Source organism: Neodiprion lecontei, chromosome 6, assembly GCF_021901455.1.
Source record: "Neodiprion lecontei isolate iyNeoLeco1 chromosome 6, iyNeoLeco1.1, whole genome shotgun sequence".
NCBI lineage: Eukaryota > Metazoa > Arthropoda > Insecta > Hymenoptera > Diprionidae > Neodiprion > Neodiprion lecontei.
The window spans coordinates 10820543-10892463 of record NC_060265.1 but is presented as its reverse complement, the minus strand read 5'-3'; the positions used below and the strand labels follow the sequence as shown (position 1 = coordinate 10892463).

Genomic DNA, 71921 nt, shown 5'->3' with positions numbered 1-71921 from the left:
TCGTGTAGTTGGTTTAACCCGTTCACTTTAAAATGATAACATTGACGCGAAATGTCTTTATTTGGGCGAAGGAAGACTTTTTGGACAATTTTGAGATGTTCTGGACATGTTTCAGATATTGAGTTTTTCCGCAATGTGAGAATAATTCTACAAAATAAATAGCGGCAATCGATTCGTCGGAAAATTTCACCCCTATTTCATATTCTTGACAATCATTAAATGTGCAGTGTATCTCGAGAAAATCGGAAAAACGAAAATCTAGATTGTACGAAAAAGCGAATTCCTTGCGCGATTCCAAATATTTCACAATTTACAGATTTTTATCTACAATAGAGTCCAAATATGTACGTGTCATCGAACTAGAAAAAATTCAAGCGAAGTTACAGAACATTTATCCAAAATTACCACTTCAAAAATCATTAAATTTATGAAGATGACATGCTGGCCACATTTCTGTCTAATAATTTATATACCGAGTAATTCTTGATGTCTGATACAAATTGCCCTAAGCGTGTAAAAAAATTCCAAAGAATTCGTAACAACGATAAAAACAGGGTGTCACCGAAAGTTTAAGAAAACAACAATGATAAAACTTGGAAGAATGTCACAAGCAGAAGAATTTTCGTAGCCGTGACGTTTCAGGAGTTATGTTTGGCAGCACGATTCATGAGAAATTTTCGATTCTAGTTTGCCGTGACGTGTAACAATTAGTTAAAAATAATTTTCACCAAGATCCAGTATAATTTACGAATGATTGAGAATCGGGGCCCCACTTATGCCCCCGCAAAATAGGGCCTTCCTCGCAAGGAACGCCTGATAAAAGTGATCGCGATTTTTGTCAAATAATTATTGGGAATTGGCGAGCAGCAAATCGTGCATTTGATATCATTACGAGATGTTAATACACCGCGTATCTCTGCAGTTGGAGCTTAATCAATTAAAAACTCTGCCTTTCCCTATTACCCTAGGGTAATCGTTCTAATTTTTGAAAAGTAATTAGAGCGACTCTCGGCCGACTTCGACTAACTACTTAAACGAAATTACCTCTCAAATTATGCTAGCCTGCCGCCGACGACGCGACGTCGTAAGCTTAACCAGGCGTCTGGATATAACAACTTCAACACCTCTGGGACTCCGAGTCCCGATTCATGGAGGAGAAAAAATTTCTCCAACCCGTTGGAATCTCTTTTTTAAATGTCATTCGACTCGAATTGTAATAAAAACATATCCAACTTGCGTGAATCGTGACCGTGCTGCCGATGAGACTTATCTTATGACAGTATCACATTTTGCCTTTCGAGTCTAAATTACATCACTACGGGTAGTGGAACACTGCGCGATATATCACGGGGACACGAGGTGCTCGGTGATATCACTCCTACCCGAACGATTGAGTTCCTCTTTCTACGAACCAGGCTCAATGCTATCAACAAGTGTTGCGATTTGATTATACGCTCCGATACGTACGCTTACATCAATCGATCCGCTTAAATAGTAGCTGCACAATATTTCACCTCGGAATAAGGGCTGCTCTGAGTCGTCGTCGACCTGGCGCAAGTACTGTACGGTTTCCGATAAATTGTCGCAGGTGTACCGGAGTTGAAAGCATTGTAAGCATTCGTTATTTCGGAGAGCTTGTACAGGAAGAATAGCGTAAATTACTAATATTTGCCTGTTGAAGTAAAATTGATCGCGACTTTACAAGCGAATTGTTTTCTTCGAACTGGTGTATTTTTACGCCCGTTATTCAAATATCGGAAATATTGGAACCTCCAATTTTTTTCAGTTCAGGATTAGTTTTGCAAATAGTTAAAATTTCACGGTCAATGATTCATTCTTGAAGTTTACTTCAGGGTATTCACGCACGTTATACATTCGATAGATTCAACACCTCAGTTAGCAGAATGCAAAACAGAGTATCAACCAGATGATAATAACGAAACGGGTGGATAAAATTCGCCTCAATAGTCCTGTCAGAATAGGTTTGATTTAAAAATATTCCGAACGCGGCTGTATGTTTTGTGTATGGCAGTTTTCGACCGTCGGGAACTGAAATCTGAAGTCATTTTTGAGCTGCATAGTCGGCGTTTCGGGAAAACAGCAAAATTTGACGTTTTTGGGGTATTCCTCAAAAACTGCTATCGATAGATGAAAAATGATTTGACCATCGTGTGAAGCAGAAATTTCTACATCGAATTATGTACTCCTATGTCGGAAACGGAGTCGCATTATCAAATTAAGAAAAAAAAAAATCATTTCACCAAAATTCCCCAGATGCAGTCGATAAGTAGAATTTCTTTTTTCACAATTTGTTAATCCGATTCCGTTTCCAACATATGAGGACATGATTCGATGTAGAACTTTCTGCTTTACACGATGGTCAAATCATTTTTCATCTATCGATAACAATGCAGCACAAAACTTTCAGATTTGAGATCGTGGGAGTCAAAAAGCCATGTACATAAATATTCAGCCACATTCCGAAAATTTTTAATTCAGACCTATTTGGACTAGACTAAAAACCGTGACTTCTCGTCAAATTTGTGAAACATTAATGCCAGAAAATAATTAAATTAAACAAGAATGCAAGGAACAGAAGCTATGGGGATAACTACAGACGAAAGAAAAAGCTCGAGACCCAACAGCCGAGAAAAACCAAACGGAGGTAAGTGAAAATGACTAAGAATAAAGCGATACCTTGCTGTCATATTTGAGTTGATTGGAAAAAAAAAATAACAGTCGCAGAAAGTAAGCCGTATTCAAGCGTGAAAGTTAGTGCAAAAATAAGAAAGCAGAATAATTTCCGATCTCTCAGCGCACCTTAAACCCGCAGTTTCCCTTTTTCCCGGTAATAATTCACGGCAACAAATTTACAGTCGCGCTAGACTACAACTTCTCCAACTCTCGAATATTTATTTTTCTTCTTCCGGGTTCTCTCGTTCTCCTTGGCTCTCCGTCAACGTTTATTGGCATTACAAGGTGAGAAACTTGCCTCCGACGGTAGCAACTCTTTCTTGCATTTTCATGCTCATATCTTCCGCAGCTGGAACTCTGCGCGAGCGAGCTTGGCAGCTTTACGTTGTCGAACAACCGCGCCGTATAACCTGCTTTTCCGAGAGCAAAAAATTACAACACCCACAAATGCATCACGCTCTCGTATCGCGCAAACAGTGCGACGGAGAGGCGGACAATCCGATTCTATCGTTACTTCCGGCAATATTATACGTCTGGTGTGAAAGAACGATGTGATACCTTCGTCGCGACTTTCATTCCATAAAAACTTTCGTGTATTTTCATTATTTTTCCTCGCTTTCCTTTCTTTCATTCCAGAAATAACGATTTTCGTACAAGAATAGAACCTTTTTTCAATTTTATATATTATTATCATAATTATCGCCAGTACTGTATTTTACTCGGAGGATCGAACTTTGAGTTGTTGATAAATTAAACAAAAGAAAATAAAAAATTGTTACGATTTATTATTTTTAGTCATGAAATGCGACATTTCACCAACTCAAAGCTTTCACTATGTACAGGATAGCGAGATTGGATATTAGATATATTGATATTTGAAAAGGAAATCTCGGTATTCCAATGCTATTTAGACAAGTTTTCCTCAAAAAGTGGTCAGATAGTGAAAAAAAATTGCAAAAAAAAAGTGCAAAAATCGTCATTTCCGACTTGACGCACCACTAAAAATAATCTGAAATCATTCGTATGCGTGAAATACACATGAAGCAATGGAATGACAAAGTAAAAGTTTCTATTACATCGATTAGATTTCGAAATATGACGATTGTTAACTTTTAAGGATTTTTTTCCGGACCTGGGGAGCGTCCCTTCCTACCTAAATTAATTTACATCAGAGATCTTTCAGTAATGGTTACCTATGATTTTTTTCTTAAGAGTCCGTGTGTTATAAAAAATGGAATACATGACATGTCATTTCTTAACCCCCCCGAAAGGGGGGAGGGAGTTATTGAGTTATGAACCGCTGGCCATTTTACGACCTAAGAAACATTTCTGAACGGATACTTTGAAAATCCCGAGACAGAGGCATTTGGCCCCTCTTAACCAGGGATAACCTTTACTAAGACCAATGCAATGGCTGTTTTATTCAATTTTATTCTTCAACAACAAATAAGTATCGACTAAGGAATATTTGAGTAACTAAGGCGTTTTGAATCCCCAAAATATTTACGTGATGTAAATAAAAATTATTAAATTAGACGAAAAAATTCGAATCAAACAAACATTACATTGATGGTAGTGAATTTATTAGATCATCTTACGTCTTATTTGGATGAAAACAAATAACTTATTAAATAAAACAATCCAACGAGAACAAATAAATATGTTTACTTGTATTATTATTTACTTGTATGAAAGCAGTTTTTTCCCGTGTACGCTCATTTTTTGAACTACAATTAATCACTGCAGGTGAAAAATCGTTTTGAAACGCTTGACATATTTCCAAACCATGTACAAACGGAGTAAAAAATCAAATTTTTCTAGACAAGTGCTTATGGGACCCTCACCCCTTTCGATTTGGACCCTGATTTTTTGTGTCGTATTATCGATCGAAATAAGAAGCTACGATTTTTTCAATCTCTTCAAGCCATCCTCGAGCAAAATGTTTTCGTCCCATTATTACGATCTTCACACACGATGAACATGCAGACAAATAAAAATTTTCAACACGCTAATACTAAACTTTTCTCTGCAAAAAATGACTTGCAAATATCACTATACTTTCAATAAAGCATCTTTATTTTCTTTCAAAAAATTAGGGAAAATTTTATAGCTGAAGTCGTGAATTCCGATTCCGATTAATTTTCATTGTCCTGTGTCGAAATTTCGATGACAGGTTCTCAGATATTCGAGTGTGAACGAATATATTATTATTTTAGTACCATTGTGAAATATAGACAGTGAATTTTTGAAAACCTGATCAACTGTAAAATTTGAGAAGGAAAATGTAATGGATAGAATTATACATCAGCAGCTCCACGATTTCGTGGAAAAACTGACAGACAATATTTAAAGAATTCTGGTATTGCTGTTGCGTGTTTTTGAAGAAGTATAAAATTAGTATAATACACTAACACAGCAGGATCCTCGTTCGAACGATCTGAGAAGACGAAGCCTATTCCGAGTATCCAAAATTCTCGTTGTATCATCTGAGGTGAACATGACAAAGTTGGAGTCAAGAAGTGATTTGAAAAACACAGTGTGTCGATACAAAAAATACATTTAATAAATAATAATTACAAGTTTTAAAAGTTAGCACAGTATTTTGTCAGTAAATGATTGCTTGCCTAATTATTTCTAAAATCCAGAATTTTCTTTCCCAAATAACGACGAAATGCAAGTTGCGAACTATCAAGTCACTTTCTCACAACAATTTTTTTTTATTTACACAGTTATAACCGCTTCCGGACGGGTTTTAACTTTCGCTTGGCTGCAGAACATTCTTCCCGTTTTTCATAAAAATCAAAGGTCCGTTGTCGGAGGTAAAATGAAAATTTCAGCTTTTCTTTAAAATAAAAAAAAAATGGAGGTTCACCGGTCGAAAAAAACTGCTTTCATGTTTGCCGGAATGGTCATTAAGACGCGTAACTTTATCGCCATGTGAGTCTTCAAGTAGGTATGTCGCTCAAGAATGACTTGAAGAAATTTGCAAAAAATCGCAATTTCGTGCTGCGATCGATACTATGAAAGTCTAGTGACGCATATCGAATTTAGCAACTACGTCAATCAGTTGTGACAGATTATCGTGGTGAGTCTATTATCGATACGAAGATATCCGTTCCGGCTCATCCGACAAAGCTGGAATTAGGATTCGCCCCCGGGCAGCTCCGATAAAAGCTGAACCTGGCGCGCCGCTATTTCCACACAAGCGGAATTTTCGCCTAGCCGCAAACAACTCGGCCAGCCCTTAAAGTACGGTGTCTGACTGGGGCGAATGGGGGTGAAGATGCACGTGTCTCGGGTCCTCTTCCTCTTGCCCGCATAAGCCGCCGCGGCGGCAACCCTTCTCGTCGGGACAAGGTGGCGGTCGCATAGTTACTCCACCGCTGACACCCTTCCCAATTTCTCCAGCCCCGAGTAACAAACGACTGACGGGGTATTACAAGCCGCAAATTACACACTCAAATGGTATTATATTGCGACGAGGCGGGGCTAGGTGGCTGGAAGGCTGGAAGCTCGCCGACGAAGCGGCGGCTCTCCGAAATTAGACCGGTATTAGAGCTTAATGAGCTTTCGATTCGCTCGAAACGGCGCGGCGGAGACACTCGTTGCGTTGGAATCTGAAAAACGAGCATGGAGGAAGACGAATTAAAGAAAACAGAGAAGGAAGAGAGGAAGGAAAGGGAAAGAAAACGGTAAATAAAATGTGGAAAGGTAAGCCCCGCCTTATAAGTCTCAATTATTTTCAGCGGCCTCGAAACGAGGGCCCTGGTAAACACCGGCCGACCGAAATTGTCTCGGAAAAATATCCTCCACTTGTGTCAACCCAAATACCAACGAAACCCTGTATGCTTTTCCCAAGGTAGAAAATACACCCCTTCTGACCGTCTCCACGTGCTGACGATGCCCCTTTTTCCCGCGCTCAGTATGTGTCCGGAATTATTTTGTTGATTAGTATGGTCATCTCCGCTAATGAGCACGGAAATTGTTTGATAAAATAGAAGCTGGGCTGTGTTTTAACCGGAAGGTATCGTGGTGGGAAAACAAGGGTGTGTGGGTCGAAGTTCCAAATGGCCGAAACTTCGAACGGTCGAAATGCCGAATGCTGTGAAGCGTTTCGACTGCACATGTGAGGGCTGATAACGTTCGGTGTTCGGAATTTTCTTAACCGTTAGACGTCTGAAATGGCAAAACGAAGAAAACATTTCTAAGGCCACTGTTCTTTTATTCAACGGAATGTTTTATTTTGAAGAGTCGAAAATGTCTTTTACTAGACTTGAAATAATTTTTCATCAGATTCCTTACGCAAGAAATTAATTTTTCAAATTAAAAACAGTTTGGTAAACGTTATACAATGCTTCTGTCTAATGGTCCCCAAAAAAGTGTCCATTACTTACTATAGAGACACCATTGAATAATCTTATCTTATAAAATCAATAAAATTTTCTTCAATTCGAGAAGTTCGTTATATGTATACTTGATAGAAGTAATTAACTATTTCTATAAATGAAATAACATACTTATTTCAAGTCATCATTCGTTCGCCAAAAGATATTTTTCTCCCTACAGACCGCCAAATTAGCGATTTATTTACTTAGGCCGCATCAATGACGTCAACGAATTTTCAATAATTACGTCATAAGTATAATTGGATCTCATCAATACTCAATTCTCATACGGCCACTCGTAATCGTCAATTTTGCTGGTTAAGTTCGATTTTATTGGATCAGTGGGCCGAGCTCACAGGATAATTTGACACTTGACGAAATCTCAGTGAGACCGCGATGTACCTGCCGACTGAAACTCGACGCGCTAAGTGTCGGTAGTAAGGCGAACTTTGTGAAAATTAATAAAGAGCTCTCTTCATTCCGAGGCATATTAATATTAACAGCTCATAACCGTCTTTCTCTCGTCGAGGACCTTATCCTCAAGGTTCAAAGCCGCACTGCCCTACCAGAATTTCATTCGTTATTCAAATAACCATTGGCACGCTGTTCGTCATCAATAATCCATACACCTTGACGTGATCCAGATACGGGCAATGTGAAATTCGTTATTCTCGCTTGGAGAAAAAAAAAAGTAGTAATCGCGATGAAAACTTCGCAGCTTTTTCTTCTTCTATCCCTCTGCACTTCTAAATAAAGCAAAGAGTAACTCTTCCAATGCGAGCTATTGTCGGATCCATTTTGCAACTTCTGTAGGAAGACACATATCTGGAGATTGGACCTATAGATTTCAAAATGAACAATCATCTAGCGCAGATACAATCATGGCTGCAGGCTGTTCATTATACACTCGTATACGTAAAACGGTCAAGTTTCGACAGTGAATTTTCGGTTGATTTTGACAAACTACTAAACAGTCATTCTTTGAGATTGAATCTTATTGATAAACTCGAAACCATATTGAAAACAATTCATCTATACATGCGCTGCACAATTTTGTGTGTTAAAAAATCGCAAATTACTCGTTTATATCGAACGTTTATGTGCATTACAGAAAATAACAATGGAGGATTCACGATTCGAAGTAATAACTTTTTGACAATTAAACATTTTGACGGTATCAGCTACGCGTGAGTTGGTTTAAATTACTACATTACATAATCTAATAAGCCCGTGTGACATGAGTTTTCACTATGAAATCCTGCATAGAGGTATTTTCAAAAAATGTTGCGATTTATCACAGATACGGGAAGTTATTCATGTAAATTTGTGGTCTCTACAGAGAAGTTTTATTTTTGTTCGTAAGCGTTATCCATCAACTTTGTCCAAGACGCCATGAATTATTGAACGATTTCCCGTGCAGTTCCTAGATCATATATTCGTGATGGATATGCGATTCTCTGCATCAATACCGACAATTCGAATTTATTATGTATTATACTTTATTTTAGCAAGCAAACGAATTTATAATTTATTATACCAAGATCTGGTATAACAAACTGTTTCAATGAATATACACGCATTCTAGTCGAATAAACATACATTGCTAGAATTGAAAACCCCTGCAGTACTACAGACGTTGGAACATACACGGAGAAACGTGAAAAAAAGCAGTATTTACTCAAAAGTGCAGGAAAAGAGGGATACATCAAGCTCTTTGGTAAAAAATACCCACGTCGACTATATTTTTTATTGTAAATATAGCAGATTTTACTCAGCATACAGTGATTCTCACTTTTTCCATCTTAAATTCCCCATTTTACGAAGTATATTTTACCAATAAACCTGACATATCGCTATTTTCCTACAATTTTAAGTAGAATCTGCTCTTTTATCCCCTCCGTGTACTCAACCCTTCGTTGTCACACTAACCAAAACACCACGAAACACACTTTAAACATTCTAGAATAAGGATCCATCGTTTTTTCGAAAAAATAAAATATCAACGTATGAAAAAAAAAAAATCAACATTTTCAATTTTCAATATTTTTTCCACATATTTCTTGGTGGACGAATTACATTCAACGATTCACCGTAAATTCTTTGTGTCATAGATACGAGGAGGTGATCTATGAATATGGGTTCGGATATAACAACGTCTCTAGTGTGAAAGCAATTTGGGGTGGGCGAAGAGGGGTTCTCAAGACGGCGAGGCACGTGCGGGGCTGTAGCGTCGTGTAACATTAGTTTTTACGGGTGTGGGACCCCGGAGACGAATTGGAGCCCGTGGTATATTTTACCGCACTCAGGGCAGCAGGCAGCGCCTTCGGCTTCTACCCGCCGACCCGACATCATCCTACAAGGTACAATTAGGCCACTGGAGCCCTTTACGTCATTCCGGCTGACCGTAGCCCCGGCACCCTTACTTTTCTATACCTCCCCGCAGAAAATCGCGGAACCCTTGTAATATTTATTATTCAGGCACTCTCCGCCGCTTCGCGAGTAACGCGTCCGGCTCAGCTCGTGGCTGCAAATCGATGCAGTCCGACAAATCATCTCCCCGAACGATCGCTGTTACGGGAACGTTGATTAATTACTCAACCCCCCTCCCCCTTTCGAAAAAAATGTTTTTTCGACTTTCGACTTTCTTCTACCAACAATTTCTTACGCACGTATAAGTCACGTAAGTAAGACAATGCGAGACAAGCATAAAAGAATCCGCCGGTCCGAATTACCTAGGACTTACCGATCTTCCCAGTTATTTGCGAAAGTAAAAGTTTTGGGTAAAAAAAGCCTTTATATTTTCGAATAACTAAAAGTCAATATTATGACAAAAAAAAATAAAAATTGTAGTGGAATACCAAGTCAAACCAATATTGCATCGAAAATTTCGGGACCAAGTTTTCTGTTTTCGAGTTATAATTGAGGAACAAAATATTTATATTTTGAAAATAATTCGTAATCTGGAAGAGCTCGATCATTTTACTTAAAATCTTATCGTAGACACAAGTTCAGGAATCGATATGAAAATGATCAGAGATGCAGATTCTCTAAGCTTCAAAATGTGGGGAATTAGAGGAAATTCAATTTTTCATATCCGGGGTGCTAATATGAAAACTGCCTCTCCTCCGCTGGAAACGGACAAGCGGGGAAACTTGAAAATTGAAACTTTAAAAGGCACCACAGTCATCGTAAATGGATCTGCGACGTATAGTCAATATTTTAATATCGGTGTTATATAAAAATATTCTTTATTTCTTACAGACAGGGTTTTTTGCTTGAACAATTGTGTATGAAATTAAATTTTACGTACCAACGGATTCGAGTACATATGTATGTATACAATGTGTAGAATAATCACAGGACAATCATTGTTATAAATATACTTTTCAAGAAATATGCAGTTTTCAAGCTTCAATGTTCCGCTCGAAGTATGTGCTTTTGGTTCAAGGGTACTTATGACGAAATCTTAATGTATGGATTGATCAAGGCTTTGATAACAACGGTACGTATGTGCAGAATAGCGAGTGTAACGAAACTATTGGAAATTCGAGGGACGAGAAGCTTGATTCAATTCCGTAAGCCTAACGATTATTAATTAGCAGCAATAAATTCAATCCGTGAAAAAACAAAATCGACACCGCAAACACGAACAAAGAGGTGCAATCGAAAAACAAAAAGGAAATAGACACGCAATATTGTTAACAACAAAACTGATAAGAATCTGTAGTATCAGAGACAATAACATATGTACGAAGAATAATTTAGAAACTTATATTTAAAAGCGTTAAAATATTGCTTTGATTCAAAAATACATCGATCTTTATACTCGTGTATTTATCGGAGTGGTCTTTATTTAGAGCACGGGCAAATTTTTCAGCAGACGCCACCCAATTGGCTCAAAAAATATTTTTTTAAGTCTGTGTAAATGGTCAGATCTTCATCTCAATGGGAGGGTGTTCTTCTGGGGACTAACTTCAGTCCTTTTAAATGACATGCGTTTTTATGATGTTGCCACCTTCGATTTTTTATTGTCACTTTCTGGGTGCTAGAAGCATCTGGAACTTGGTACATCTCTCGAATAATACCCTCTGTAAGCCTATGGAAAAACCGAAAGTCTCTTGCATATTTCATTATTACGCTTGAAACGATCATATTTGATGTAAATAATCATTTTCTTCGTATACCATGATTTATTTTTATTATCACGATCTAGACGTTAAAATCAGGAGATACCAAAAAACTGATTGTTTAAAGCGTAATAATGCAACATGCAGGCGACTTCCAGTTTTTTCCAGAGGCTTACAGAGGGTGTAATTCGAGAGACATGCCAAGTCCCAGATTCTTTTGACACCCAGAACATGATGACAAAAAATTTGAAGTAAATACATCAGCAAAACACATGTTATTTAAATGAGCAATAGTTAGTTCTTGTCCCAACCCTTCTTATTGAAATAGAGAGCTGATCTTTTAAAGAGATTTTGACAAAATACATTTGGAGCCACTCTGAGAAAATTTTTTTCAACCCCAAATAAAGGCCACCCTAGAATTTATATTAGTGATACCACACTTAAAATTACGTTAATACTAAAGCTTGAGAGCTTATTATGAGAGAATATATATTACACGATGTATATCGAACCTATCGCTATTCTCCTCAATAATTTTCTTCCGTCTGGATGTGTTTTCTAAACCTACATTAATCGTCACACGAACTGTGTGATAATGATAAGAAAATATGAATCTTCGTGTCCTTAGCCTTTAGAATACGTCTCATACACGGTAATACACCGTAATGACGAAAGATTGTTTTTAAATATTGATTTTGGTTCGCAATGCACAACCTATTGCAGTCTATAATTATTTATAGATACCGATTTTTTGTATCTTCGAGGAAAAAAAAACCTGTACAAATTACACGTGCGAAGGTAAGTATATGGATGACACTTTTTCGAGTAAAAGTCACTTCAATTGCGATATTTGACTAGTTCAAAGAACATTTGTGCATGTAAGCCGAGCAGGTTTTTAATTCCGTGTTTGAATCGATATTCATCTCTTCAGCTTCAATTCAATAAATTTACAAGTTAGGCTACTGATCAAGTTGAACACGTTTAGTGTAGATAAGTTTTTTTTTTCCATAAACAAACTTATGCGTATACAAAATTATTATTTTCTTTCTTGTAATTTTTAGTAAGAGCAGATCACTCCAATTTTGGTTTGATTTTAATCCAATTCGTTTGCAAAATATTCGAGGATATGCAATCGAACGTTTGACTTCAGCTCTATATTACATCCTATTAATTTTTTTTTTTCTTGTTCTATACATTGATTTGTCTTTCATTTCCATAATAAGTTTTACTTTCAATGCTCAGAGCTACAAAAATGTCAGTACCACAGAAAGCATATCTCTACTCAGCGCCAAAGTTTTGCAGTATGAGTAAGCTTAAAATATTAAACAGAACACAAAATTTGTACTGACGCTTGCGCTATGGTAATAAAACTGTGGCTTTATGCAGCGTTATGCAAGGCACATAAATAATGCGCATATAACAATGTCATTCAATAATATTTATATTCTTTACAGATTATAGGTTATATCGGGGCGCATAAAGCGAAATTCGAACGAGAAAATGGATTTCACTTAGCAAAAACTTAAATCAATTAAGCTTAAAACAGTTGAGACTACGAAAATAAAATCACGATCTTCATCGAATTATATAAATGTAGATATATGCAATATCAAATTACTAACGGCTATCCAATACTCAAGGTGGGCTTAAATACTATAATATCTATGAGTTTAGAGATTATAATTTCTAGTTGATGAATGAATGAATTTATTGTCACCAGGATGTCGCGAGATGAATGGAGGTTGTTGAAGACTTATACTTTCAATACAGAAAAGAAACACAATACTAAAAAGGATCAACTGTAGAGTTTCAAGAAATTCTCGAACTTGACATGACAAATATTAAAATTCGTCATTTTCTTATTTAATTTCCACTTTAAATTCGATCATTTTATGAATAACACGCCTATCCTGTACGATTGATGAGCTGCCAAAAATATAAATATTAACAATAAATATAGTGAGAAAAATATGGAACGAAAAATGACCTCACGTACTTATATACCTATGTATGTTACAAATATACGTATAAGTATAATGTTATAGCTGCGATTGGTTAGGATTTCCGATTTAGGAGACTAGTGTTATCATCTGTACCTTGATTTTGTGTAATACGCTGATATATACTTATTAGCAAGACATAAATTATTGTCATCGGAGTAAGCACTGCAAGTTAGCGGTAAGGTTGCTCCACCGAGCACTTTGAACAGTAGTACTGATTTTCAGCAGAGCCAAAAAACTGACAATCCCCGTTACGGCACGGTCTTACAGTCCGTTCATCCTGAAAAACAGAACAGTTTACGATTAATCCACTTGTCTTGAATTACAAGGGAACCCTGATGGCATTCACCTATTCAATCAACGGATATTTACAATAGATACAAGGATATCCGCTCCAAAGTTATACCGAATATTAATTAGTATAATAAATACAAGAAAAGTGAATTCAAACATGCCATATATATAGAAACATAGTCTCCAATGTGCCTCAGCGACGAACTTTATTACATATATAATAAATACAGTAGCTAACCTCAATCGCAATACTGTTATTCCATTTTTCAGATCTTACATCCCCGGAAAATGGTTGATTGTTGTAGAACGTCGATCTGTAAGAATTGTCATCAGTTAAATAATAATTAGCCAGCAATGCATATTTTTTAATAATTCGGTACTATCTAGTTCCGTTACCGAGATAGATAAAGAGTGCGATCTTTGCTGTTCGGGTTCGTTGGAAGTAGCTTGCTGACACTGACATGACTACCTCTGTCGCTCGCAGCGTAAAACTTAGACTTTCCAGCTCCGTAATTCATTTCACTTCCAGTATCCGAAACCCGCTGTTCACGTAAATACCTGCATTAACATTCTACAATTACTATTACGCCGCACTAGCAAATAATTTAGGTATTAATTAGGCAAAACTATTAATTGCTAACAAACTCTGTAAAGTAATTTGAGCAGTAATTATTTACACTGATATAACACACCTTGCACTCGCACATTGTAGATAATTTTGAAGCATTTGATCAGCGTATTGATGCCGTTTACTTCTTATTTGAACACAAAGAGCACCAGAAGCCCCTGAAGCAGAAGGTGGACTCTTTGGCCTTTTCGCCATTGACCATAGTCTCCGACTTACAGATTTACCAATTGACCCAAACTGTTTGGCAACTCCAAGTAACTGCTTTGCTGCTCGGCTTTTGTTCGATGATGGATTATCAGTTTCAGAATCCCTAATATTTTGAGGAAGCATTGAGTTTCAACATAATCTACAACACTATCAAGTAGTTACTTAAATGGTAGCTGCTGAACATCTTTAAGGCATCACGGCTACATAAATGACATAATACCTTTCTAGTTCCTCAGCAGTCAACAGCTGATAATCGCAGTCCAAGTATTCTCGAAGTAAAACCACGTCTTCCTTAAAAACCAAATATGCTTATACAAACAAGTTGCCGTAGTACAATGAAACACTAAGACATTTCAAATTTCCAAGTACTAACCACTTCGGGATGTGAAGGTGGTAGAGTTTCAGAAGCATTACTGGAATCCCAGTGTGGACCGGGGTCTACAGAAAACAAAACTGGTAAGAGCTGCCCTGAATCTGGATCCACTAGAGGAATGCTGACCCCTTCCCCGCCACCGTTTTCACTACTGGATCCGTCAACGGTAACGAGAGGTGAAAAATGAGCAGAATGGTATGCCAATAGTAACGGGGTTCGATGACATCGAGACGGTGGAACTTCAAATGGTAAATAAACTCCGCCAAACGGAATAGGTGCTAAGGCAACCCCTTCTGCATCCCTCAGCATCGTTTCAGCTATCACTATTATTGGCCGACACAGTACGTGCGCTAATGCTAATACATGGACCTAAAAATATGTGATTTTTTAGTAAATACACAGGCAATTTCAGTTTTAGACGAATTTTCTTATTGTCAGCAATAATTGTAGAATTTTCTGTCTTCCCTAGAATCGGTTAACACACTGATGCTATCGATGATATAGAGATAATTGGACTTCTTTCTGTATTGTGAACGTGATTATTGCGTTTACCTCTTCCAAACTTTGGTACGAATTAGCGGTTGGATTACGAGGATGTGCAGATGCCATGTCCACAAGGCTCTGCCATTCGTTAGCCCATTCAGCTGCGGAATAAGCCAAGCCAGCGACTGCATTCAGTCCCATTTGCCTCCATTTCCATCGCCTTATACAATGATACGTAGATCAATCAAACAAGGCATTACCTAATGTGCAAAATTACTATTGCTACGTGTGCATTGTTAATGAAATTATATTATTACTACGTCAATGAGTTTTTTTACAAACTAATATGAGCGCCTGGCCCTTGTTATTTTTAAATATGACAACTGACGGAAAATAATATTTTTATACCTATAAAGGGCGTGTCGACATTCTCCTTTAGCTAATGTCGTATGCAACGCGTCTCTAAGGGTCAATAATCTGTCATGAAAGCCCCACATCCCGAGCGATGCTGCATGCAGAAGGCAGTTTCCATCGCCCGATGTAGCCAACGGCCAGAGAACTCTGGATCCTCCATTTTTTCCATTGACTCCGCACCACCAATTCAACCGTCCCGCAGACTCCAAAGATGTTAGGCAGCCTCCTTCTATCAAATCTCTCTCCAGAAATTCACGGAAATCATCTGTCAGACATAACAAAAGTAATTCTCCTGACATTTGTACAAGCTTTAAAAAATAAGATCGCTGCAGTTGATTATTATATATGTGTTTGCTATCATCATGCTGTTTAGTCGATTTTGATCAGTGACAAACAGACCTGGGTATACAGAAAGATCTGGTAAGGAGAATGTGAATTCTGGCGTATCGACAGCTCCCAGAGGGGTGAGTTGGGAGCGAGCGTGAGAAACTATCGCAGCATTTTCGGTCGCTCTTGAAATGCCTCTCGATAACTTTTTTGTGACACCCCCGCCATTTTCCAAAGTATTGTTCTTAGAAGTCGCCTCTTTCTTTTCGGTCCCATCGTACAAAGAGACCGCTCCACTCATATCGCAGCGTTAGACTAAGGTAAAAATGTCAAAGTATAATGCAGTGGTATGTAGATATGCGAAGAATCAATTAGCATACGATTATAATATGTAAATTGCGAAATGACAATAACAATAATAATGACAGCAGTGAAGCGTGCAATAATAATAACAGTTGGTGATGGACCAACTATAGCTGGTTACATTGGAACAAGACTGAGTTTCTAAAAGTATTGCAAAATATCATCGAATTTTTATCCACAGTCGGTGAATAGTTCGAACCTTGATTTATTATTAAACAGGTACCCTATATGTGGCGCAACAGCTCATGTGTCAAAGGCGAATTATGATGAGAAATTTTTATTATTATCAGGTTTTGCGTAGCTTTGCTCATATTTCACGTTATTTGTTATATTTTTATCCACGATATTTTCTCAACAACGTTACGTTCAATTCACCGTACACATATTCGTATATTACTATTCGCGCAATATTTATTATTATTGTTATTATTATTACTAATTAGAAAGCACAGATGTTCTCGGTAGCACAAATTCAACTGATGTATGGCCCACGGACCACTGTACGGACATAACCTCGGAGGTTAAAGTGGAAGTCCAAAAGTGGAAACACGGAGAAATAATAGAATCGAAATTCACTGACGTTCGTTGAGATTGACTATTCTTCCACTCCGTCTGCGGGCTACCTTCGTATCTTCGGCCGGTAAATGCGTGCATGGTTTTCGCCCATCCTATCTTATCGACACAAATCAACGAACCTCGCCTCCGCCTCCGATCTTAGGCGAAGATTGACAACTGATTGACAACCAGCGAAGTCTCGTATTTTACCTATAGACTACATATTTACCTCGTCAACAAACTCGTCCATGAACTCTTGAACGTAGGGACTAAAATCATACAAAACGCTGTGATATTTGATGACGGAAATTACTCATTGGCTTTATCTGATTTCCACGATTGCAACCGTGATACATGATATCATTGATTGATTGCAGCTTATGTAATATCTGTACCGATGAAAGCGCCGATAATTTAGTTTTTTCGGGGTAATTGGTCTTTATCGGAGTATTTGCAGAGTTTGGTCATCTAGTTATGAACCTTGGCGTAAGTCGTAGGTCAACAACCCTTCGCGACTTATTTTATGACAAACACACGCTGTGTTAAATAAATCGACCACCGGGGGCGTAGATCGCGCGGATCGCGCCAATGACGAACGGCCAACTTCAGGGTTGTGTTGGCACAGTTTTGTAGCAAGACGCGCAGACTACCCTGGTGAGACCGAACTGATATTTGCAATATCAATAAAATGAGTCACAATAATTTACTACAGAGCTACACATGTGAGTTGATATTTTTCGTACCATTTGCCTGATCTCTACGACCGTTCGATAATCCGGATCGCGAACCTGCTCTTCTAGTTACCATTGCTGCATTTATTTTTGTGAAATGAACTGCCAATATGGCGGTTTTCGTTTATTTACTATAACGAGGAAAATCGGAGTAGTGGGTATCTCTTGCTGGCTTGTTTACGATTGGGTTGATTAGTTTTGTTTAAAAAATGAATTTTGATCGTCGCGGTGCATTCATCCTGCCCTTGCGATCTGTATTTCTACGAACCGACAGCTAGGCCCTTACTATTCAATGTCGCGTTCATTCCCGATTCGTATCCCCGCCATGAGCAACAATGGCCAAAGGCGTAGGTCACGATCAACCTATGCACTAATGCCTACCGCATTAGTTTCTTTTCTCCAAAACCGGTCCGTCTTTCGTCGATTTTAAAACGACACGACACCTCTTCGTGTCTGAATCAACTTCAGTAGGTTCGGTAACAGCAGCTTAGCATTTTTTTCAACTTGACGTAAGCACGCTTACATGCACGGAAATATGATAGGAGAATGTCCCGATGTATAAATTGATAACTTGGTTCGGATGGACTTTCATTCGTAACTGGGTCCATTTTCTTAACACCTCTTGGATATTTTTAAATTTAATGGATTATCGCAGTAACTTATACTTGTTTGGAAGATGCTTTGTGATTTATTAAGCAGTTTTGTAACCCATTTGAAACAAACTGTCTCGGACATGTGTCGTAGATTTTTTTATTCTCAATTACAGTTTTACCGTAAAAAGTACGGATCATCTAAATTGGACTAGAACTCTACGAACATCTGGAAGCAATTTATCTTTATAAACCATAATTGGTTTTTTTGAAAATGCCACGTTTGCTGTGTGCAACCAAACATTGAATATTTCAGGGCTGGCAGTTGGTCACTTTTTCACTGTTATTTCCTTATTTTAACTCTAAGTCACTTTTTGTGACTTTTTGCACGAAATGGTCACTCGAGTCACTTTTTCCTTCGCAATTGAGTTACATCCATAAAAAACTTGGTTGCTCAATTTTTTTCCCATAATGTATCCACTAGACAAAATTTTGTTTGTTGAGTAGACCGGCATTGCAGTATTTTTAGCAAGAAAATCAGCATCAGATTAACTTCGGCAAATCAATTGTGATCACATTTTTCATTAATTCTCTATCGAAATGTTTCGCCCGAAAGGATAATACATTCATATTAAATTGCCAAATACCATATGCTATGCAGTGGTACATTTTTGTATTGTGGACAAATACGTAAAAACCGAGGAAAACCCGTATATAGCGACATAATTGAAAAGAGGTCTACTTCTGATTAAATGAATAACATTGAGGTAGCATTTTTCGTTTATTTGCTGTGCAAATAATTAATTGTCCTTAGTCACTCTTAAGTCATTTTTTCGGTCTAAAACAATACTTTTCTCATATTTAACACTGATATTTCAATTTTTGTAAACGTTTTACCAAATTTTCGCACATGACGTTGACGTAAATTTACAAACGGTTACTCCTGGGCAAATTTTTGTGACCAGCAGTTGGTGGCTAATTGTAAGTGGGCCTGGATGGACTTGCGGCCATAAAAAGCCGTGTTAGCGATTCGGCAGCTTTTTTAGCGGCGGGAGCTGTTTAACACGCAATCCCACAAGACCCACAGAACCCCATTAGAGTAACCGTTTTTAACAGTCTTCAGTCAACGATAAAGTACACAAACATCGTGCGGAACTTCATAGAGTGATGGTTTTATCGTAATTGGAAATGAATAATAGAACAAAATAATTGCGAATGATATATATAAAAAAAAAAAACTGGTTTATAAGCAGCAGAAGTATTAACTGACTTTCCTTTTTATTTTTTAGATAGCGAACGAAATTATCGAGGATTATTGATTCTGTAAATCCAAGAGTCCGCAATTTATTATTAAGTTAATGAAAAATTCGACGCAATAATTTGTTGAAAATATAATTCTTGATGATACATTTTCGTTCTGTCTGTTGCAGGGGACGCTCCGTACGACGATCCTCAACAACAGTTTCCGCGTCAGGTTCAAGATGAAGTTATCAGGTGATTATTCCGTTTATCATATCTGTTGCTCAACAACGAGTTGAGCTGGTAGATTTCGCGGCGTTTATTTACTATTTTTGTTATGAAAAAAGATATTTCATATATTTTCAGCGTTTACGAAGTGTACGTTAAGGAGGAAACCGTCGGCCCTGATGGGCGTAGTGATATTTCGATGATGTCAGGCGAACCAGGATCCAGCAATCAACTCATGCAAGTAAGGGGACCAGATTTACAATGTTGATCACATTTTTGATATGGTATATCACAAATAATAACCAAAATTCAGTTTAAACTACAAAATGTAAAGAAATTAGAAAAATTGAAGACAAAAATCAAAATTTATTGACATTTTTAGGGAGATTGTTTGGACCTCGATGCAGCGATCGGATCCGAGGTGATAAACGTTGACGGATCGATAACGAAACTGCTGGCAAAAGACACGATAAAATACAAGGTACAACATAAGCTATCAACGATCAAGCGTTATATCATTAGAAAATCTTATACTAAATTAGAATAATTAATAAACCTGTATCGAAAATAATAGTTTAAAAGCATTTCAAAAGGTTTCTAACCCTGCTATCTTATCATCAAGATTTTGGAGCAAAACGCTACTGATGATAATAACGTCGTGATGTATTCTCACCCGATGAACGAGGTCCCATCCGCTCCGCGGCTCGTCGACAAGGACGACCCTCGATCGAGATTACATTTTGTCAAGTATCTCAAGAGAGACGGGAAAACCCTAAAAATCTGGGAATGTGGAATCTGTAAGTATACCAAAATCAATCGATATCGTTTATGCGCACATTGAATATTGGAGCAAATCGATAGGTGAATATCTATTTGTTACACCAACATACGTATTATGCGTAAAAAATAAGTTCAGACAAAACAATCAAACTTAATCGAAAAATAGGCTCCAAAGAATTTCGGCACCAGTACACCTTGATGCGACACTTGCCGACTCACACGGACGAGCGAAATTTTAAGTGCGAAGCTTGCGGCAAAGCGTTTAGGCAATTATCCACCCTGAGTCAACACCGTGCGATTCACAGCGATGCCCGTCCCTACGTTTGCGAGTTTTGCAAAAAGACGTTCAACAGGTGGTGGTCATTTAAATATACGCGTTGAACGCTAACGATTTATCGACAATTCTACGTAACGGAAATTCGTTCCTTTCTAATCCTTTTATTTCTTCAACGTTTTAGAGTATCCACCTTGATTTCCCACCGCAAGACTCACTCCGAACATAAACCCCATAAATGTCATTTGTGTGGAAAGGGTTTTCACCAAAAAGGTAATAATCCTATCTACCTGTACCATTTATCCATCCTATTATCCGATCTATCCATGAATATTACGAATTTCACGTTAAAATATTATGTAACATGAGAACCCCGGCTACAGTTGTTTATCATCGGACGCCTAGATGCAGATTGGTGACTATGTTCGTATTTTTTTTGAATTTTTATATGAACGTGAAAAAAAATTATGGTCACTTCCGCAGTAAATTTGAATATACGAATAAAATAACAGAAACGGTAGAGGTGATTAGGTTTCTCAGAAATGTGTAAAACGAAAGGGATGTATTTTTTATTTGATGAGCCAAAGTTTCAGACACTTTCGAGTAGAGAAAATGGTGAACCATTTGCCGAACAGTAATCAATAATGCAAAATAACTGATCGCTTTTCATAACTCAAAAAAATTTAAGAATTTAATTGAAACAAGTTGACGCAGCTAAAATTTAATTGAGCTACTGAAACATTATCTGCAATGCTCAGGCAAAAGAACTATAGAGAGTGGCAAAGAAAAAAAACATGCGAATCAATTTTGCAATAAAGAAAACTGAAGCTTTGATTGAGATGAATAATGAAAAATAAGAGAAATGATATACACGTACTTTATGTATGTATTATGTATATTAGGTACCGACAGTTAATTATTTTGCGTCTTAACCCGCGATTATAAGAATCAATAATAGAATTCGGAATGCTTCGTCCCGTCTTAGGAAACTTGCGAAACCACGTTTTCACGCACACAAACGAGCGACCGTACAAATGCGAGATTTGCGGCAAGGGTTTCAATCAGATGTCGAACCTGATGTGCCACAAAGTAAAGGCTCACGCCCACGCGGAAAAAATGCCGTACGTATGCGGCATATGCGGCAAACAATTCCCCCGTCGATTTTCACTAAGATCCCACGAGGAGTACAAGCACGGGATAAAATATCGCCAGCAGAACGCTCCCGCTGTCCTACAGGACGCCGCCGGTTCTGAAGATGGTCAGAAAAAGTACGACATCTCTTTTATACCTCAAAACCTTCTGAGAATTTGACTCTCCGCAAGGTAGTTATCTCTACCGCGGACCGATTTCCAAACTGCTGTTTTTCTTCTAGCAAAACCGTAAGCCTTGTACCCATGCCGAACGGGGAACGTCAGGTGCAGATCATCGACGCAGTAGACGATAAAGAGAATTTAAAGCCCGTTGGTATATTTGTGCAAAATAATGCTTATATTTTCGATAGCTCTTGGCTTTCGTAGCTCGTACGCCGACGGCGAGCATAACTAGCACGTAGCCAAATCCTTATATTTGTCTGTTTCTTTATTCGAAAAAGGATGGATTACACTCGGGCAGCCTGATTGTAGATAAAATTGATACGAAGGCGATGGAGAACGCTATCTCAGAAGGGCAAACGCCGTTTGCCCTCTTCAAACCAGCCAAAGGAATTCCGGTCCTCGTTAAAGTCGGGAGTGCCGCTAATTGCAAACAAGTAATTAAATAAACGTTGCCTCTTTCTCTACACGTTTCAAGTGTTGTGGTGCTCTTTATAACCAGTATTTGCAAGGTATCATCAATCTACTTATTTCGTAGATGCTCGTAGTCTATGTCAAAAAACAACTTTTTGGTTTGATTCTATATACTTCAAGTATTTAACTGTAGCATAGTTCTTAGTATCGCTTACAACTAAAATGCCCAATTGTCAACTAAACGCTTAATACATAGTTTCAACAGCATTTTTATTGATAGACGTCTTTTAAGCTTACCTGGAATGTTTCTTGAGTTTTTGCCTTGCAAGAAGTCCTTAAACACGCACCCGTACCTATGAGGCTTACATCCCAATTCGCCGACTTTTAAATCTGTCTCGAGGTCAAAACTTGGACGGATCAATATTTCGAATGGCTGAGAATACCTACTAATCAGTGACACTTTCAAAAATCAAGATTTCGAACAGTTCAACTTTCGTTATTTTATTTTCGCATGTTTGAAATTTCGATACATCGGCCATTCGCAATGTTGACCCTTCCAAGTTTTGACCCCCACCCTTAAGCCCCACCGTTTTTAATTTGGTTCAAACTTCTTTAGGTGTTAGGAGCAGCTCAAATCACCTCCAGTTTTTTCCACTTTATTTTTTGCAAATGTCTCGGAATAATGATTCTGCAAAACTTCTCGTAAATCGTCTTTTTATGAATTTCTCAAACAATTCTCTTAAATCGTCATTTTTAATACGATCAGCTTATAAGATCAATCTCACTATGGGATAATTTTTCTTCTATTTTGATAGCATTTTGAACATTTAAAACATTTAAAACATTTCAAATGCTCCGAAAAATAAGAAACAAATAATTCTTTCATGGGCTGGCATGGTAGTTAACATAAATTGAATATTCAAGAATTATTGCGGAATTTTTGAGTCGTTGAAAATTTCCAATTATTCCGTAATAGTAGTGATATCGAATGATCGGAAAAAATGCAATTTCTGAAAATTTTATGAGGATCGTAAAAGTGGATGATATACCTATGAAAAGGTTCGAATATTCGTCACTCCAAAACTTTTTCGTGAAAAGGAGAGACAAAAGCTGGATGTGTTTTATAAGTGCTACCATCATTTGAAAAAGTTTCAACCGAGTTACAACTGGTGAGGTTTAGAACTCGAAAATTTGGCATGCCACACTCATTTTATGCTCTCATCCTTTCACGATGACCTTGACGCTATAAAAACTTACATCATTCATACCCATTGGAACTGTTCTCAGGAAACGGACTTGATCTCCATCACTTTCAAGGATTTCCACGGAATCGTACAATTCAGGTTTTAATAGCAAAAAGTCGTGAAACGGCGACATTTAAAGTGTTTAAATTTTTAAAATTTTATTTTTATAATCATTTCATCTGTTTTTTCGGAAAATACATGGATTTTATTTTAAATCGTTACATTTTAATTTGACTGTCTCGAAACGAACACCCTGATCAATGCTCACCCAAAAATCTTGGAATGCAACATTTCTTTGATTCTGTTCCTTGGAATAGAATGAGTTCTGTTGAGTATCGTATTTTCAATTTGAAAAATACAGTAGCTGTGCAGATTCGTTAATTCTCTTTTATTTCGGCGTCGGAGATTACTCACACACTGCCGGTACTTCATTTCTACATGCATACATCATACTGATCCATGCTTAGCAGTAGAGAGTTAGAAACTTAGATCGTAATTTGTTCATCAAATTGCCAATAACACGTATCACCGTAGAAAATAGATATTAGAAATAGAAAAACGTAAGTTGCAAAAACCAAACCAAACAATGAAAATTGAAACAAGAAAATCCACGCACAGATGCTGACACCGGCTACTGCTGAGGACTTGCGTATGGCTGGAAAAATGACCCTCAGCCCCACTTTAGCTGAACTCGACGGTATCAAAGCCGTGCAAATCAAAGTACCTGTCGTCGCCACCGTTACCCAACACATCGGGCCCGACGGCAGCTCCAGCTTCATCGTCGAGCCACCGGGCCCCGGTCAGGAGCAAGGTACATGCGAAGAATTACGCGAATCCAGACGCGTAGAACATAATTGCTTTACTTCTTTTGATCATACAATATATCTTTGTTTCCTGGCCAACTGCAGAGAGTCTGATCGAGCCAATCGAGTCCGAATTCTCATGCATAGACCAGCGTGAGGTGCAGCGAAGCGAGGGCGTGGATAAAAATTCGCAAGAAGATTGCAACGATTTGCTGGAATTGGCAGCTCAGGGTGGAATTCAATTTGTGCGAGCGACGGAAGACGGACGTTACGAGGTGATGACGAACAGCGAGGCGCGTGATCTGATGGCTCAGAATTCCCACGACGTGACGATACTCGACGGCGAAGAGGCCGAGGCGTTATCGGTCGTGAACATGCGCGGCTGCAGCGCGAACAACCAGGGCATGGAGGTCGAGGATACGAGCGGCCAGATAACCGTGCTAAACGCCGGAGGCGGGTCGGGACGTCCTCTAAAAAGCGTCCCGATGGAGGGGATCGAGATCCTCGATGAAAAGGACATCGATATCGTGGGCGGTAAGAGTCTGCATCAGCTGGAGCCGGTCCGACCAACGAACGGAACGATCATAACGTCGACGGTGTTCGATCAGGAGAAAATTTACGACTACAATAAAGATTTCTGTAGTCCCATTAACGGCCTCTCGGTTCAGCCGATTCTGGCTCTGCAGGACGACGCCCTGCAGACTGCAATGAACAAGACGGTTGGCCGAGATCTACAGACGGATTCAATGAACCCATTGATTCAGAGAAGCACGTCGATCCTCAGCAACAGCTTCACGAGCTTTAAACAGTCGAACAACTCCACAAGCGACCACAGCATCGCCGCCATTCTCTCGTCCAACGATCATGCGATCCCTAAAAGCCAGCTCATGGATGTCGCCTCGAAAGCACCGCGGTTCCCCGACTTTGAGAACGGTAATGATTTGCTTCTCAATACGGCGGCGATTATTAAACCGGAAGTGAAGATACTGGGCCCAAAGAATCACGGCAAGACGACTGCGCTCGGTCAGGAGAAGATTGTCCAGTTCGGTAAATCCGGGACTAATGAGGCGGTCAAGGTTCTTGGACACGGGGATGCTTACAAGGATTTCAACATGCTCGGCAGCTACAGCTATGATCAGTATCCGGGTTCGCAGTATACCTCTGTTTTGGCTCCCGATCAACGATTACAGAAAAAGGAAGTGAAGATACTTGGGCGGAAAAACGAACCTTCGTTAAACCATACGATGACAACAAGCGGTTTTGAGGTGAGCAAATGCCACGGGCAGGAGAGTGAGATTCAGGAAAATTTGCCAAATCCTGAAACGAGAGTCGATTCTAATGCCGAATCAGACAACGAGACTTACCTTTCTTTGCTAAGAATCAACACGTGGTTGAGAAAATCTTGTTAACACTTGGCGACGCGTTAGTACCTGACAAGACTTAGCAAATACCTACGTATACATTAATTAAAATATACCAATGAATTAGCGATACTGCGTAACGCAATCGCATAAATACATATATACACACAAACACATAGGCATGAATAAAAATGAAAATTGATGGTTAAAGGTGAGATCGAGTACCGAAACGGACCAAAGGTTCGTGCCGGAAACGATCGTGATCGAAGATTCCCCGCAGAGTACGAATAACAAGTCCACGGACTTTGTTCAAGTAAAAAGTCTCACAATTAGTTAAAGAAGGCTAAAAGAAAAAAAAATTGTTTCTCAAGCCAATATTTTCCGTCCCTGAAACTTAGCTGCAGGCGATTCGCAGAACCGGTGGCAGAGATGACCAGATCGAAATTAATATGATAGAGAGTCCCAGCGAGACGCAGGCGAACGCCTTGAGCGATGATGTTGGTCATCGGCTTTTGGAACTCGGCGATGTCGATAGAGATGGTGCTAAATTTAAGGAGGTCACTTCGATATCCGAGTCAGATTTGGAACTGATAGAAAACTGCCGAGTCATCAGCTACGACAATCTTCCGGATTTGGATTGGTATCGAGTAGCACATTTTTAGTAGTTTTTCATTTATTCGTAATTTCGTTAAAGTTTAGCTGATCAATTTTGTCAATATAAATAATAAGATGTTGTAACACGTTATCTATAATGCTCTGCGGGAAACGTACGTTCGCTGCCGCCAACCACTCGTGCACACGTATATCCTAAGTCAAATTTTAAATTATATATTGATAAAAATGAAAATACGTATATGATGTATGCACGAATGAATTTAGACTAATAATTACACATTTTCTATGATGGTATTCTCGACGAAATTGCATAATTCTACTTGCACATAATGATAACTATTATTACCGTATTGATCAGAGTATTTTTCTTACTGACCCGCGCATAAGATGGGTCTGCGTATAAGACGTGGACAGTTTTTAGCTGTTAACGACAAAAAATCTCAAATTATATCCAGAACAATACGGTAATATGTATTGTATACGTACTGTATTTGAGACGTATGGAATAAAAATTTAAATTGATTAGTAAATAACTAGAATGTTTGAAATCTTTTAATTTTAATTTGGAGATTTCCAATTTCAAACCTGCAAATAAATTACGGTGATTTTTTGTTTAAAACGTTCTATTTATTTTGATTTTTCAATATATTTTTTAAAAATTATAATACGCCCACATTCCTAGGAACGATGAATTGTTACATTGTTGCATCATTTAGATTCCGGACGTATTAAATGACTGAGTTGAAACGATTGTACAATGACGTTTGGAAACATTAGGAATTATTCATCTCATTATTAATTTTTCTTATCAATCAAGATAATTATCTACATTGTCTAATACTCAAGTATATATTACAAGCGGCCAAACCTTACGCGTCATAAGGTGATCGAATGCCATCTCCACGATTGTTACTGCACGTATTGTATACATATACTAATTTATTATGGTTCGTTGAAAATTAGAAAACTAGATTTTTATTTCATCGTGACGATGATCATACATATATGTCATATGTAGACACGTAAATAGTATATACGAATCGGGATCGCTTTCTAGACACACACACACACATATGTATATATATGTATATAATTATATACATATATATATATATATATATTTATTTATTATCGCAAGAAAATGATATTTTTCTTTAATATTTTTATAAATTACGCTTCAAAAAATTATTTTAAACTGTTGGTAAAAAATTGTTCATTCAAAAGCTAAGCCTGGCAAAGCTATTATCGGGTATGAACAAATTACGTAAGGAAAGAAGAGAAAGGTCCAAAAAAAAAAAAATGGAAAAATTCCACCGTACGGTTTTATCTATAAACGGCACTCTCAATGTTTCTACAGGCATACGCCGACCACCTGCTGATTGTTGACCGACCGACGACGAATCTGGTGCTACACTTTACTTCGGTAACAAAGTATTTTATAGGCCTCCAAAATTTGACTCTCTTCTCTTTCTACTGCAGTACCAATCCAATTTTGCCTGGCGGCATACTTGGACAGCGCCAATTATACAAATAGTATTGTAAATTTCCATCACCAATACCGAATTTCAGAGGCTCCAAGAACTCTTTGTTGTCCATCAGGTCCAAAGCATTGAATACGTCGAAGCCAAGCTGTAAAAGAATACGTAAAATTTACTTGTCTTTATTTCTCAGGTGTGTTAACTAAGACTTCTTTCAAATGCTTATAGCGAATGAATCTGATCCTCACGAGAAACATCTTTTTGAAGTTCTTCATTTAAACGATTAAAGATATGGTCGTAATGATCTTTATTTGAACGGAGTTAAACGGTATAAAGAACCTTACATTGCGTGCGGAGATCAGGGCATCGGTTATCAATTCGAGCCACGGAGTGGCGCTGGATACGTTGTAAAAGCTGTAAGCGGCTTTCAGAATTTTGTGTGTTTGATGGTGCATCACTGTGCTGGGTAGCGTGTAGTAGCTGACCATGTCCGTAACTTTTCCGTCATTTTCGACAACGAAACTGTCGACGATACCGTTTTGCGGTAGAAACCAATGTTGGAATTCTTCAAGTGAGAATACCGGCGCCAAATCAAATTTCTCGAGGTACTGCAACGATCAATAACACGTACTGTCAGATTTTTTTCATCTAGCCAGAACTGATATCAAAAAAGTGAAGCAAACTGTAATATCAGATTACTATAGTGAGATTCGATTCTGTGGACTTGAAAATTGAATCCACGTCCAGAATTCTACCTACACGTCCGAGAAGCTCATGGGCCTGTGTAACGTCAGTGTATAGCATTTTTCTGAACCCCGTGACCTTGGTAGTCTCGGGCAATTTGTACAGTTTCAGGGTACGTTGCATTGTCATGTTGCGCGATAAGTGCGAAAACTTCACTTCTATCAATTTCTTTGGGTTAAGAGAACGGTGCCAGTACCTGCAATTCAATCATTAGCCAGAATCACTAAATGTAAGAAAAAACTGTCAATTCTCTCTCTAGCTCGTCTATTACCTGCAAGTACTGACTGGTTTAGGTAAAACCACGCCGGCTGTATACACGGCTTGGAATATACCTTGGAGGTTGACCCTCCGTGTAATTTCGCGAATTAGTACAGGAGCTACTCGCTTCGACCTGAGCTTCTTGTGAACACACAAGAAGTTGATTTCCACCATTCGTTGGGAGCTGACATGAAAGCAGAGACAAATATTAATTGCCGATGCTTAAAACAACCGTAACCAGCGCTACGTGTTTACATTTGTAGTACCGAATGATCTTACTGATTGTAGACGCGAAGAGTGGCCGGGATTGCCGATATGAAACCGACGAGGCGTCCGCTTTTACTAACACGAACACCACAGTGCCACTCTTTCCGCCACCCGGGCGGCTGGAGCGCCCTGAAAATGGGAAATATTCAATTAAAACGAAGTCACAGAAGACCGTCTGCACTCAGCGTCGAAATAATACTAACCATTTAATGAAATTCGGCGGGTAATCGAACCTAAACATAGCGTCGTCATCCTCGACGTAGTTTTCCGATAGTAGGGAGTACAATTCGGCCAAAACCAAGGGATCGTCAAGGGCCAGTGTGTCCCACTGAAAACCAGCGGGTAACGAGTAGGGTTTCGCTCTGATGTCGGCCTTGTCGGCCTCGATTGGCTCGTTGCATACGATCTTCTCGTCTGAAAATAAGAAACGTACAATATACAAATCACCGCTGATTTTTACCAACAATTTGTCACATTTTCCTTACGAATACGTGTTTTCGTCTACGAAAAAGTAGAAGTGAAGAAATTTGTTATCACATACCCATTTTCGGGACGGGTTGAGTGCTCCAGAACTGATAGGGCTTCTGAAGAGCCTCCTCCTGGGTTTTGGCCGGTTTCTGCTGCATATTAAAGACCTCCATGGCCATCTGAATGTCCTTTATCGAGATGTTGCAACCCCCCGGCATTTCTGATTCTTCCGTTTCCCCGGTGTTGTTCTGTCCCACCTTTTCCGGCGCGTTTGCAGCTTGCATGTTCTTCTTTCTACGATTTCGTCTTTTCGAGCTAGTTTCATCATTGTTTTTTGTGCAAACCAAATTATCATTACGTTAGTCCCGCCACCGCTAGCGATCCCCTCGCTTTCTATGTTGTTATGCATCACACACTACGATTCATTGCAAGGTATCTACGACAGAATAAATGCCAGAGTGCTGCTACGATACGTAATATCGTGCGATACGGTCCCAAATTTGACGGTCAATTTGCAGATAGGCATAGACAATGTACATACATACGTACAACTGCCGTAACATAACCCGCGATATGGAAGAATTATCCTTATTCCTATTTGCCGCCGCGCCGCAAGATGAGACGGTGCTGTATTGAGTGGCAAATTATTTGATTACATCGAGTTTCCCGGCTCTCTATCTTTCGGGCACCGTCGCCGTTTTCGCCAAATGAAATTCGCTATGGGATGGTAAGTACGGAAGAATAGGGCCGTATATAAGCCCACGGAATTCAGAAGGGTCGCGGAATTACTATTCAAGACCGCGATTAGGCGTCGGCGAGCTACTCATGCGATAATAGAAGAAAAGCGGAAGTCAGTGACGAAGTCGAAAAATCTGCAGCGGATTCCAATGAATTTAAATCTCTTACGTTCAAGTTTTCCTACGATTACGATAGCTTTTGTCGCGATTATTTTAATTCGTTCACGTTAACGCGTCTACAGCAGCACTCTCTCGGAACGAACGTAAGTTGGTGACATTGAGAAGTTGAATGCAAGAATTGGAATTACGTGACAAAACACAGGACACGAAAAGATGAATGTAAACCTGGGTCCTCGGAAAACTACGATGCAGGTAATCTTTACAAGCAGTGTGGAAAGCGACTATAATCATAAGCGGCGGAGCAGCGATGGGCGTTGAAAATCAATCGTTTCCCGGTGACGTTGAATAACTGATAACGCCGAATGCCGAAGCGAACACGGGGTGAAGGATAAATGATAGCAAATAGGAATTAAGCACGGATAGAATCGCTAGCGGCCCATATTTGCCGCTGTCAAAACGAGGATGGGCGGTCTGCCGACAAACCGAGGGTTAAACGAAGTCCGTTCAGGTATAATTCGGCATTTACAAAGAGGCGACTGGGGAGCAAATTGTCAGCGGAGTGTCATCGTCGATCAGGGCGTCGTTGGTGGCCACGAGAAACAAGGAAGAATCAAATGTGTCCGTCATGTGGCTGCGAGGCATGCAGGCGTGCAGGAAGGGGCCGGTCTGGCCTTGCAGCGTCAATATGTGACAGTGAAAGCGGGCTGACGATTAAGCGTTAAATGAGATTGAGTTCGGGGGTTTATTCGACTCCCGAACGAGCGTCACTTACCTCTTAGACTTGGCATCCTTGTCGAGAACATCCTCTTTTTTACCCTTCGGTTCTACAACCTGACTTTTATCCTCCATTTTAACATAGATCACAGAATCGACCACTGCGCAAGACTGAGGAATTAATCTCCCGACTCTAGCGCCACCGCTCGGCAATTTCTCCGACCTTCCACCCACCGTCGCATCGCTAGAATTTTATCTTTGCCTTACTCTACGGCGCTGCTTTCGAGAGTGCGATTCGCTTACCGTGACGCATGACGCAGGGTCCGCGTTGTCGTGAGTACTAGTTGTCGCCGCTAGATGTCGGAACGAGCGGTGCCATAGATTGAAGTCACGGAGTAGAATACTCTGCGATTGAAGTTGTAGTTCAGTGTTTGAAACAAATGAATGTTGTTGATTAGAACGTTGCATCATATGCGGCTTCGCAGTGATTGAGAAACTAAAATTGGACCTGGTAAGTAACTATTTTCCATCTTATAATTATGTTTTTCTCATTTTCTTGGCTGCATTGGGATATTTTGCAATAAGATAATCGGAAAGGTGATTCTTGTCGCTTTCGATTGATATACGTACATATTTACGATACTTGAATGACGGGTCAGCAAGATATGCAGATTTTTGATAATTTCGCGACATTTTGCCTTATTTCGACTTTACCGTAGTCTTCTGAGTCCGAGTCAAGTGTTTTTTTGGGGATTTACGAAGCGTGAGTCGAAGTTTTCATCGTTTTCGAGGTGCCTTGTGTCTAGGTCGAATGTTTCGTGGTTTCCAGGAAAAAATACAACGAAGAAAAGTATTATTGCTTTAAAATGTACACATTGAAAACCCCGTGTTTCTCACATCAAAACGAAAGCAAGCAAACGAAGGTGCAAAAACAAATTATTCATAATTTGTTACCCGTTTTCGTCATTTAACACACTTGGGACAACTCGGCAATTTTTTTTTTGACAGCTATAAAAGCCCTATTCAGACTTGCTTTGGAACAGCCACGAATTTTCTGCAGGTGCGTAAAGGATGCATCTACAGTGCCCCGTATTTGAATTGAATCAAATTTTATTTTAAAAAATTCTAAAGATCAGAGTGTGGAAAGTGTAACAACTAGCCACCGTCTTCTCTAACATTTCATTTGTTTTCGGACCGGTTTTGAATTTGTCAACTTCCAGTTCTGACTCAGACGTTCTCAGATTACCAAATAAAAGAAGAAACGAACAATCAAGTTTCAATTGAAATCTCAGACAGCCTAGATCATCTGCTGGATCGAGTTTGGAAATGAATTAATAGATACCCGTAATTATTTATTCCGTGGGTCACTTCTTTGTGGGTTTATGACTAGCTAATATACAGAAGTGTTCGATCGGACTATAAGACTCAGTCAAACGAAACAAAATGATCTATTTTTTGCCAGACTGTACGAAAGGACTAGGGTTATTAATTCGTGGCGTATGTTTTGTTTTTTTTTTTATTAGTCATGTCCGTTCTTGCACAACCCCTTAACGGATGCACCGATTTGGATGGTTGTTTTTTATCTGAAAACGCTTGCTCCCTTGGTGGTCCCGTTAAAATTTAAAAATGATACTGGTATTGCTTATGGTTAATGTTACTGTTATTTTCAATAATTTCATGTCTATTACGCATAATAACAGATTCGCCGAATTTTTATTCTAATCTGAAAGCTTGTGCTCTGCTGCTGGCCAGATGATATTTTCAGAATGGTACTAGTCCATTTATAGCCAGTTCTGGAAAAGCTCAATTCGCATTCCATCATAGCCGCATCTTTTTTTTTTTTTGCCGATATTGAAATATATATCTGCGGTATATAGCCAAAAAAAAAGAAACTTAAAAGTGTCAAATAAAACAATTATTGACAGCAAAATATGACTAACTTCAAAATAATTAAACAATATGGCTATGCTCTGAAACGAGAAAAAGAATTTTTTTCAATCATAATTCGATGAATCAAATTGAACTTTTTGTAGTCGGCGATAAATTTCAATTACACAAAACTACCGTCAATTATTATTCCGAAGCAAATACAATTTTTATCCAATATCGTCTCTCATGTGTAAGAAATATGTGGTTTGTAATAAACGCATGCCGGTTTATATGATTGCGCTACTTTCCTATAGGGGTGGTAAGAAGGGAGCGTTTTGCAAGCGCGTTTTAGCAGCATAGGAGACGGCGTTCTCACAATCAAAGTTGCGTTATCTACCGTATTACTTATCTAAAAGTGGTAGTTTTCAAGCCTTACAAGGTTTGTATCGAAGTTTGTACTCAAAATTGCATTACATTATTAATTAAACTTTGTCGCCGGCAGCAAAAATTTTAATTTGAATCATCAAATCATGGGTAAAATTTTTTTTTTACTCTTTACAGCAGTGATATTATTTAATTGATTTAAAGTCGGTCATATTATTTTTATCAAAAAAAAATGTTTTTTTTACTTCTGAAAGAAAATTAACATCAATTGTATATCAAGAATGTCGTTCAGGTCGATCGTTTTTGTTTACTATTTCGTGGGATGTGAAATGAGTGCAGTTCGCTCACCACGATCTTGTTTCTAATTTGGTATACATTGATTATATATCTCGCGATTCTTCGCGATGTAAACATAAACAATTCGAGAACACACCTGTCGACGGAGCTTCCCAAGAATTCGACAGTTAAGTGGGACAAAATTTTTCAGGAAATTTTTTAATTACGGGTATACGTTGCACGGTGTGAGTCAACTTTCGTAAAAGAGCCGCTGTGCAGTACTTTTCGGCAATAATCAGATTTAACCCTAGAAAAATGTGAAAAAAAACACGATCCCCTTTGACCGTTCGACGATGCAAATTTTACAGAACGGCGATTGCCATGTTTAAATATTGATTGCAATTGCAAATTAGTTGATTTTTTCATTATTTTTTGTTGTTAAAAAGAGAAAACCATTTTCTTCAAACTTAGATCAAGCTCTGTTGCAAATGCCATTTTATTATGTTTAAATCGTTGAATGTCAAAAAGAAAATGTACTTCATAGCTCCGATCAGGAGCACATTGTTGAAAAATCAAGGCGATAGTAATACTAATAGTACCTAATTCGGGAAATTTATGTATATCGTAATCTCCCCGATTTGAATACATTTTCTCGCGTTACGGCTGCATAACCTTGCACGATGTAACTTACACCTATCGTTAACGGAAAATAGGTAATGGCTGGTACTAGCTTAGCTGAAAATTAACTGTTGAGTTTATCGCCGACTGAGTCGCAGAACATCGTGGCACACGTACAGTGAAAGGCGTTACAAGTATAATCTGTTTTATTTTATTACCAACAGTTTTACATTATGCGGTAACAATTTTAATATGTCTATATCTTTATAATATAATATATCATGTATAATAGCAATGAAATTTTTTTTTAGTAGGCGAGTCAATGGTATAATAATTAGCATTAGGTACATTTCTTTTTAATTGTTAATAATTTGAATTCTTTTCCCTGTCATTCTACATTTTCGTCGAAAGAATTATCTGCATGTTTCTCTCTCTTATCTAGCTCTCTCTCTCTCTAACTTTCGTCTATTTATCTTTCCATCGCATCGATGCCGCTCGTTTATAATTCTTGTAGACATTCATTGATTCGGCGTTCTTCCAAGATATAGAATTATTATTATAATTATCATTATTACTATTATTATTATTATTATTATTATTCTTATTTTTATTATTATAATAATATTCTTTCAATCGATTAAGGTAACCTTGATTCGCATAGTGTAACTTAATTACTTTTTGAAACGGCATTAGAAATCGTTATATTTATAATATAATATAGTTGTCAATCTTCTTTAATTTGTTCACGGTTGAATTGATTTAATTACATTCGTCTTCCGTTTCATGAGTGATATGCATATAGAAGTGACGCGGCCACGAGATACACAGGACTGCACGAGGATACGCCGCTTCCTGTTTTACCGTTGGCGCTATTCCGTGGCGGTTTACGTTTAGGTTTCGATTTCGTACGTCTCTTCCTTGAGAAAATAGCATTTGTCGCGTTCGTTGGCGACTCGACGTTGCAGTAGCTAACATCGCAGCAGCTAATACATATCTGGAACGAAATAACCGAATTTATTGATCGATCGATTAGTCGATTTTTGGACAAATTCGCTATTTCGTACCTTCTGGGTGTCGATCGGTACGCATCCCACCGATGCTGGGCCGCACTCGTCGCTCGTTGCACAGCTCTTGCTCACCTTTAAAACAAATTTGGCATTACGTCAATTTCGTAATTTCGTAACGATTTTCGTACGTATCAAAAAATCACTGTGCGTGTTGCATAGCGCAAACCTGTCGAGAGGAAGGCATGATGCTGAGAACTTAGTGCTGAAAAGATGAAAAATGCTAAAACCTGGTGCCTTAATTATTCTAAATGCAAGAATAACCTCCTCAAAAGTTTTTGGGATCAATGATTACGGGTCCGATCTTCGTATGACTAAAGTTCAAAACAGCGGAAACAGTTCGTCGGGCAAAAATTGGGGAAATTTCCAAAATTCATAGGAGAATGGGTTTCACAAGTTAAGTCTTGCGTTTTATGCGATCATCAAAACTTGTATGGCTCGCCGTGTGTGCGTGAAAAAAAATGACTTTGCAATTCCGAGATGAAACCTGATAAATTCAATGTAGAGTAAAATGGAATCCGATAAAAAAAAATACTGTGACAAAAATTGGTTTGAAAGCGTTTTTTGAACACTTTTGAAGAATCTCTCCTCCAAGTGATAATCTTGGAATGAAGAATTAATTTGGGTATACTGAAAAATGTCCGCTTCTGTCTAATTGTAATTTACTCCTGTTTCTCAATCTACGTTGATCTATTATTTACAAATAATTTGAGTCGCGGAGCTCAAGTTCATGTGATCAGCGACTCCCTAATCAAAGCTCTACAACATCTGTAATGACTGATTAAAATCTTCCGATTCAATAGGAGCTCTTTTTCCCGAACTATTCAAAATTCAAAAGCAGACTGAAACTCAGAACGAAGTTTAAATTTCTCATATAAACTGTCATTAGCGAAAGTAAAATTTTCTGAAAATTACCAGACTTTGTACAAAAAAAGATAATGTAATAGATTAATTCGAAAACCGTCAAACTGTTCGGAGGCTGGGGGACCTCAGTGTGCTAGTAATGATCAAAAGATAAAGCATGCCAAAACTCAGCAACTCGACGGTTATAGTTCCGGAAAAACCGATAAATTCTCCTCACCAGTACGCTGTTTCCACGACTGTCTAGAACGTGCAAAGATCGGCAAAAATCCCGGCCCGCCGTTGGGCACGGAGTGTCTATCGCCCATTCGTTGCACATCTGTAAAATAAGAGAAGGAAAAAATTTATGAAAATAGAATCGTCAAAGAAGCTTCCACCCCCCACCCCCAACCCCCCTCCCTCGTCTCTCTGTTTTTCTCTTATTTCCTCTTCCCCGTTTGGTCCTCTCTAAAGATAGCAGAAGCTAGGGAATCGATTCCTGATTATCAGGCAGATGCACAGACTTTAAATTCTTTTTACAGCACACAAAGCATGTTCTCTACGTATCCGTATAATGCATCAAAAGAGTTCGTTGTTCCTTTGGAGTGTATGAAACGTCGTACATATACATAAGTATGGTGTCTCCGAGTAAACAACACAGTATTTTGGGTTGCCTACCACTGAGGAGAACAAATATCGGTACGAGTTACCGGCAGGTAGCGCGATATAAAATTTTCTCAAGTAAGCTGGAACCGCCCGTGTTGCCAAGTTGTGTGGATTTGGCCAAACAGTTGTTTCGTTGTTTATGACCTACGACAAAGGGTTCAGTGATCGAACTCCAGAGCCACGTTAAAGTGATCGTATGACTTGACTTTACCAAAGTGATAATGACTTGGTAGTCTGTTTTACCGATATTTGTTCTCCTCGGTGGTAGGCAACCCAACATAATCGCACGTTTACTTGGAAACACCCTGTATTATGTATAGGTTTCAGGGATCCTAACTGGCCACAATACCTGTAATCGTGCCGAGAAGATGAGGATATTTAGACGCATGCGAGTTGTGTGTATTGTATGATATGTTTACCGGAAATGACACGTGTGTACGAATATATTTCGATGCTGTACCAAGGCCCAGTGTGTATAACGGTTTCTTCAAAAATTGTTCCCCTTTACGCTAGTACGTACACCTTTACATACAGACATACTACGTACATATATTATGTGTGTGTGTGTGTGTGTGTGTATAGAGCTACGTGAGACAAGCGTATAAGGTATACGTGATGTAATATCGCAGCGTTGTACCACCCTTTTCAAGGACAATACAACCGCTGAGCTTTTCCTTCTTGTTGTTCTTTTCCCTCGCATTGTTCGCAGTCCTTTATTTTCGTTTCCCTACACTCTTTTGTTTCTCTTTTTATGTTTATTGTTTGTTTTTGTTATTTCCTTATCATAACAACCGAAAAATGTACTACATGTACATATTACACGCGCGTGGGATCGAGAAAGTTTTCATTACGCGCATAACTGCAATCATCAATAATATCTTTATTGTTTGGAAAATCCTCTGTTTTCATAATATTCGAATCGCATGATCTCACGATGTTGCATTTAACTTTTCCGCTGATCGTCTCAGTTAATCCCAAGTTGAGGAAAAACGCATGTTCACCGTTGTGATATTTTGCACGGAATTTTCCATAGCTTGCTTCTGGTTTAAAATACACAGATTTCAGTAAGCTTCTAACAAGGGAATTAGTTAATTCAATTTATTCAATCATTCCACTCAGTCTCAGTTTGTATCAGCGTGAATTCATTTCAATATTATACGTATACCTTAATCTCTGAAAAATATTTGTGTACTGCTGGACGATCGGAATTTAAATTTGTTGCCAATAATTGATCCATAAATTACACTGCTTGTGGAGAACAGGCGTTACTTTGTCTCTTTTGCAATAATACGGGTCATTGAAACTTTGGGATTCTTGTATGTGTTGCTGCCTCTAACGAGAAGAAGACAAAGAACTGCAATCAGGTGAAAAAGCGCCCGGAGCTGAGCTTGAAATTGCGCGGTGTACGCTTCACCGATGGTGGAAAATCAATTTCAATCTACATTGTACACCTCAGCACGTGGCATAATTTCGCTTTAATGGATAATACGGAGTCTGTGTTTCGCGTGCTCGTGTTACGTACATTATAAAAAACTCGCCACGTGCGGTAATCTGAACTCTCGCGGTTCGAAGTTACCGCGTCTTCTTCGCTAATCAATCCTTACGATCGTATTATAGCCTTGAGGCATCGCTGAGTTATAACGAGATAATTGCAATCGGAAGGAATTAAAGCGACTTATTTACTGTATTTGCAAGAATGTTTGCACGAAAATTACGTACAGCGGCATGGAGTTAGTTTTAAGTAGCATTGATATAAATCAATCGATGCGTTATACGAATTGTGATGTACAAAAATCGACCTAATTCGTCATAATACTCCGACTCTGCAGAGAATAAAAATGGATAACACTATGAAGTCGCTTGAAACATTTGGCTACCTTTGTTCCGAACCGAAATGGAAATAACTTATAAATTTCAATTGTATATCGTTAAGGTATAAATATCGTAGTAAATAAAGATACAGGGCAACGGGTCGTAAGTTTAGTTCGATTGTATCAAATGGTCATGGTTTTTCAAACGTCTGGTGTTTGACACAAGTATATTCATGTTACATAAAACGACTGGACCATTGTACTTCGAACAATGAAGGAATAACATTCGAAACAACAATCGTGGTCTCCGTTCTTCCGAACCCTTTTCCTTTCCATTGCTCAGTTTTTCCGGCAAAAATCAAACGAATACGCCGTACTTTATTCTTGGCAGCATCCGAAGCATCCAAAGTGCAGGATGCAAATCTGGGTGCAATGCTGCCTGGAATGCATGCATTTATTATAAATTGCGCCCCGCGGTTACAGCACTTCGAACTGGATGGATGTAAAAGACTTCCCTCGGTGGCTCATGCCGTGCAACGAGACTTAATACGGTTACAATAGTATTCCACCCCCGTCCCTGACATCGCGCAGCTCCAGGTCGCTCCCAGGTCAACCCCGGCCCCCAGGTCGCTTCCAACTCCGCGGCTCCGCGTCCAACCCTCTTACGTTCTCCTATTGATTAAAACAGCAGAACGCGGAACGTCACTTCCGGCTGGGGGGATAGTTTGGCCGCAAGATAGACGATATTACGGAAACACACGCGCATTTACATATACGCAAATCTGACGTATATCATTGCGGTAATCTCATTCATTTTTCATTTTTCATTTTTCATTTTTCTCTTTTGCACAGCATCCTTGATGTATTTTTCTGCCGTGTAAAAATTCCGAACTTTGAACGAAGGATCTCCCACCGCACGCGTATCTGATTTTATCGTTAGAAAAGGAAATTCGTTCCTCAACCGATTTTCTACAACAAGTACATTAATTATACTTCGAATCATCTCCGTGGAACGATCAATGTTCTAACCATGCACGTGCACACGTATCGTGATTTTGGCTAAGGTAATGAATATAATTTCCAATCAACGACGTGTTTTTCGTAGCAATTCATTGGGTATTTCAAGTTCTTTTTTCGTCACTTCTAACTCACGGTGAGTAGCCTGGACTTTCTTCACTTTTTCTCAGATATCTGAAATCGTATCGCAGAGAAGCCGCACGTTGTAAAGTTGAAGCTCTGAAATTTGAGAATTCCAAGTGAAATCCATCGAAATTCGTCGTTTCAAAAGTACCGTTTCTTTTGTTCAATACTTTTGTTGGGAATTTGCTATACGAACGGTATAAAGAATTATTCAGGGTGTCGAGGACTTGGTCACGCCGCTCTAAGTTCGTGGAAAAATTTCTTCACCCGGGTGCCGAGAGAATGGAACTTCGGTCATTTGATAAGATTGATCGTTCCTTTTAGGCTGAATTTTGACTACCCCTCAATAATACATTGAGAAACTCGAACGCGTATCTTGCAGTGGGGTTGAAATGGGAATTACAGTTTGCAGAGGTCGTTCGATCGAGAAGCCCTTGGCCTCTGCAGGGCTTTAGGGACCGGGTTTTGTTTTCTTTCTCATCCCCGGCAAAAACGCTGCGGTGCAGGAAGCTTTTTTCAGAGGAGATTTAAAAAAAGAAAAGAAAAAAACGCCCATCGACCGCTTTTAGGTTATATTTTCTCAATCTTTCCACCGTCCCGCGGCAGCAGCTTCGGTTACAAAAGGCTTATTAGGTAATATCGTCATTATCTCTAGTGATTATTATATCTATGTATATGCGATGCGTGCAGGTATCATTTTTTATCCCCCTGCAGCATCTATCGTGAGAAGGGTCCACCGGGAACCCTTTTCAATATGAATAACATTTTATCACGAAAAAAGGAAGTGTGTCCTCAGATCCGCGCCCTGCACGTATTATGCGTACATATTTCTCATCGTGATTTCATCGCTCATTAAATAATTTGTAACCCCCCGGAACTTTGATCTGCTCGTCTTTAATTTCGCGTCATTTCGTCGGGTTTGTAAAATTTCAGTGCGATTGAATTTGTGCAGTTGACAATAATTAACATCTCGCATGGACTTGAAACAGTGATCGGAGATACTCGATCAGCATCTGTTCGTCCACATTTCCTCTTTCCTTCATGTGAAACCCGTCAACTGCAGGCAAACGGCTTGGCAACACAAAGTTTGCAGTTCATATTCTCGGAGTCTGTTGTTGATCTACAAAATTCATCCATCATAGGCAAGATCGAATGTTCAAAAATGATATACCACGTATACGTACCTGGTTGTCGCTGACGTTGACGCAGGTGTAGCAGGTCAGGCCTAGGTAACGAACAGAAAATTAAACAATGTTATTTCGAGCACTCTCTGCACGTCGAGGTATACATGTATAGGGCGTGTATGTGTATATACCGTGAGCGGTAATGAAGTAAAATTACCGCGGTACGCAGCTGCTAGACCTAAAGGCAATGATCTGTTTGTGAGCAGGTAGGTCGCCTAGCTTCGCCAGAGCTCGACGATATGAACAAAACGATTTTGTACGGCCATAGAGATAATACGTTAATCCTATCTGAGCGCCGGCGTCGCTGTGCATTTCGAAGGTTTATATTATATATACGGCGTTATTTCAACTCGCTTGTATTATTCTGTTATACGCTCATTGTACCTATAAGGATGTGAAACCAATAAGTCTGTATGAAAAACTCGGTGACGGAACCGCCATCAACCCCTTGTCATACGAAACCGCGTGACACTTGGAGCTTGGTAAAAAACATTTCTCAGAATAATATACAAAGTGCGTGCGTGCGCGCGTGTGTGTGTGTAGCAGGAAAATGCGAGAAAAAAATCCGCGAAATTTTACTTGACGTGCATCGTGCATATATATATATTAAGGTGGTCCTTATTCAGGGTATTGAAGAATTTTTGCCAGAGCAATCCCCCAAACCAACTTCAAATAATTCGAAAACAATCGCCTAATTTTTTCAGATTTTTACATCCAATCTAAGATAGTCCGCATTGTGATCGAAGTTTCTTATGGAAATTAACATGGGTAAAACTTTTTTTCTCAATATATATTTTATTGCAGGATTAATAATGTTCCAAATAATCTGTAACCGCGAGGTTTTGGTGAGAATTAGTGCTACTATCTGGGAAAAAATGCACATCATCGTACGAGGTAATCTAGACGAATTGCACAACCTCGAAACCTGACTTTTTTTTTTATTTAGAGGAAGTGCAATTCGTCTAGATTCCCTCGTACGATGATGTGTATTTTTTTTTTCATATAGCATCACTAATGCCGACTAAAACCTCGCAGTTACAGATTTTTTGGAACATTATGACTTTCACGATAAAATATATAATGCGAAAAAAAGTTTTTCTCGCGTCATTTCCATAAGAAACTTCGATCACAATGCGGGCTATCTCAGACTTGTTGTAAGAATCTGAAAAAATTTGGCGACTCTTTTTAAATGATTTGAAATTGATTTCAGTGATGGGGCTGTAAAAATTCGTCAACCCCCTAAACAAGGACCACCCTTATATATATATATATATAGATATACGTATAAATATTTTAGGAATTTTTTTTTTTTAAAGAGAAAGAAAAAAATGAAAAATACAAAAAAACCTGCAACGGACCGAATAACAGCGCTCTTCTCCGCGGGCGCAGCAAAACCGGGGGTATAAACGAAGCGAAAGAAAGTTAATACCGGTAAATTAAGTTGTTTCGAAATGTACCAAATACCCCGGAGGTACTCTTTTGTTTCGGCCAGCCCCCGCAGAATATTGCGAACTTTCTGCTCTTTTTCTGTTTTCTCATTACCGTTTCTTTTTTTTCTCCTTTCTTTCTTTTTTATTTGCCTCTTACCGTTCTTCTCTCTCTTTTTCTTCGGGCCTCCATCCTTCATTCTCTATTTTTTTTTTTTTTTTCGCTGTCCACCTGATTTCGCGGGATCGAGCTTTAGGCGTCCTAAACATTCGCGCAACTTCCATCGCTGGTTGTAAACGCAGCTGTACAGAGACCGTGCGCGGAGCCAAGTGAAATTAATCAATTATCTCCGATTCACGACGATTGCACGTACGCCGCTTGGTATAATAACGTCGCGAATTTGTGGCGCGCGACGGATCATTGCCGGCTCCGTGATGATATTTAACCAGCGAGTTTACGCGGACCCGTTCTCGTCACGTGTACACAAATCCACGAGCCCGCGAACAATAAATATGTACCCCTCTGTTATATACGTACTATATTCTATTCGTGTATGTTATAAAATTGTATGTATGTGCATATATATATATATATATACTCTCCACGTACGATATATCTCCTCGTCATCAGCGGTAGTCGCCTTCACACCGCTGCTCTTTTGTTTCGAGTCTTCATTTCCATTCCCGGATTGGACGTTTCTGCCGCAGGTCGTTTCCGCAGCCAGAAGCAGCCCGACCATCACCCACGTGATCATTCCTTACATCTCTGATGCACACGAATATCAAATTAATTCTGATGTCGGCCTAGGGCGGTTCATTACGTATCGTTTCTCAAGATTAAATACACATTTACGATATATAGATATAAGAAAAAAAGATCGCTCCCTCGATTGAATTCGGTACATGTGACCGCAGCGATCGCGAAGACGGCTAATTTTATCGACCGGTCGGTTACGTCGGCAATGCAGATTCAAACCGCAGCGTGACCGCCGGCCGTCCGTGAAACAGACTCAATCTTTGTAAAAATAACATGATCCATGACCGTTGAATTTTGTATTTTTGGGTTAGATTCGTTGTAAACGTAATATTAAAAAAAGTATAAAATTCGACGGGCATGGATAACGTTATGTTTTCAAAGATTTCGTGGCCGGCCGGCGGTGGCGCTGCATGCTTATTCTACGTTGCCAACAGCCGATTCGACAAAGAACTAGAGGTCTCAGAATCATTGCCACCGAGTGTACGTACAGTGTCTACCTTGAAACGGTGGATAAATATAAATCCATTCTTCATATTTACTTGTACGTTCGTTACATTTCAAAAATTTCCCAATTGGTTCTACTAAGATACGTATAGATATATTCGAGAAATTGTGGATTATTTTTGAAGTGAGAAAATTTACTTTAGCTCTCACTGAATATTTTTTACTCTGTCTGAGCGTGAAATTGATGAATACGAAATCGTGCAGGAAGCTGACAGCAAAGTCGCAAACACTGGACCTTGGAATTCATTACTACCGTAGATCCGATCATCGAACTTCTTTAATTCTATTCGACATCGACAGGGAATACGGAAAAAGAATTAGATTCAAACTTAAAACTCGAATTGACCCGCCACTGAGTAGAAGCTAGAATTACAAATCAAGTAAAATGCTTTTAATTCTCGAGTCTAAAATTAATTGAAATACCAGAATTAGTGTCTCGAAATAGAAATTATCGGAGGTTTGCTTTGGGGGGTTCACAGACGACTGTCTTCCGAGGGCGAATCAATTTCGTATTTCTAACAATTCAACCCGCGTTTAATGACCAATGTACGTCCACTCGAATATTGTATACGAATATTGTCAGATTACCGGTTGAAAATGGTCCAATTAAACGAGAGGATTGGTGAATCAAATTCAGCACACCGACATACCGTTATATGCAGCCTAACTAATTGCAATGTTCCATATACATATCAATTGCAGAGAATGGAAATTGAGCCTCATACTCTTTTTCGTTCCACTCATTCGCGTATAAAACGTATCGTTCCCCGGAATTTTTAGTATAACAAATATCACTGGTATTTCAACCGATTAAGAATAAAGTTCCGGTTCACAATCAGTAAAGAATATTATGCATCTTCACCATTTTCATGGGAAATCGGCAAAGAATTTCATAGTTAAATTCACGCAACTAAGTTAAAATCCCAACACTTGCATTAAAGCAAGAATATTCCGTTTACCAAGTTCAGAATATTCGAACAAAATGTTGTACGCGTGTATCTGCAACTACAATACGAAATTCATGTTATTTTCTGTGAATAACCGGCTAAGCTGCAGTGTCAATGTTATTATATGAAAGGATTTGGTATCCCTGCACATTTCGCATTGAATTCCAGTCCACATATAAAATAAAAATACACGACGGTAGGTAAAAGTTGCTTTTTCGCACCCGAACAAATTTGTATGAAATACTCCAGTATACATACATATATATATATAGTGTATACAAAACTACACGTTACAGAAACACAGTTCATCGTGTGAAGTGTATTGGAATGAAAAAAAAAAAGAACTGATATACTTTACGACCTGCGTGACCTGCAGTCGCTAAAAGTGAAAAATCGATCGGATTAAGGACGACCGTTTTGCATTCTCGTAATTTATTTATAACACCCACGGGAATTCGGTTCAGATCAATTTCAAGAACTGTAACTAGTAAACTTGTCGTCGACTATGACAGAGTTATAAAATCGAATAACCCTGTAAATAATGAAATACGCGAGTAAGTTGTAGGGTATAATATTCTGAAATGCCTACGTATATAGACCAGCGTCAAAATCCTTCGTCGTTTAATTTTCGTCCACGACTCTTCTCCGAGCTGAGCAATATATTGATCGAGCCACAATTCTACGTACATATAAATTATTACAGTATAATTCAAGGAATTCTCATTTAAGGGTGTAGGTGCGCGATGGCGATAATTGGCTTTGTTTGGCTTCGAGGTACGTCGAACGGTTGATTGGAAAAATGCTTACCGCCCTGAATAATACATGCAACACATGCATATTTACCATCGGATATACGTCTACCAATTTTTATCGTTCGTGAAAGAAAAAAAAAAAAGAAAAAAACATACTCCAAGCGGTAACTTTCGCTTGACCATCTTATCGCACTCATCCCGCATGCTTCAGGCTGCAGTAAAAGCTTCGCGTCCCCGTTTTAACACCCTGCTGATACATATTTCCACTCGGTAGGTACCTTATAATACATAGAAGAAAGCATGTAGCTTAGACCCTTGTACCCAAGCACACCGGGGGCATCATTTCATATTTAGATAATTTTGGGTGAAAACTTGCGGAAGAGTTCCCTCGTTCAAACTTTGTCTTTACACCACCTAGCCCTCCCTTAATACAACCCTCTAGATTCGTCTCCGATGTACGCGGCTTAGCGGGTTTACTTGCATCTTTGACTCGGGTTCTCATGAATTTTCCAACAGCATTCATTCGCTTCTTCCTTTACTTTCATGTCAAAAACCTGCCGCGGTGCTCAGCCGAAATTGTTTAGTCGTTAAATCGATGCAGCGTCCAGTCTTCAAATCCCCCTCCCCCCCCCCCCCCCAAATAATTATCGCCTAATCTTCTTTCTTTGAACACGAACTCTGATGAGCCTTACTTTTGAAAAGATTCAAAAATTCAAATTTCGCGTAATATGTTCTCTCTTCTGTTGTGATCCATGAATTCTGGTACTATTTTGAGCGTTGAATTTAGAAAATTAAACTTATTATTTTACCCTACTGTCTCTCGGCTTCTGTCATATGCAAAGGACGGTAAATCAAAACAAAATTACAGAAGATGGCTTCATGGTTTCAAAATGTTTTTTTACAAGGTTCGTTTTTATCAAGAAGGGAAAATTCATTCGAATCATAAATGTCGTAGGTTTCGTTCGATATAATACACGTATAAAAGTAATTATATAGCCTTGGAAATTTTGAACTCTCAAAAATTTCTTCAATTTACAAATATCGCTGGAAATTTTCGCTTCGAATAGCGAGCTGTACAGAAGTTACAAATTAGCTTGATTGAGGCGATAGAAATGAATACTACAGTTACTTTTAAAACATGTCTCTGTGACTTTGGAGGTATAAACTCATTTTAATTCATTGAAACAAACCTGAAATCGCTGTATCAAACACCGCTTTGTGAGCCGTACTAAACTGATTTCCAAATAACTTTAAACGAACAGAATGTACGCTATCAGTATGCATACATCGAGCAATTTGATCAGTGAACGGGCTACGAGTTCGTTGATATAATGACAGTGGAAAAAAAAAAAAACAAAAAAAAAACAAAAATCAAATCAACTCATTCCAGTCAATTTGTGAATTCGGGAAAACACGACCCGCGTTCCAAAAACCGAAACCAGCTTCTAATCATATCCTGCATACACTGATTGTACATTGTTCGGCAAAGCAGCGCTAGCGGCGCGATGCGGCGTACTCGAAATTTTCACCTGACGATGTCCGATGAGGACAAACCTCCAATGATTTATTCGGGTAAGAACCGAAGGGCGGTTCGAAACACGGCGTTGAAATAATTATAATGTATACGAAAACTGGCATCGCCCCATTTCTCATTCACCGTTCGCGGCCTCCTTCATTGTTTAACGAACAATTAACCGAGAGAATCGCTTTTAAGTCTCGATCCTTCCACCCCTCTCCCGAAGCTCCCCTACGAACAACCAACTTGACGAGAGTCGCGCTCTCTCTCTCTCTCTCTCTCTCTCTCTCTCTCTCTCTCTCTCTCTCTCTCTTTCTCTCTCTTTCTCTCTCTCTCCGCCGCTTTCGCGATCTTGGAAGTGGAAACGGCCGATGTACACAACTAAATGCAAATATACGAAACACGTACTCGTCAGCGAAGGCACGAGGGGGAGGCTCACGAGGCCGAAACCAGGGCCACTTCGCCGCTTCGGACGTGTTACAGTTTGCGCAGTTGCTACTCTCCGCGAACTCGGGTTAACCACGGTTGAAATCTGATCCACAACCGTCGGAGGGATATTTCAAAATTCGCACTTAAAATATACGTTGGATGTTTGAAAGCGCGTTTAAACTACTTTCAACTCCTCTCCGGTTGAAGGCTTCGAAAACAGAGCCGAATTATATTTGTTTATTGTATAAGATTTCTGAAATATCTCTCCGCGAGAGTATGAAATACATGAAACTTTTTTTTAAAAGCTTTGAAACGTACGAAATCTCTCACAATCATGGCGGAGTTTCCTTTTTCAACGAAAAGATGTAGAAGAATTTGATGAAATAACGGTTAATCGAATGAAATCCTTAAAGATCGTTTCGCGTCCTTAAATCGTAGCGAAATCTTTGAAATCCTGAAACTCTGGCGTTTACATAATCTGAAATTAGTTCTTGTCTTTTCATAACTTTGTGCCCTGTGAATGAAACTAATTTCCTACGAACCGCGAAGTTGGACGAAGGCGATTGCTCGGCCTTACGCAAGGACGTGTAGGAGCACCTTAAAGCATAGGAGAGCGGGAAGTTAGCGCGCAATAAGTTACGCGGAGTACCCCTTGTACTTCGTGTCATTTTTGTTTACGGTCGAGCATGGCGGGCAAAACGTACCGCCCCAGATTCTCTCGGGTGCTTTTGGGGGAAATTGAAAAATGAAAAACTCCACGGGTCGTTGAAACTGGAAACTTGGCTTTTTCCGTACCTCTGTAACATTTTATACCCGGCTTTTGGGAGTACTGTTACCGGTTTCCTCTGTTTTATCTTCGCTCCTCTTTTCCTACACATACATCGTTCGTTTGACAATAACTCGATCAGTCTCGAGTTCTTGCATGAAAACCGATCGCGTTTCTTTGGTAAACGTATAATTTTCGCTTGTTAATTCGTTGAACGTGCAGTGTGGAGTAAAACGGCGTCACTGTACTCGTTGTAAACGTTAAACTCGATTTTTGGCGGAATTTTAGCCCGGCTCCGATACGCGAAATTACGAGATACGCAATTACGCAAAACTAGAGAGAATTTTCATATGTATAAAATATAAATTTTATCGTTCGGATCAGCGGTTGATATTCGATAATGGTTTCAACCGCACACAGATCTGCAGCTGTATCGGTCAGAATAATATAATGTTTGTGAAAATGCGTGTAAAACACATATGTCCAATACTTGTACACGGTCGTTATAGAAACGAATCTATTCCTGATATCGCAGCAAGCTGATTTGAAATCTGAATCGAGCCGGTACGCGCAGATTTTGAATCACGGTTATTTGCAGAAAAAACACCAGAGTTCGCGCACTCGATCTATGCGTAATTTCGGTAATGCGATAAACGTGTACCTGCTTCGTGACGCCGTGTTGAATTCATTACATCGACGTCGTTTGGCACGTGATAAAATTTATCAAGATAGAGCAGAAGCGATACTTTGCTTTCTAGAAAATTTGCTTTCCATGTAGTAGAACAGAAATCATTAACTCGCGGAATATATTACAGGCATTAATTCGTGATCGCAAAAGCGTAAGAAATATCGGAGGTTCGTAATATTCGTATACAATAACTCTCGTTTCAATCCGAACAATTAATGTGTCACGATTATTTCAAGCCGTAATGTGAACATATTTTATTTCACAACTGCATGATTACATTCTCGGAGTATAAAACTAATACAGCGTTTAATAATTTCATTGTCATGTACAGAGCAATTTTCAGCAGTGAAATAAGTTTCTTGGGTGCTGAAACTGCAACGTAACATCCCGTTCTCGTTTTTCTGCACTCGTAATTTGCAATAAGTATTTCCTTTCGCCGACGAGCAGGGAAAAGTTTCCGCACGCCTTTTAGGATCAGGTAAAAACAGGTGGATCGGTTCCATTGTAACCGTGCGTATTTCCGCGCGACATTCGTCCCTCGAATTGGATTATACGTAGACGAAATATCGCGGTTCGTGCAGTTCCGTGTTAATTATTGCGCCGAAAAGCCGGATCTTTATCACTGCAAGAATTCAATAAACGTAAACGGTAAGCTCGGCGCGTATCTGCTACTGCAGGCCAAATTAAAACGCGAATACGAGCTTTTCGTGGGGTGAAAATTTAGCGTTAGTGTAAGTTAAACGAGGTGTTTAAAGTGATGGGAAATACACAGAGATGAAGATAACTGACTGATTCAATTACAGTATCGCCCAGGTACAATTACAGTCCCCCAAGATATTCAATCAGGGAAACTCTCCGACGCAGCTGTGGAAATGTGGAATAATACCAGCTACCTAACTTTGTTCAAAGTTCAGGGGCGTCAAATTTTTACGTCATGTTAGATAGCAGCTGCAGTTTATCACGGAGTTAGCTTAAAAGCCGTGTGCATGTATCGTACAAGATTCGTGATGGGAAAATGTTTTACGGGCGTCTTTATGGGATGGTGGGATATGGTGTGTCGCACGTGCTTCCTCGCAGTGGATGCAGAGGTTTTAGCAAGAGTTTAACACCGAAGTGTGCAAGATGCAGGCTTCGAGTATCCGGCCATACCGCAAATTTAAAAATCTCCGGTCGGCCACGGCCCTGCACCTGTGATGCAGTTCGAATTTCGGGCACTTCCGGTCCCGCTAATGTGTTTCACCGCAATATTTCACGTCGCCTTATTTATTAGCCCGGTAAAAGCCAGCCTGGGTCCCGCGGGAAATTGACGTACCGTAAGTACATTCCAGGGTGAATATACCGAGATGAGAGTGGAGAGTGAAGAACCAAGAGCCGAGAACATGACTCTGTTGTAGAAACAGGTAGAATTTACGGCTGGGAAATTGTTTCTACGCGATTATACCGCAGTTCTTCCTTATTAATTATTGCAAGCAGGTGATTTCCAAGGGCAAAAACGTCGCTACGATAAAAGATTGATCCCCTCTGCAGCCTTGAGGCGCATAATTTTTCAACCTGCACTAGAATTTATTACAAGTTTATTTTTACCATACTTGTGGCCTAGAAGTCGATAGAAAATTTCAGCAATTTCTCACCCGAAAACTTGATAATGTCGGGAGGTTGTTTTTTTTTTTTATACATCTACAAAAAAATTTCCATCCCAATAGTTTCTTCTTGGTTATAAGCGTTGTTCTAAATTTGACTAGACTTGTTTTTACGCCGGGATTCGAAGCAGTAAATTTGGAACGAGACATCATCTAACGATAAATGAAATGAGTATTGATCACGACACGAAGCTGAATGTGAGAAATGAAATCGTAGGCGTTATTCGTGATGTAGAAATTGCCACCGTAGCAACTTTGGCAAGAATAATAAGTTTTGCGGTGTTTTAGATATTCCGCGGTTCTGCCTGATGTAAACTTGAAATGAAATCATGCCCAACGTAGTTAACTTGTTGATCAACGAAACTGCAATTGATCAGTAAAATTAGAAACAGGTCTTACGCATCTGTTGCGTATTTTATTTCAGACGGTTATTGTTTTTAAACGCGGGTTAATTCGCCAGGCGTACAACTCGTGAATAAATTGATTTGAATGGAGAGTTTACGTGCGTACCGGCTCATCCGATGTGAATATATGTGCTAATTAGAGAGAAAGATTTATTTTAACCGGGGTTGACAGTGCAGGGAAATTCCGTATACATACATGATTTATAACACGGTCCCGAGTAACTTCATCCGGAAATCTCGTCTTTATTTATAGAATGAAGCCAATCGATACTTCCTAACCCAATTTTATCAATACGATTCCAATTTTCCGCGGGTTATTCTCAATTATGATCGCGGATAGTAGGTACAACGTGTCGAGTTCCGCGAATACTTCTAGATTTGAAATACTTTTTTTCATCCCGTCTCTGCAATAACAATCATTTATCAAACCGTCCACGGTCGAAATGGGAAATTGTAATTCATTATTTTTTTTTTTTTTTCTATATCACTTTGTTTCGCTTTCTATTCTTCTTCTTCTTCTTCTTCTCCTTCTTCTTCTTCTTCTTCTTCTTCATCATCTTGTTCTTTTTCTTTTTGTATCGAAGAGTTGTGACATGGGTCTACCACAGGCTCGAAAAAAGTAGTACAATTTTTTCCTTCTTCTTCCTTCGTCTTCTGAAAGAAAATAAAAGAGAGGATCTTTTCCGACGTCCGTAACCAGTGGGCACATCATACATACACATAATGCCCCCGTAAAAAGTATATCCTGATGCATCTGTATCGTTACACGAATGTTATACGAACCCTAGAAACATACGACCCACATTGCCAGCCACGTACACTGAGTTTCTTTATCTGTGGAACGATTCGTGCGTCTTATTCACACAACCGAAGTTACAGCTCATGTTCAGGTTGAACATCGTATCCTGCCACTGTTTCGATTACGTAGAATATCATTTGTTTTTACAAGTTTTGGGATGGCCGTGACTCAACCGAATCGTAAAAGCTTCAACTCCGGTTGTTCGAAAAAGTGCGCGCATCGTTGCGTAGATGAAGAAGCTCACTGTATACGTATAAACGTCGTTGAATATGGATATGTAATTAGTTGGAAAAAGAGACAAAACGACACAGATATTAACCAGCAAGTCCTTTGAAATTGAAATGGCGCTAAGTTAGCGACGGAAAGGTGAAACAGCGTGAAACGCGTTTCCTGCTTCCCAGTTTGGTGAGAAATTTTCATCCCTTTATACAACTTACACCTTACCATATGTATATAACGTATGTACTTTCCCTGAATTCGCCAAACCTCTCCTCGCTCCTATTGCACGCAGGCGCGCCCCCTCCCCCAAAAAAGTCTCGAATGTGTGTAATTACTTTTCTTCGACTTTCAGACAAATCAGCAATATTGCGACAGATATTATTTTACTATTCTAACAGCACCTAACAACATTGCACACCAATAAAGTACCGGCCATTACGGAAATTAATTCTGCGACAGATAATTTTTCCTATCACTTTCTGGGCGGCACGCTATGGGCTGAAATTCTTCAATTGTAATTCATTGCCAACGTAACTGGTTAGGGAGGAAAATTAACAGTCGCAGAATCAATTCCTGTATGCGTACTATTAAAATACTACGGCCCTAAAAGTATCAGATCTTAACCTAGGTGTTTTTGAAGTAGAAAAATTATAAACACAAAATGAAACAATTTTTCTCTCAGTATTGACATAATTGATTTGATTCAAAATTTATCATGTTGTTGAGTTTTTGTAATAGGTTTTTGAGGAAGAAAAATTGCAAAAAAAAAAAAAAATTAAAGAATTTTGTTTTACATCATTGGTATAACCGATTTTATTGAAAATTTAATCTGTTATTGAGAGGGTCAAGAGATTTTATAGACACAATGGACAGATTTCTAGGTCATTGATCTTTATGCTCAAAAAGTTTCACAGTACCTAAGGAATAAAAATTTCATTGAATATAATTTTGTATCACAAATTTAATACACTCAAAATTTGTCCATTGTATCTATAGAAACTCTTGACTTTTTCAATAACATATTAAATTTTCAAGTAAATTGGTACAGTCAATCCCAAGGAAAACTTATTTTGTATTTTTTTAAATTATTATTATTATTATTATTATTATTATTATTTTGTTTTCCTTGTTCCATATACAATTGAGATTGAAGTCTGATACTTTCAGAATGTTAGTATTTTATTAGTACCTACTCATGCAATATTCTACTATAAAATATCATTGAGATATTCGCGAGAAGCATTTTTACTCTGCTTTTCTCCTATGGCCTTTTTAAAACTATCTCAACAATATAAAATAATAATGAATTAATTGAGTATAAAAAAAATTGCTTGCAATATACTGCTTCATGAAACCGAACCTTCAAAATTGATTGTCTAAAATTGTTCATTGTTGAGTTTACATTACTTTTAAATACATACATGACATCAATGAAAACCTTGAAGTTTCACTGGCTGTTCAGGGATTACGAAATCGCAATAATTTACTGTATACGAGCGATTTTTATTAATCTCACAAAAGTTACTTAAACAGTACTTTTGCCTGTTATATGAATTTTTGACTGAAAAATCAGATCGGAGCGATTTGGTAGATTTTTTTTGGCTCAAGGCTGTTAGTACCACGCACTGAGAAATAATTTTTGTCGGGGCAAACCTAGATTTGAAGTTTAAAAACAGAAGGTGTGAAAGTTTAAAATACAATCATGAAAGTACCATTCGTTTGATATTTATAAAAACTTGGTCATTTTACTTTTGCCCCTCCCCCCAATCGACTCGACTTCGCGACTACCTTCTCACTGCGGCAGCGGCGGTATATCATTGCCGCACAGCGGGCAGATGAAATAATAAATTTCATCTCAAGAGTCCTTTCCGCGACTCTCGACTTTCGCCGACGATGCGGCTAGCGTTCTGCGAGCGGTAGGTGACGTATGTACACCTTAGGTACCCACATCTACGTCTAAAAGTCTGACTGTTTGGAAATTTTTGTCCCCCGAAGACAACTGGCCGTTTGGCCAAGACTTCCGGTGTATCGTGTATACACCTTGTTATAACTGCCCACGTAACTGCATCGATTTGAAAACGTTGCTAATATTAAATTTTCCATCCGAATTGCAGCGTGCCCGATTCTTGTAACCGCCTGTCGAACGTTCGAGTACAGCTGCAGTGATCTACAAACGTCTGCTACGATTTATGATTTTATTCTCTCCTTATGTCATCTACTACATCCCGTTTTCATGTAGGAATAATCCATACGAGGTACAAGATGCACACAGTTCAACGCGAACTTCCTACTTGGAATATCGGATATCTGTCGCGTTGTGCTGCAGTTTCTCGGCTATTCCCGCGTTCGAGGAGGATGTATTATCTAGGTTTACGTTACAAATGTACGAGCGATTGATTATTTCGATTCCGACTTCTCAAGATATCGGTACGCATTCATATCTGCACGGAGAACGAAATCGAGATGATGGCAAGTTTGCGTTCCGAAAGAAAACGACTCGGTCGAACTGCCGTGATAATCCGACAGAACCTGGTTAACAAATCAATTCCGTTGGCAGTTTTGGCAGGAAATTTACTTTTCTCTTTTGTTATTATTCCTGACATCATTAGTAATTTCTCAAAATGAAAACGTCGTCTAGTCAGTCCGTAGAAGAATTGCACAAACAGCTTATATTTCTTTCCTATAATTATATGAATAATTTACATGCAAATACCGTTTCAACGAAATATGTCGTTCAGATGAGACCGAATGCTTTGAGCATTTAGCGCGATGCGAAACGCGCTTCGAATCACTGATTCTCCGCGCGTTTCCCTATCAGAGTTCATCGTTAATTTCGCAAAGTGTTTGCCTCTAGCTGCGCACTCTGGGAAGGTAAATTACCGAAATCCCTTGACGCGAAGGTCCGGGTTGGAGTCAAGGGACGAAGTCGGGGCCGAAAATGGGGCCGGATGTGCGGAAGCTGAAACCGACTCGGTCGTTCCCCGAACAACCAATCAGTCGAGCCGGCCATGAAAGATCCAATCGCGGGACGCAAAATCGTCTTATGGGATCTCGTCCGAGTATCGTTAGCGTTTCGATTCGTCTATTCGTTCTTTTTACTACTTATTTCTTTTTTTTCTTAACTTTATTTTGTTTCGTTTTATTCGGTGAGTGTTTTTTCCTTCGTTCCGTGTACGGCTTCGGTTCCGTTTCATGCTTTGAGATCAGTTTCAAAATAACACTTGATTTTTGGCATCTCGAGCTCGGCACTGAGAAAAAATTTAGAATCGTTTCACCTGTGACATCTCGTCGGATTGAACATAACCTTTGCGAATTCTCGTCCCTGCACTCGACTCTCGCGTATAATTTTCTTATCGAGTGACCTTCGATGAGACCAACTTCACACCCTGGAACGCGGGCATCTTTTAATCAACGAACCCTCGTGGACTCGCGTGAATTTTAAACCCGGATTGATATCGCGACGAGAAATTCAAGGGAAACGAAGATAAGAAGTGTTATTGAAACGTTAAAATGCGTGTTTTCTTCGTGCCTCTATTCCGAATTAACAAAGTATCATTGTGTCGCAAGTGAATTTCTTTGGGACAATGTTGGCAACACCGGTCATTCAAAAACACCGCCTTGGAAACGTTTCTTGCTTCTGTTTCCTGTTCTAGTTTCAATCATCCAATCGATCAACGCAAAGTATTACGCAATCTACATACTGTAAACCAACTAAATAGTCGCGGTTGCATTCTCACAGATTTCAAAGTAATTGATAATAATAATTTATTTTGTAGTGCGAACAACATCGTCCGAAGCACATAAAACCTGAGTAAAGAATAACAGTCTATAACAGCTGTATTGAATAACCCTGCAGTGGTATTCGGAAATTCGGAACTAGTTTCAGACCAAAAAGAGTCGCAACCCGCAGGTTCCACCTCGGCTGAATGTACGCGGTTAGGCGATGGCAGATGGATAGTAAAAGGTTTTTCGGTCGATTTTAACTTCTCGTTTTTCCACTGCAGATACTCTAGTGCTCGTGAAAACTTCTATACATACCTTTCGCCATGCGAGGCTCTTTACACGTATACCAAACGTGCCTGTGTACGTATGCATCGAAGGAGGGGAAAACAGTGTAGAAGAGAAATGAAAGATAGAAAAAACAAAACGAAGCAAAAAAAAAAAAAAAAACATAACAATAATAACAATGATAATAATAAAAATTTGAGGTAAACGGCCGAACGAACAAGCCAGCCATCCAAAGAACCAGGAACCGTGGAATCGGGCCGAGGCTTAAATAACGCCGGCAGCGGCGCGGCGGTAGAAAAAAATGAGAATATAGGTTGGCTGGCAGACACTGGATGCCCCTTTTCCACCCCCTCGCCCCTTGGATCTCTCTGTGTACGTGCGTGAGTGTCGTGCTTTTTTTTTCCTTTATCATCTGCTACCCTGAGAGAAGAACGCGCCCGAAAAACTTTGGCTAGGGGATAATTTTCAATCGGAACTACGTGGAACAAGGCTGAAAAAATCTTTCATCCTGCAGAGTAGTTGGTGGTGCTGGGTGGTTCGACTTGGTTTAGCATCGTGTCATTCGATCAGAGGGACAAGTCTTTCGTGTTTTGCAGTGGACTTTGTCACGAAAAACCTTGAGGAGATGAGAAAGTTGATAAAAAAAAAAATTTAAAACAAACGCCCAATTCCTCTTTAATCGATTGGAAAAATTTCAAGAACAAAATGAATATCGTATGTGTAAAACTTTGGCAACTGTGCATATTTTTAATACTACTGAAAGGTTTTTAAAGCTCGAAGCAAGTATTTTCGCAAAATGGATGACTGGATACTGTTGCGACGAAACATTGAAAAAATAAAAACATTCGACGAAACCCCGAATATCATCAAATAACAGTTGCATGTTATCGATATTATTTTTATTTGAGCAAATATTACTACATTAAATTCGATGCGTCGTTGTAGAAACACTTTCGCACATTTCATATTTTATCGCTGCTTTTCCGGCGAAGATACTCAAGTATGGTGAATTTCTCTGTTCGCGAAATTTTTTTGACATCTTCCGCAAGATGCGCAGCCATTCCTTATTGGGGTCGGGATACTTTAATATTGTAGAGAGCATATCGGACCCACTTCTCTTCTTGAAAATATGTTTCTCACGCTTGAAGCTTTTTCGTTTGGATGTAACTGAGAATATGAAAAAAATTTTAACTTTCGGAGACGCGACATTTGTGTGCGTGAGAAAATTTTGACGTATTACTGGAGAATGTGCATAACGATTTAAGAAACAAACAAAAAATCAAAATTGTGACCTTCGGTCCGGAGAAAAACAAGTTTTTTTCTGCCGTTAATCTGCAGAAGAGAAGGAGAATTAACCTTTTTTCATTTTCGCATTGCGATTTTCAACCCAAAAGTAACGATTTTCATACGTATAGTGTATTATGTTAGGTTTGAAATTCGAAACGTTAATGTAACGATGTAATTTTATGAAAAATTTTTATTTCGCTATGCTTGAGGATTGTGTGAAATTTGGTAAACCGTAACAAAGCGGACCGTATTTGTACCTTACAAACTTGCACCTTGTTCAAATTCATTACGAAGTTGTAAAACAGCGAGTTTTTATCTTAGCATTTCGTTGCTTTTTAACGTTCCAGCGCTATTCAATCTTCGGAATTCGACAAGAAATCAAGGCTCCCGTATTCTACGTGTCGTCTCGAACGCAGTTGAGAGAATTGGGCAGCAGCAGGAAACCTTCCGATGCCTTCCGGAAACGACGAGGAGAGTTTCTAACGAAGGTTAGTGCCTCGTGTCGATGGTACCAAACTATCTCGGCCTCGGGGTCGAGTGTCTCGGACATTTCCTAATTACGGTGTAACTTCATACTTTGACCATACGAGAACACCTGTGAACTGGTCTTCCGGCTATGTTTTCCTCGCAAACAACCGCGCTCAACCGGCAATGTAGTACGCCAGGGAGTATAATTAACGACCCTTCAAGTTATACGCGTATAACTGCTGCGTTCTGAGATCGAGAGGTTTCATCGGTTCGTCAGAAATTTGAGGAAGATGTTACGAACGATTTCGAAAGGATTTTAAACGAAACGAAAAGAAAATAGAAAACCGCTGGGAAGGATCGGAAAGTAATTTGCTGCAACTGTTGAGAAAATAAGCTGCGCCTCGGTACTTTTTTTTCGAGAACGTCGAGGTTTTTGAAAGAAAATTAAAAATTGGTTTCGCGTCGATAACAAAAATTATTTCAACCAGAGGTTTCGGATTACTGAAACTAGTTTCAATTTCTTATTTCTTTCACCGCATCCCTTTTTCCTACGCCATGATCATCGGAGAAGCAGGACTTTTCTTGGTGTACGATTACCCGCATCTTTCCTCCAAAATTGAAATATCCCTGCGAGAAGATCTCTTCTCCGACGGATCAGAGGATCGATAATCGATATTGATCTCCGGACCTATTTGGGATTTTACGGCAACTGAGCTACGCTGTTGGAAAATGTCAATTCGTTCGTTTCCACAGATATTCACTGTGAAAAATGGTATTGGTTCGTCTCGTTGTTAAATTTTTCAGATTTTCAATACTTTTGTGAAATTGACCTAGTTACTTAAACTCGACTGCTATTCTCCTGTAATTATTCGAGTGTCACATACGTATTATTTCTGGTAAATAATATACAACGGCTTTACAATGAGCGCTCGGGAATTGATGGAAAAATTACAGTCGCAGATTCAACCCTTGTCGATTAGTAATGAAACAGTGCGTTGTTAAGTTGAACCGATAAAATTATATCCCTGGTTGTACCCGGAATTGTAAAATCTAATTAAATTTACGTAAGATCGAAGTATAGGTGTTGCATTGCATTTCATATTCATGAGAGAATTCAGTAGATTTCACAGACGGAAATTGAATGTATCCAATTTTTCTTTACTCGATATTCCCGCAAAAAATTTAATCACGCAATATCGGTTAAACAGCGATTTTATTTTTGTATACACGAAAAAAGAGAGGAAGAAAATGTACTTAATCATTTTACTTCGGGGTCGAACTTATCTTAGGATAACGTAATATTCGATTTGCCGTGATATCATGTATAAATAAAAAAAAGTTAGTCGTGGCATTCGGAATGGAATAATATATTTTTCGACGTAAAATTTAAATGGAACGTATATTTATCTTACACTGCACGCATTCTACATATAGGTACAACGGCAAAAGGAAAGGAAAATAAATCCAATAATATGTATGGTATAAAACACAAGTTTTTTGCGGGGGTGAAAGGAAATAACAAGGGTAGGGCGTTACTATATGTATAAGTCTTATTCTTAACGTTGAAAGAAAAGTATAAAGCCAATAAATCGAGGCAAAGTTTTTCTTGCCTTTCAAATTGTTGAATATGCGTTATTATACGTATTTACATATACGTATCTATATATAATATATATACTGTATAAAAAAAATCGACCATTTTTTTTCTAATTTCAAGTCGTGGATATTGTTCGAAAGGACGAAAAAAAGATACTGTCCATGTTTCAGCTCTTAATATTAATATTTAGAGGTGCATGATCGCGATTTTCAATTTCCCATTTACGTAACGTGGGAAATTTTTTTTTTTTTAACTTTGGAATTTTATAACTGGTCAACGCAGTAGCGTACCGACAACACCTGACCGTATTTTTATAGGGTATCGAACGCTCTACAAAAAAAAGATCTGTTACCATTTTACGATAAATCTACTTTTTCAAAAGTTATTTGTTGTCAAAGGTCAACAAAGGACCTTAAGTAAATTTCGAAAGAGTAGATTTACCATAAATTGATAAGAGGCCTTTTTTGTACATAGTTCAATTCCCTACAAAAACACGTTCCGATCTTATCGGTACACTAATGCGTTGACGAGTTGTAAAATTCCAAAGTTCAAAAAAAAAAAGTTTTCCCTTGTTATTCAAGTGAGAAATGAAAAATCGAGACGAGGCGCCTCTGAATATTAATATTGAGAGCCAAAACTTGGACCGTATCATTTTTTCGTCATTTCGAAGAAGATTTTCGTCTTGAATATTGAGAAAAAAAAGTAGTCGTTTTTTTTTTCACATAGTCTAACGTATCATTACAATCTATGTATACAATACCGACATTTACACTTACGTAATATTGATACAACACGTATACGCTGCACGGGAGCTGCCGAACGAACATCTTGTTTCTCAGTTTTTGGAACGCGTTCCACCCATGTATAAATACATATACATATATGTGTATATGTATATATAATATATATTAGCAGGTATACGTGCGTGTATTCAGCCACAGTACAGAATCTCATTTAATTAATCTGAAATTGGGTTAACGGGCAGAGGAGGGGCGGGGCACGACGCTCAGGGGATATCGGAAAAATAATAAAAGTGTATTTTTTTGGGTGACTGTACCCTCGGGCAACGGTGGCGGCAGAGATACAGCTATAGCAGTCACGCACATGGGTCCGCGGGAGGCTGCGTCGTCCAAAGGGGGAAAACGGCTGCAGAGGTGGTCCGCCGAAACCTGGGCTGCCTCGTATATTTTGTTACGGATTTACCTCGAATGGTTTTTCTTTGGTGTCGCGGGGGAGGTGGGGGCCGAGAAAAATAAAATTATTTGATTTAGGAGCGCGATAGACGGCGATAAGTCGATGCCCGGATGTCTCGTGAGAGCTTTAAAGGTTCCGCCCTCGTTGACCAGCCAGGACGAATTTACCCCACCGAAGATCATCCCGAGGACTTGCGAAAATACTCCGACAAAATGCCTAACGACTGCAGATATCGGATAAAGGACGGCGCGGAAATTAATTTCCTTACTACGCGTTCGAACGATGAAAAATATATCTTATATAGGCAGGTATACGTAGGTATATACGTACAACCCTTGTATATATTTATCCGTACTTGCATATATGTACCTATGTATTGCCCTGCAGATGTTTTATACGATGAATTTTTGAACGGTACAAATGATACTTTGGTATATATTTACTTACTCTCTTGCTTTTTCGTATATATATATATACGTATATACGTATATTTGTATGTACGCATATATGTGTATGTAGGTATGCGCGTACATACCTACAGCCTGAAGAAATTCGGTTGAAAATTTTTTTTCCCCCTGTACGGAAAAGAGACGTATATGTGCCTTATACCACAGCCGTGTATCTGCATACTTATAAGACAAGAGAATCCCCAACGGCTGATGTGCAGATCAAAGTTCAGGAACGACGCACGGTTTGCGACCTGGTCGTAAACTTTCGGCTGAACTTTGGCTTGTTGGGAAATGAAAAATCGGTAAAATCAAAGGGATTCCAGTGAAAAACTTCTACGAATTCACAAGAAATATTGCGATGATATTTTTAGGAAATCACGGAACAAATATTTACTCCGGTGGTTCTTTTTTAATAATTTTCAGTATTAGGTATTTTTCGCAGCATAATTGGCTTTATTTTCAATCGAACTTTAACGCGATACTTGACTAATAATATTTCTTTGCTCAACTCTTGATTTTAACACCGTCTTTGAGGAAAAAGTCAGGAAATTCAAACCGCTTTTAAATTCGTTTTCAACTATCGTGCCATTGCCTCGTTACAGGGTATAGAGAAGTTTGCCAAAGTAGCCAATACATGCTTTCCATCTACCTGCACCAGGCTAACGAAAGCGGATTTGTAATTGTTAATTGGCTGCTGGTCTGGTGCCAATAACCGTTTCCTTGTTTTTTCCCCCCAGGTACTTCTTTTTTCCCACCTTCAAAAGTTTGCCGGTGGATGCGGGTGTAGGTACATGGAAACTTGATTCCGCATCTTTCACTGTGGGGTGTGTTTCCCTTTCAGTGGAAACGTAACGCGGCCTTTGTTATTTCGCTGGATGTATACGAACAATGTCAATATATATCCACTCTACATAGAAATTTACGTACCTATGTATCATTATCCCCGCATTCGAGTTACAGGTATACCTATGTGCATGTAATAATGTACATGGTATACTTTAGCCGAGAAAAGTGCTCTCCACCTCTCAAGATTAGTGGCTAATCTGACGAAAGGTATACGCGCTATATTCCCCAGGTACAACGTTCTTTCGTATTTCCGGTTCTTTCGCTGGAGCCAGCGTCTGTCCTCTTTTCTGAATCGCGAGTGCTTCGGTAATTATTTCCTCTCTGGTACATCCATGTCCGAGTACTTACATTATACCTATACGCGCAGGTGACGTACACACCAGGGGAGATAATTAAATTCTGAATTAGATACGGACTGCATTTTTTTTTTTTTTGCTCTTTTCATACGTGCAGATTATTATAACGGAGAGCAAAACTTTTTACATTCCGTTTTAATTAAACTTACTATTACGTCGTCATTATTACTAAATCCAGTGCCTCCGTGTACCGCGCGTCCAGAAATGCGAGACCTGCATAGTGAGGTATCTGCGAAACTTTTCGTTAGAAACGTATCACCCGTTTTATTAGACATCACGGGAGAATTGTTATCATTCCGTAGAGATCCTGATAACGTCATTCGTTTTCCAAAGCCAGCGGCGACGTTGCGGAAAAATGGTTGAGTTACAGAGCTCCGAGCATTACGAAGCCGGTGTAATCTGCCGTCAGTTTCGCGATACGAACGAAACCGTTTCGCTTACTGCGGATCGACGTTGAGATTTTAATAAATATAAATACTTCGCTCAGCAACTCACCCTCAATCGGATTTCGTTGTTAGCCGGATTCAGGCACGCGCTAGAGCAGCTTCAGCCTAATAAACTTTGATCCTGCAATAATCATATACACGATATTAAAAATATTTCGATACCGTGAATCGTACGCGTGTTTAAGCTTGTTTTAATTCCGTGCGAATTAACAAAGGGGAAATTTAGCGATAAGGATGTAGCGTGAAATTTTACGCAAAGTTTTATATAAGTATGCAAGGTAAGGCAGGAGACTTTCAACACGCGTCAAACTCGCCAGGGTTAATTTTAAAACACGCGTATAGAAATTTCACCCGCTGCGTAAATTTTGTGTATACCTGTACAAGCCTAGGTACGTGTAATATACAGCAATAGTCAATCTATTACAGACGAGCTTCGCGTGAGATTTCGTGCGCAGGACTGCACGTACGCTTAAATGTATAGATACGCACGGTGTCAGCGTATAAATTATACACGCACGTTGACATGCGTTGGTACTCGTGTGGATTCGTAAATTAGGAGGCCGCGTGTACGCGTGCATTAATGTACGCACACGCGTGTTTAATGGAGCTGAAAATATTACTTTAAAGGTAATTCGCGGCATAGTGGCGGAGGTTTCTAATTTAAATGTTTGACGCTGCGGATCTCCTTTTGTTTTCATCCCCGCAGGAACTGCGGCATAGCGGCTTGCCGTATTGAAATGTAATACATACATATACACACCGCTGTACGTGCGATAGTTGAGGGAATGAAATAAGAGCGATTCGCTTATCGCTCTTATTCGCCGTTGCTATTTAAACGATAGTCCTTACGTCACAAGCATTTCTTCTTCTTCGCTATTTCACTAATTCTCCGATTGATTTTCACCTGCGACGACTCGCGCCTGTAACAAATCGGTATACGGAACCTTTTCGCACCCCCTTGATGCAAATCGCCCCCCCCCCCCCCCCCCCCCCCCCCCTCCAATCATGCAAAATGTCGAATTATACGCCCGGCGTGAGAAAAGGTGGGCTCGATTTACGATTACGCATAATGCAACGGCCGTTCGACGTACCTTCGAATCATCCGACAAACCATTTTTCACCCCTTCTTTGCGACCGTTGTAAGTGAATCTTAAGGGTCTCGAACTGCAGTTTGATTTGACGCTGGTACTTTGAAACGATCACGAAGCGATTAGGATAAGGTTTCGAATGAGAAGGTGAAACGGAGTGTGAAATCGATGATTACAAATGGTTACTACAGTACTTGGTATATATGTATATATACATACTCACTTGGAATAGTCCATATGCTGTGCCAACGTGCTCATTTGTTTCTACTAAATCTGTCATAATCATTATTCCCTAATTGTCGTGTAATATCCTATACGAGTCTAGATTCGCAATAACGTCAATTGCGTGAAAATTAGCGAAGTAGTCATCGCCGATATTCATTATAATATACCGTATAATACGTATACATCAATGATTTCTAGACGTACAAAAATCAAACGACATTGCTACTCGATCTCCGGCTTTTTATCGTACCGCGATGACAATAATCGGTGAACTTTGATGATTTATTATCGCAAACGCTAATTTTATCACACGTAAACATCGTCGTACGATATTTACAATAATACGCGTAGATAGATCAAATCAATTTTCTCGCTGTGTCCGTCCCGCGAGAAAATAATTGCGATAACGATAATGGTGATAATAATGGTAATAATGATAACAATAATAATAAATCACTCAAATTTTCATTCTCTACGTATGTATTGTTATTCCGTCGATGTTTGATCGTCGGCGGTTAATTCGGAAGCTTAAGCGTATTCCGAGCTACGGTGTAGCACGTTTCCTCGAATATTGGCAGCCTTCCGTTTTCCGCGCGACCTCCTTCTTCGTCCGTCTTCATCTTCTCACCGGTGCACTGGTCGTCCTTCGTTTTCATTATTAACGTACAAAGAAATAAATAAATAAATAAAAATAAAGAAGACTAAAGAAAACAAAAGGGAAAAACTTGGAGCGAACTACGGAGTAGGTTAAGGGGAAAAAAACCTCACTATATCCCGATCCCGGATCACTTTACTCGGCACGACATGTGGCTGCGTCTTCTTCCACCTCGCTTATTTCCCTCTTTATCGTACACTCGTGAACGCGACAGGTAATCGCGTGCGCCGCGAAACGTCCGTCGTCACTCACTCGCCGTTGGAGATGCAATATCGCGTCGCGGCGTGGAATTTGACTCAACGTTTATACCGTATCCCTGCAAATACCGGGATCAACGGTTATTCGAAAAGCAAGGGTATCGCATCACCTCAAGGCTTTCGCAGGCTGCGCGAGGCTGACGGAGAGGCGCCTGCGGTCCAGGCAGCCCACTCGACACTGAGCCCGGGACTCGCGCGAGCCGTACCGAAAATTTGCGAAGATTCGCGATTCGATATTTGCGGCCGAGCGGCGGACCCGAACGGAACCCGCCGACTCTGACGACTGATGCGCGCTCTTCTCTCTCCTCCGCTGCCTGCCTACCCTGCCGAATTTTACTTCCTCCGAATCGCTGCCCCGGCATTCCAACAGTTATTATATCGACCTTCGGGGAGGGAAAACGCGGACTCGGAAACGGACGAGTCCAAGCCGTCTCGAATTGCCTCGAATTGCCTCGAACGCCCCCGATTGAGCCTTGAAATTAACGAACTTGAGGCCTGCAATTTCTTCCCAGGGCCGAAGTCGAAGGCTGCGAATCGAGCTCATTGCGGCCGGAGAGGGGAAACGATGCGAAATCCACATTGAGATCGACCCGGCATTCCGGAGGTGGAGAGCGAGGCGGAGTCCGCGTCCCGGCAGCGGAGCCAGATTTCGGGATGCAAGGATTTTTGGCCTGGCATGCAGGGTAAAAAGTGTTGACATTGGCGCGTGTGCGCGAACCGCTCGTGGGATCTTTGCGTGGGTCCGGAGGGTCGGTGGTTTTGCGGACCGTTGAGAATCGAGCAGTTTTGAATGACCGATGAGGGCCGAACGCGGCCGAGCGCGCGATCGATTTAAAATAAATCTGCGCCTGCGCAGCCCGGATGCCCGCAACCTGCACGGCAACTAGCGGACGGAACTTTGAATGAAAGTTCATTCATGACCCGCGACCCCTTCCCCTCACCCTTCCACTCGCCCCCGCAACCACTCGCCGCGACTCGTCGACGCTCTCCGTGTGTAACACCCTCCTCCGTTAACTTGTTGAACCTCGGGCCACGGCGACCAAGTTTCCCGGTTCAAGTTCCACCCTCGCCTCGCTGCGGAAGAGCTGTGGGAATCGGGTCACCGTGCGGTGTCCTGCATCCTCTTCACTCTGCGGAATCTGGATCGCGGGATGATACGCCGATCGATAGTCCTATTAGCGTTAATCACCTACCTGTACGCTATTTCGATCTCTAATTGACTCCTTGTTTCACCAAGAGTGCCGAGCCGTGCGTTGCCGCTTCGATGCAAACTAAATTAAACCTCGCACGGAATTACGTTCAAAGTGAAAAAAGATTCATTTCGAAACTGTGAAGAAATAATCGCTGTTTTTTTTTTTTTTTCATATTAAATAACCTCAGTCAAGTACTGACTTTCCTCGTGTTCGGGGAAAAGAAGCTTGTGAAGTATTTGACAAACGTAGTTGACACACTTACGACTTTTTTATGGCTCTACGATCGTTTCCAATACTTGCAGCCAGTTATTGAAAGTTATTTCATGTCGAGTAAAATGACGGAACTTTCATTTCACTTTGAGTGACAGCTTTAACCAAAACAAGTAACGGATTCCGATGCCTCTCAAGCTATCGCTGAATAACATACGTATAGGTATATAAATACGTCGTCACGAGTTTCCCCCTCTTCGTTGTACGGTTCGTACTGGTGACCACTGTTAGAGTGTTGTCACTCGTCTCAGATTTAGGCGAAACGTCCTCAGTGCCGGACAAGTATCGTTATACCAGCTCGTTAACCTTTCGCGGTCGCACTGGGTCGATTTCGTCTCAAGCGAAATTACACTTGGGGATTCCCGGCAAACCGAAAAGGAGCAGAGCACGGCTTCCGTCTTTAAAAAAACTTAGTACAGGTATGATCCTGCAGGCGTCGTCTGGCCGTCCTTTGCCGGTTAGTCCTTGAGCTACAGCGATGCGAACTTGTCGAGTCGCGTGAGTAAAAGATGACATTTACAAGTTTTCGGTGGTGCCTTAAAGTATGTCAATTAATATTTAACTATCTGAATCTTTTGTTTGCATAAAAACAATAGTATTTTTGCAGTAGAAACAATCGTTTCTTTATTTTTCATAAATACCCTCGATTTTTCTCTCCTTGAAATTGCGCATCTCCAAGCGATCCAATAATTACCCTTTTTTCAGTAGAAACGATCAAAACCCGGTTTTTCTTGAACATTAGAGTTTCGATGACGACAATCCATGCTAATTTGTTTTTTCGTGTAGCGCTATTTTTAATTGTTGAAATTCAAGCCAAAACACGTTTTCCTAGCGTTTCCGCTCAGATTCCGATGTATAGTATAAAATATAATAACTTTTGTACTCAAACAATCGCGGTGAGTTCACATTCTTTCGTCTTTTCTTTGATTTTTCAAACGAATTAACACGCGGAAAATTAAACGAGCACATTTTCGACCCAGCCCAGGGTTAATATATGTGTATACTATTTTTTATTCTAATTCACGCATTAAAAATCTTGGTGCAACTCTCATCTCGCTCAAAAAGGGTAAGTTAATCGTATCCTGTTTCCCCTGCTCACTTAGCATTGTTCTTAACGCTTATTTTCTTGTGTATTATCATAATTAACGTCTCATTCGATTCACCCTACACTCCGCTTCGCTTCTGTCCGACAGGACTGTCTTATCTCGATTCCTATACATCACGAGGCGTTTGTGTGCTGTGCAATTAATCAAGGTCCTTGTATCACCGATTAATCGTCCAGTCGCATGCAGTACAATTTAACGGATGCCACCGTATTTGAGCTGTACGCTGTATACCGCATATTCGCCGCGTGTTCGCAAAAACATTCAGTCGCAAATGCGAGTTTACGAGTCGTTTTTATATCATAATTGAAACACCCCAATGTTTTACGCGAATTAGAATTTAAGCGTACCAAATTGTCGAAGCCTGTAAGCCACTTTATTGCAGCGTTATTTTACCTAATTTTTTTACGTGCAATACGTGTCAATTGTCCTTACACCATTTTTTCTCTTTTTACTCATTTTTTTACTCATTACACGACTTATTGCCGTTATACTCATTTGACTTTGTGCAAGTTACTATTTTTGTATTAATGCGTCGTTATCTAATTTTCGTTTTTCTACACATTTCTGATTATACAAACGCCTCGCCATTTTACTGTTTGCGGTACGTTATACCATTTGTGCACATTTTTTTTTATATACTCTATAATGGCTCTCGCAATTGAACATTCCCTTACACGGACACGGAACGCCTCGAGCGGTTCCCGGCGATTGGAGTGATAAACTCGCTCAAATCACCCCAAGAGTTGGCTTCGGCCGGTTCATGTGAGCTGTGCTTCATTATTTGTCTTTCTTTCATAACGTAATTAATATAAATTGTATCGTGTCGTTAGAGATCTTATTCGTAAATCGTTTTGTTTGTTCGTTACCACGTTCCTGATGAGTTTATTTTATTAAATCTAATCTGGTTCTATAATTTGTTCCTTTCCTACCTTTCTCGTAAATTGGATTACAACAACTTCCCGATTAAATAAATGAAGCTTACAAACAGAATTCCTAGTACTAATTAAAACTCGCTAATCTCACCTCAATTTTCAACGCGATCCTATTCGCAGGTTTAAATTTAATAGTGAGCAATGCTCAACTTCGAAAGTCTGACAGATGATCGTCGATAACGTAGATTGCGCTGTCAGCAACGTACTAGAGGAGGAAAAGGTCGTCCGACGGCCCGATAGGCCGATAAAGTAGCAGACCTGCGTGACGTCAATGTTTTCGAAACGATCGATGAGTGATCGGCTTTTGCAATCTAGAATGCGTTCTTACCAACGAAATAGCTTCGACTCGCTACCGTACGAGCGTGCCTAAAAAATATCCCCACTGTTACCGACTTTGAAGGGCAAGAAAAAGAGCGGGCTCAAGTGATTAGTCCGATTCTTGCTCACAGATGCCGCTCCGGTATGGCGCAGCACCGAGGGGCTGTAGCGACTACTCGTCACTGTATCAGGCGGCAGTTTTTTAGCTCGTAAAATTTGTTTCAATTAAAAATTAATTTATGTACGCCCTGGTTCCGAGAAACATAGATGGGCCGTTGCGGTGGCAAGGGGGGCAAGGGTGGGGCGGTCGGAGGTGGACGCCATCTTAAGTATTTCTGATCGAATTCCGAATGGTTCGTACGTCGGCGTCCGCGGCAGCCCCGGAGGAGGAATTCAAACCTCGACAAACAAATGAACTACGAGCTACTCGGACCCCAAGGAACAAAATGAGGATCGAAGAAACTTCGAACGCCACTGCTCGGAGCGACCGATCTTTTGATGACGGCAAAAAACTTCCGCGACACAATTTAATTACGACGGTTAATTAACTCGGTCCCCATACCAAAGAATTATAAAACTTGTCTATGATCCCCAGCGTGGAATAAATTCACTTAACTCCTGTATAATTTGTTTTTCGTATACCTACCGATACACATAATTTACCGAATTGAAAATTAACTAGATATCGTGCGTCCGGGAAAAGTTACTGTGCATACTTTTGCTTTGTCGATAGTTATTCGTCAGATGTAAAGTAATTCGAAAATCGATTGTACAAGAATTCCAATCATTGCCACGACACTAAGAAATGTGCAATTACATGTTTCTTGAAAAATCGTTATGTCCTCATTGTTATATTGTGGTTTACTAATCCAAATGATTTCTATCAGAGTTAAGGGCATAAAATAGCATGTTCTCAATAGTTACAATTATATTTTCTATGCTGTTTTAGGGCGCATAGTTGATTCGATAAAATTTTCAATGATTTCAGTTGTAGTTGAGTCCCACAGTTATTGTGAAACTTTTACAGTCGACTCATCATCATTGGTCATAATATCAACCAACTAACATCAGTATGACTGTAAACTAAAAATTCAATTTAAAATAGCTAAATTGCACGTACTTATTTTATTGCTCAACTTTACTACTGGTTATCCAATTATGTGTTACTCGTTCTAATACAGCTTTTATGGTAGGTATCATTTGGCCTGGATGTTGACTCTGAAGTCAGCTGTTGTAATCCAGTCATCTCAATCAAATATTCATCTCAACGTTAACGAAGAATTTTTCAAAATCGTTTACGTAGAAGGCGTGTGAATATAATCCTGGTTTTTTTCTCACTTACTAATAAACTTAAAAAAAAAAGGACTTGGAAGTTGTCTAGTTTTGAAAATTTTCGCAAATTTTCAGAACAGTTTTTTCACGAACGTATAAAATAACACACTGAGAGAAATTTGTAGTTCCGTTTACCGCTCAGTCCTTAACTATTTTCATTTTTTACTACAATCGAAAAATATAGTTGTAGGTACAAGATGAAAATTAGTTTCGTAGCTGTTACCGGAAAGTCTAGTATCCGTTAGTATTCTTTTTTATTACCATCACTATCACTATATTTTCGTGTAACTTTTGCGAAAATTTAACGCTTGTGCAACAATAAATTGACGTTAAAGCCTCGTTTAACTAAAAAAGTAGAGTAAACCTCAGAAACTGATTTTGCGTTGCAGTTACCAAAAAAGGATCGACGATAGCGCAAAATGGTTACGTGTACCACGTATTTCGCAATTCCAACAATATTCAAACAGTTTTTTTAACGATACCTGTTCTTCTAGTTACTGTAACAAATAAAAAATTCTGTGCATGTATCTGAATCGTTTCTAGAATTCTCATAGATAGAAATTTGGAACGTATTTGCATTTAAATTTTTACGGATATTTAGAAAAAATTTCAGACCTGATCGTAAAATTGTTTGAAATAAATTTTTCACCAACTTGTTGCACGAAGCGGAATCGCCGTCTCGTCTCATATTGTAATAATCAAGTATGCCACGCTGCACCTATCGATGAAATCTAATTGCAGAATATGACGCAGTCGTACGTTTGCGGCGTTTGCGGTGAAGCGATTCTGCATTTGGTATTAGAAATTCGCGATTAAACTTACGTGAAAGCAGCAAGGTATCGTACGATATTTCTGTTGCGCGGTTGGAATGAAAGAAAAGGCGTGGAATAAACGGACGCGTAAAAAAGGTATCCGCGGCCCCAATACTTGGCATTGAAAGCAAATATTGATTCCGAGTTACCTATAAAGCGCCGAGGTAAGATGGTCACGCGATCTGCACCGCCTTTATTAAGTGATTACTCTCATTAGTTACTCCGCACGCGAGCCGCTTTGTACACCCGAGACGAGCCGATGAAACACAAAATGGCGCTTTAGCCACAAGTACCAAGTCCGTGCGGGGCTTTCCGCGTTTTATATTATACATATCGTCTATCTGTACACGTACGTGCATTCACACACACACACACACACACATCCCCATCTGCAAGCTAGTGTGCGAAATGTGCACGTGGTACTCTGACTGCGAGCGCTCGTCTTCGCTCCAAAGTTACGAGCAAATTATTTTCGCCTCTATATACTTTACCATGGGCAACCACGAACTTTCCGAACAATATTTCACTACAGGACATATTCTTTATTGTTTTCGTCGTTTCTGTACCGAAATTACGTGCCCTAACGCTTCGTCGAATACCTGCATATATTGCAGATGGACGGCGGATTTGCTTTTTATGTATTGTACGATATATACACTTCAAGTTTTTACACCGTTAAAAATTATTGTCAATTTACGAAGTCAGATTGCAAATTTACATATTCGGTGTAGCGACGTAAATTACTATGCATTAGCATTGATTTTACGATGAAAGTTTTTGATTTGATTAAAGTTTATAAGAAAAACACAACAAAGTAATTTGAATTTACTAAATTGTGTATTGCGTTTATTGTATTTGTAAATTGAATAAACAGTGAATGTATGGTGAATTCACTGTTTTATATCCGAATAAAAATTCCAATGTAGCGGAGGCAGTTCCATACAGATTTTTTTAACAGCGTTAGAGTGCATTGAAATGAGGGAAATCGCGTAATCTTAGGTATACAGCAGGAATTTCGAATGTTTCATAACCTTTGAGAAGTACGTAGAAAACAATTTACCCTGCAACTGAAAGAACTTTAGGAAATACAGGTTATGTAGTCTGCAATTTCTCTAAAACTTGCCTGAAAACTTAAATATATAATAATATAATATTTA

At 39.4% G+C, this 71921-nt stretch overlaps 4 protein-coding genes across 7 annotated transcripts; 1 reads left to right on the top strand and 3 right to left on the bottom strand.

The window, feature by feature from the left end:
* Positions 1–12130: 12130 nt before the first annotated feature.
* On the bottom strand, positions 12131–16973 carry LOC107225358 (OTU domain-containing protein 7B). Of its 3 annotated transcripts, none has more exons than XM_046742766.1 (10): positions 16876–16973; positions 16005–16247; positions 15600–15870; positions 15261–15411; positions 14709–15077; positions 14556–14626; positions 14193–14438; positions 13897–14058; positions 13739–13814; positions 12131–13486 (listed from the first exon to the last, which is right to left on the bottom strand). In XM_046742766.1, the coding sequence occupies exons 2-10, from the start codon at positions 16231–16233 to the stop codon at positions 13379–13381; spliced, it is 1683 nt and encodes a 560-aa protein (XP_046598722.1). In that variant the 5' UTR covers positions 16234–16247; positions 16876–16973; the 3' UTR covers positions 12131–13378. The 3 variants fall into 3 exon arrangements, with proteins under 3 accessions (XP_046598722.1, XP_015521279.1, XP_015521280.1); XM_015665793.2 differs by lacking the exon at positions 16876–16973 and adding an exon at positions 16495–16868; XM_015665794.2 differs by lacking the exon at positions 16876–16973 and adding an exon at positions 16519–16868.
* A 474-nt stretch (positions 16974–17447) lies between these two features.
* On the top strand, positions 17448–26868 carry LOC107225351. Its single transcript, XM_046742765.1, has 11 exons — positions 17448–17572; positions 19602–19665; positions 19777–19879; positions 20021–20119; positions 20261–20435; positions 20585–20771; positions 20877–20965; positions 21678–21931; positions 22284–22439; positions 24279–24471; positions 24569–26868. The coding sequence occupies exons 1-11, from the start codon at positions 17539–17541 to the stop codon at positions 25870–25872; spliced, it is 2658 nt and encodes an 885-aa protein (XP_046598721.1). The 5' UTR covers positions 17448–17538; the 3' UTR covers positions 25873–26868.
* LOC107225360 (glycylpeptide N-tetradecanoyltransferase 1) lies at positions 26482–31407 on the bottom strand. The gene is made up of 8 exons (XM_015665797.2): positions 31284–31407; positions 29728–29969; positions 29390–29600; positions 29199–29315; positions 28933–29103; positions 28677–28857; positions 28262–28525; positions 26482–28068 (listed from the first exon to the last, which is right to left on the bottom strand). The coding sequence occupies exons 1-8, from the start codon at positions 31358–31360 to the stop codon at positions 27910–27912; spliced, it is 1422 nt and encodes a 473-aa protein (XP_015521283.1). The 5' UTR covers positions 31361–31407; the 3' UTR covers positions 26482–27909.
* Positions 31408–34560: 3153 nt separating this feature from the next.
* LOC107225352 (ly6/PLAUR domain-containing protein 6B-like) lies at positions 34561–65015 on the bottom strand. 2 transcript variants are annotated; one of them, XM_046743103.1, is made up of 7 exons: positions 64653–65011; positions 63888–64533; positions 43115–43270; positions 41078–41118; positions 36518–36616; positions 35437–35511; positions 34561–35366 (listed from the first exon to the last, which is right to left on the bottom strand). In XM_046743103.1, exons 3-7 carry the CDS (start codon positions 43257–43259, stop codon positions 35154–35156), a joined length of 573 nt encoding a protein of 190 aa, XP_046599059.1. In that variant the 5' UTR covers positions 43260–43270; positions 63888–64533; positions 64653–65011; the 3' UTR covers positions 34561–35153. The 2 variants fall into 2 exon arrangements, with proteins under 2 accessions (XP_046599059.1, XP_015521269.1); XM_015665783.2 differs by having other exon boundaries at positions 63884–65015.
* Positions 65016–71921: the final 6906 nt, after the last annotated feature.

Bases quoted from the DNA above. Each gene is read 5' to 3' on its own strand.
- LOC107225358 (XM_046742766.1), bottom strand. From the start codon at position 16,233: ATGAGTGGAGCGGTCTCTTTGTACGATGGGACCGAAAAGAAAGAGGCG. The intron at 14,627-14,708 runs GTTAGTACTTGG...TTGGTTTTTAAG, and splicing joins CACCTTCACATCCCGAAGTG to GAAGACGTGGTTTTACTTCG. The intron at 14,439-14,555 runs GTATTATGTCAT...TCAAAATATTAG, and splicing joins ACTGCTGAGGAACTAGAAAG to GGATTCTGAAACTGATAATC.
- LOC107225351 (XM_046742765.1), top strand. From the start codon at position 17,539: ATGAGTCACAATAATTTACTACAGAGCTACACAT. The intron at 20,436-20,584 runs GTAAGTATACCA...ATCGAAAAATAG, and splicing joins AATCTGGGAATGTGGAATCT to GCTCCAAAGAATTTCGGCAC. The intron at 22,440-24,278 runs GTAATTAAATAA...ATCCACGCACAG, and splicing joins GTGCCGCTAATTGCAAACAA to ATGCTGACACCGGCTACTGC.
- LOC107225360 (XM_015665797.2), bottom strand. From the start codon at position 31,360: ATGGAGGATAAAAGTCAGGTTGTAGAACCGAAGGGTAAAAAAGAGGAT. The intron at 29,601-29,727 runs GTATGTGATAAC...TCTTATTTTCAG, and splicing joins TCAACCCGTCCCGAAAATGG to ACGAGAAGATCGTATGCAAC. The intron at 28,526-28,676 runs GTAGGTAGAATT...TGATCGTTGCAG, and splicing joins CCCATGAGCTTCTCGGACGT to TACCTCGAGAAATTTGATTT.
- LOC107225352 (XM_015665783.2), bottom strand. From the start codon at position 43,259: ATGATCACGTGGGTGATGGTCGGGCTGCTTCTGGCTGCGGAAACGACC. The intron at 41,119-43,114 runs GTACGTGGAGAG...TTCGTTACCTAG, and splicing joins TGATGACGAGGAGATATATC to GCCTGACCTGCTACACCTGC. The intron at 36,617-41,077 runs GTACGTATACGT...CTTATTTTACAG, and splicing joins TCAACGTCAGCGACAACCAG to ATGTGCAACGAATGGGCGAT.